The 72,089-nt window shown below is 42.9% G+C and overlaps 6 non-coding genes across 6 annotated transcripts; 4 read left to right on the top strand and 2 right to left on the bottom strand.

The window, feature by feature from the left end:
• The first annotated feature begins 23,610 nt into the window (after positions 1 to 23,610).
• TRNAQ-UUG (transfer RNA glutamine (anticodon UUG)) lies at positions 23,611 to 23,682 on the top strand. The gene has a single exon. It is a non-coding gene; the product is annotated as a tRNA-Gln (tRNA).
• Positions 23,683 to 25,310: 1,628 nt separating this feature from the next.
• Positions 25,311 to 25,382, bottom strand: TRNAQ-CUG (transfer RNA glutamine (anticodon CUG)). The gene has a single exon. It is a non-coding gene; the product is annotated as a tRNA-Gln (tRNA).
• Positions 25,383 to 40,867: 15,485 nt separating this feature from the next.
• TRNAQ-CUG (transfer RNA glutamine (anticodon CUG)) lies at positions 40,868 to 40,939 on the top strand. Its single transcript has one exon. It is a non-coding gene; the product is annotated as a tRNA-Gln (tRNA).
• Positions 40,940 to 43,262: 2,323 nt separating this feature from the next.
• TRNAQ-CUG (transfer RNA glutamine (anticodon CUG)) lies at positions 43,263 to 43,334 on the bottom strand. The gene has a single exon. It is a non-coding gene; the product is annotated as a tRNA-Gln (tRNA).
• A 9,836-nt stretch (positions 43,335 to 53,170) lies between these two features.
• TRNAQ-CUG (transfer RNA glutamine (anticodon CUG)) lies at positions 53,171 to 53,242 on the top strand. The gene has a single exon. It is a non-coding gene; the product is annotated as a tRNA-Gln (tRNA).
• A 10,577-nt stretch (positions 53,243 to 63,819) lies between these two features.
• Positions 63,820 to 63,891, top strand: TRNAQ-UUG (transfer RNA glutamine (anticodon UUG)). Its single transcript has one exon. It is a non-coding gene; the product is annotated as a tRNA-Gln (tRNA).
• The last annotated feature ends 8,198 nt before the right edge of the window (positions 63,892 to 72,089 follow it).

The raw sequence follows: 72,089 nt of genomic DNA, 5'->3' as shown, positions 1-72,089 counted from the left end.
GTAGCCAGTTGGCCCAACTATACACGATACATGTGGACCTGGTAAGTAGTGAATGTGAAACTTCTTTTTTTTTTCTAGTGGCTTTACGTCACACCGACACATGTAGGTCTTACGGTGACGATGGGATAGGAAAGGCCTAGGAGTTGGAAGGAAGCGGCCGTGGCTTTCATTAAGGTACAGTCCCAGCATTTGCCTGATGTGAAAATGGGAAACTACGGAAAACCATCTTCAGGGCTGCCGACAGTGGGATTCAAACCCACTATCTCTCAGATGCAAGCTCACAGCCGCGCGCCCCTAACCGCACGGCCAACTCGTCCGGTGAAAGTGAAACTAACATCACTCCTATGTTATATGCACTTCTTCCTGACAAGGAAAAAGGTCCCATATGTCCCATTTGCGATCACAGCAGAAGTTGTCCCATTTGCGATCACTCCCATTACAGTGGAAAACAAGAATGTGAAGAAAGACCAATTCGTGTCCCATTTGCGACCACTGTAAAATTATCAGCAGCCTATCAGGGTTTTCCAACGTCCATGCAGCACGGGGACTGCTAATTAGGGCGTCTCTCTTGAAGGTTTTTTGAGGTAATATTAGTCTATAGTTTTTAACATACTGTAATTATTCCAGCTGCAGACAACCATTTAAGATTTAATAATAAAAACCAATTACTTTGGTAGACAATAAATTCAAACAAATTAAGTTAAAAACCTTTCTACGCGCTTCATGACACATGCAGAGAAACTTAAAGTTTGTCAACTTAAAAAAATGAAAATGGGTCACAAATAGTAAATAATTTAACACATCTGGACCTAAAGTTTAAATTAATAAACATAAACAAGCAAACGGCCTAAAATATCAACTCATTTGGTAGAGCTAACGTTCTGTATGACAACTAGAGCAGAACTGGATTGGTAAGACCGGTGGAAGATGGGTGGAAAAGAAAACCCTGGAACGAGCTGGCACTCTTCCCAAATATTTTGTGGCCACAATCGAGACTATTAATAAGGTGTCCGCGATTGATACTGTCCTCAATCAACGCACAATCGGAGGAACAGCCCTCGCAATGAGTCCCCGTCCGCCGTGCTGTCGACATCGTTTATAATCTTAGCGCAGAGTGGATCTCGAAACAGCCACGTGAGGGGTCTTCTTCTCCAGCGCTACAGCTCCCCACTACAGACACTGCAGCGCGACCTTGAGGCTTCACCACTCGCCGGATGAGCTGTACCATTCATGCAACATACCAGCCTTCCTGCCATTCTTAAATCTCTGGTCGCCGAGGACGGCAGCTAATAGTGCTGATCGTTACGCTAGGGAGTCCTATACAGTATGGATGGTTATTAAATTCCTTCGCTTAATGTGATTTTATAAACCTCCAAATGGTCCACAGCTTGACAAAGTAATCATAGAACACTTATTGGTGCTGTGAAGCAAACATTGTGGAGCAGTGTCCTCTCACTGCCTACCAGAGAACCCCAAGAGACTTTTTTCTGCTTTCACCCTTGTGTGTTGACTATGTAAATAATTTGAACCTGTAAATACTTCAAACTGTAAATATTATGTATTTCTACTGTATTTATATGTAATGTGATGTGTTAGCCATACGCTAAACAAATGAATAACTTATTGGGAGTTATCTTTCGAAGATAAACATACGCTGTCACGAACTTTTCTGAAGACATCATTAAGAGACGCAAATGTTTTCAATATAATTTTGATGTATCTATAAAATTGTTTAGATAGCGTATTCCGTTTTAAGGGCTCTGGAAACGCAATTTTCTCTAAATACTCCTCTTATTATTTAAAACACTTTCTTCCCATATAAGGGATATTTCATAGAACCTATAATATAATAATGACGTGTGGCCTCCGAAGAAGCTTGGTACAGGTCTTTCGAGTTAAAGCCGTATATCTGACCTGTGCGTCTATGGGGAGGGGGCCTTACATATGATGAATTATAATGGTGAAGACGGCACAAATACTTAGTCCCCGAGCCATCGGAATTAAACAGATGGAGGTTAAAATCCCCGATCCACAGCGAATCGAACCCGGCAACTCCTGAAACAAAGACCAGTACGCTAACCAATTAGCCAACGAGCGGACACCTATAATACAGTAATATGGAATAAATAAGTTTGCTTTTATAAGTGTAGGTGGCTAACAGCATGTAGGATGTTATTTTCTCAAATACGCCTACTCGATGTCTAGGAAATCGTGATAAAGAATTATCCCTGCGAGTGTCAAGTATACTAACCTGAATTTCGGAGCATTTTGCTCCTCGCTATTTCGTTTACGTCGCACCGACACAGATATGTCTTACGGCGACGATGGGATAGGAAAGGCCTAGGAATTGGTAGGAAGCGGCCGTGGCCTTAATTAAGGTACAGCCCCGGCATTTGCCTGGTGTGAAAATGGGAAACCACGGAAAACCATCTTCAGGGCTGCCGACAGTGGGGCTCGAACCCACTATCTCCCGATTACTGGATACTGGCCGCACTTAAGCGACTGCAGCTATCCAGTTCGGTGAGCATTTTGCAATGCGGTATGAACATATTTTTAAAAATCCACAAAAAATAGTTCAGAAACCAAAAGTACATCATGCATTAGACCATTTTACTCAGAAAATCCCTGTATACATTCCTGTACAAAAATCAAGTAGACAGTGGCGTGCGGTGAACATATTCATTACGGTACCCCAGCTGCAAAAAGAGTTTAAAAAAATATAAACAATCGTAGCCCTACTACACTCTCTAAAGTCAACATTGCCATTTTTAAAGCTCCATTTGTCGTGAAAAGGTCTACCTGAGAAAGATCTTTCAAGAATACTCTCAACCACACGCTCGCACATACTTCCAAATTGATATTCACGGCAGTGACGACACTATCATAACTTAATCTATAGTAGATTTTAAACAATGTACTTACAGTTTCATTCGGTGACGCTTCGTGATAGTACAGTCATGGTTTTCACAAAAAATCACTTGGACTAACTATTTGTTTTTTCCTTAAAAATCTTAACCTAAACTAATCAGCAAAATTTAACTGGTATTTTACCGTCGTTGAAGTTTTATAGTTTCACTCGCATACTGAGTGTATGTGCATCAACGACAAACGAGGGAAAATATTTGTCACGACGTATAACGCACGTTATATTCATGAGGAATGTCACAGAATTCGTGAAACCTTCACCTATAATCCAAGAGGAACACTACAGAATTCACTATATACCACCATCACAGACAACCATTCGCGCTTAAATCTGCGTTCATGCTGGGCAATTTAAATACTTTTCTGCGGTTATCGGAACACATACTCTACAAGTGCCATCAATGAATTGCTCGAAAAAACTGTATACATGCCAAAACCCAAGACTAAAATATATTATTTTATATTACAATTGATTTTATATACTGGCTCTATTTTTATTAGCAAGACGATGTGCAAGTTGCTATATTGTTAAGATATTGATAATTTTCTTGCAGTCTCTAGCGTGTAGCGCTGAAGACTTCGAGTGTCAAGTATTAAAACTAACACCCCTCACCTAAGCATAGCTGGCCTGTCGCCGTAAGTTGCAGTCGGGCGAGGGGCCACAGCTCCGCCTCGAGGAAGCTTCAAGTGCATGCGTCACCCAAGCGACCTTCAATTAGCTCTCTATCCCGCCGACAAGGAAACCCAGCTCGCTGGAGAAGCTGAACTGCGGTAGTGCGAACGAATTTTCGAGATAGCTGTACTTGGCTTGGCTTAGATGTTTGCAAATTTTTAAACAATATATAAAGCGTTCTAAGGAAGAAATAATGCTAATACAAAGTTCTTTACCCCAGCAGCGCTGGGGTAGATGGGCTTCAGTGCACGCCACTGCAAGTAGATACCTTCCATATCCGGTGAAATTATAACTGGTGATTTTTTAAATCGCCGAATTGTTTTAACTTTTTAGAATTTCACGTTTTGCACATAAGACAAAGTCACACGTTTTTACATTTTATTGTATATAAAATATGAAAAATTTCATAATGATGTCTAAACTATTTATTTCAAACAGAAACATAAACACAGGGAGAGCCTAAAGTTACGCACCGCGTACAATTCTCTCGTCTCACACTACTCGGAGTTATCAGTCGATAATTACATTTCCCTGCTAGGCCTCATACGTCTCCAGAAATGCTGTCTCGGTGGATCCCATAGTTTCAAAGGTACCTCATCCTCTTTGCCTGGTGTAAAAGTAGGAAACCATGGTTTGGTACCTACAGAATTATTCCCGAGATTGAAAATGAAAACCTACAACCTGTTTTCCAGTCAGTGACCGGGTCAGGGATGTAATGAATGAATCATACATAGGCTGTTATTACGGTGGGGTCGCCACTCCCAAAGTGATATATTAATGAATGATAGATGCTACGAAATGAGAATTGAGAGTGTTGCTGGAATGAAAGATGACAGGGAAAACCGGAGTACCCGGAGAAAAACCCGTCCCGCATCCGCTTTGTCCAGCACAAATCTCACATGGAATGATCGGGATTTGAACCACGGTATCCAGCGGTGAGAGGCCGACGCGCTGCTATCTGAGCCACGGAGGCTCCTATTCCCGAGATTATCCCCTATAAATATAGGAACTCACTAACAGTCTCTCTCTATAATAAGTGGTGCAGATAAGACAATGTATTCCAACTGTTGGCTTTGTTTGATGGTTGTCATATGATTCTCGCCACTGTGTTGTTTTTAGATAATAGTAGGGAAAACTCTGCGTTCAACTGTGTTTCACTTGTTGCAAACCACTCCCTCCGCGGCCGAGGCGCTTGTAGTGAGAAAATGTAATACTGCAGATTTTACATTTTTCTCTGCAAAAGCATTATTTTATTATTTGTGTCAAAACCAGAAAACCAACAATGATCCTATGAGTCCTTGACAAATCTCAATAGAACTGTGACTTACCCTAATAACGTTCAGTGCAACGTAAATTTTATCTCAGAGCTCCTCCACCACCACTGCTCCATATTTCACCGCCATTCACTTCCAGGTAATGGATGTTACTTGATTCCTGGCAAGAGGCGCAGCCCATTTACTTGAGACCGTCAAGCATCAGTATCGGCTGCCAAATGGCCTCCAATTGGTTAGTATAGAATTACTCTGCAGCTTTTCTCGTGTCAGCTGGGACGAGAGGGCTAGGACGGACGGACGGGTTGATAAAAAGAGCACGCGGTCGATTGACATATCACATGTCACTTCCAGAAGCTTATCCTAGGAGCCGCGAAATCGACGATCTAGTGGCTGAAGAAGAAAGAGTGTCGGATGTCGCGTTCAAAATTCACTTAGGGACCTGGATCACGACTATCACTGTAATGGTGCGTCCACACCAAGATGTTTTCGTTAACTTTGTTAATAAACACGGTTAACCAACAATGTTCATGAACATTTTTGAATGTTAATAAACAAAATAGCGTATTCGTAAACCTTTCGTCCATGTTGATAAACAAAATATCTTTAACATTTTTGAATGAAACTTTCCATTACTTCGTGTTTTCATTAACATTTCGGTTCGCACATGCGCAAGGACGCAATTAGAGCACGCAAATTCGTAGCGCAGAATATGACGCGTTTTTATTTCTTCAAAATATTGACTATCAGATCGCAAGCGAAAGTTCTAATATACAGTATTTTTAATTCTGTATTATATTCTTTTAGCTGTATATTAAAGTAGTTTCATTTCCAGCTTCGCTTCTCGCTGAATAACCTAATCTTCCATAATCACTTGTATATCATCGAAATAATACTATCCTAACTAGGATAAGTGAAGATTTTCATTATTTCTTGCCTTTACCAACTTTCTGTGCTTGTTGTATAAAGCTTCAAACACCTCAGGCAAAACAACTGATATGCTTGTTTTGATACTGTAGACAAATGTATGAGCGAAATGTACGAGTCACCAGTTGATAGGAATCTTAAGTTATACCTAGTCTTTCATTAGAGAAGGTGACTTTCCGATAATCTGTATCATTTCTTGCAATTTCAGACCCATTCACTGTCAACAAGAACTGAAAGTCATGTGGGGGGAATTCTGAAGAAAATTCTGAAAGCCTGCTGCACCATGAATTAAAAGTTCAGGCATAAGTGTTCTCTTCAAACTTACTGTAAATCTAAACGCTTTCCAATATATTTCTTTGCCACACTGCGTCTTTCCTTCGTCCTGACCCTATGCATCTTAATCTAACAAACAGATATTTTGGTGTGAATATAATGTTGAAGAAGTTTTTTAACAAAAGGTTAGTAACCATGGTGAGAAATGTTCCCAGTAACTTCTTTTTGTTAACATTGTTTATGAACTTTGGCGTGGACTAGCCATAGGTCTAATGTGGGGAGAGAAAGTTAACTTTCATAACTGAGAATGTTCTTAAAATCAATTGATTCTTCAAAGAAAATTATATTATTTCTTCCTTATGGTATGGTTAGCTGTTGAACCTGTTCTTGATAATGGGCTCATGATCTCGTGGTGCAGGTCTTTTGATTTGACGCCCGTAGGCCACTTGCGCATCGTGATGAAGATGAAATGATGATGACTACACAAACACCCAGTCCCCGTGCCGGCGAAATTAACCAATGATGGTTAAAATTCCCGACCCTGTCGGGAATCGAACCCAGGACCCCTGTGATCAAAGGCCAGCACGCTAACCATTTAGCCATGGAGCCGTACGCCACGTCATAGATTCACTGGCTGTAGTACCCGTTGTTGACGGGACAGTCACTTAGCATGTGTATGATAACTGTTTTGTCCACCCCCTGACATTGTTTCCTAGATTAAAAGGCACATAATTGGGCATGCCTCCCCTTTAGTCATTTTATCAAAAAGTAATTGTAAACTTGTAAAAAGAACAACTTTGTTCAAGATTTTATCTTCTAATATTTTAATTCTCTGAAGTATTATACTTAGTGCTGAATGTATTTAAGAACAGCGTATTCTGATTTCTTGTATAATTACTGGAAATGCAATGAAATTTTTTTTTGCAATGTGCTTTACGTCGCACCGACACAGATAGATCTTACGGCACTGATGGGTAGAAAAGGGCTAGGAGAGGGAAGGAAGTGACCCTGCCCTTAAATAAGGTACAGAAACCAGGAAAAATCATCTTCAGTGCTGCGGACAATGGGGTTCTCTCCCAAATCCTAGCCAATAGCTATGTGACCCAAACCACGCGGTCACTTGCTTCGTGCGTTGAATTTCGCTTTTTTTGTAATAGTAAATACCGTCGTTGCCGGGATAAGTATTTAACATGTGCATGATCATATCTTTTGCCCGCCCCTCATGTTGTTCCCCATACTCTGAGGCGCGTAAGTGGGCCATACGTTTCCCTGTGAACGGCGTGTCGTGACGTACTCGCTTCCTTGCTCTCTGTGGCCCTTTGCAGTTTAATATTGTTTTGTTTTGCATTATTTCTGATCTTGATTTGATCTCTTCCTTCCGGTGTAAAATCAAGCCAAATATTGGGTTCCGATATTGTAGGCCTTCACATCTACTTTTCTTTTGACTGTGATATTAGGGCATTCAGTATAAAGTGAGTCCTTCTTCCTCGTTTCAATACGTTCCTTCACGACTTTGTAACATTTCGATAGTCATCGTTACAATCATTTTCCTTGCTATAGCTAGCCGTAGTACCCGTCATTGACGCCTCAATCATACGTAGTGCAAAGTTACCTAACTACCCAGCTACTTTCCGCCCATATTCAGGCATGCTGTTTTACTCGGGATGTAGCAGTAATCCCATTTATCGGAGATGAGTGGCAGCAGAAAAGAAAACATACATCACAACAATTGTCAATGCAATGAAATTGTTGATCAGTTTTATAAGTTTTCGATATTGTAGGCCTTCACATTTAGTCTTCTTCCGACTCTTTGAGTGGTAGTGGTGGTGGCAGTTATTGTTTTAAGAGGAAGTACAATTGGGCAACCAACCTCTGTTAACATTAATTAGAGGGGAAAAAATTGAAGTGTTCCGACACTTCGAAAATGAAGATATCGGCCAAGGAAAGGCAAGGGCCGCGCAGGGCGTGGAAATGAAGTACTCCCTAGGTCTCGAATGCTCTAAAAGCGTCGGGATCGGAAAAGAACAAGAGTTGACCAAGGGAGGTCGGATAGGATAGATGAAAGCAAATACAGTAGAGACAATACGCGACACTTACGGATTTAGCCTTGTTAAAATGGGAGACAATTCGACGGTGGCGCTCCTAGTGACTTGACCTGAAAAGTCGCGCTAAATTCAAATAACAATGGAAATGCATATACGGAAATGGATAAATAAATAACGTCTAGAAAGAAAGTATTATTGAGATATTAACTTCGAAGTTGCTAAAGCAATTCTGGATAAATGAATGAAGAATTATTTAAAAGGTTATTATTTAAAGACTGAAATTAGACATATAAACAAGATGTGAAATGGACTGCAGTAAAATGGGTTGATCTTTCATTTATGCATTTTTTTTAATTTTTTAATTTTTTTTTTTTTTGCTTTAGCATTCCTGTCTGAAATTTTACGGTTAGATTTGTCTTTTTCTCATGTAAAAGACAATCATCACATTAAGACACTTGTCAATAACAAAATCAGCACATTCCTTACACACATGATGCAATGAATTAACATTTAAAAGCTGGACAATTTTCTCCTTAACATAAAACCTACTAACAGAAAGAACATCTATAAAACCCCGGCTTTAATCTGAGAAGAGGGATAAAAGAAAGAAAAGTATGAAAATGTTGTCGATAGTGATGCTTTGAGGAATATTTACGTACAATTAGAGTAAAAACGTAACATACCTAGGCTGTATAGTCGAGGATTTTTAAAGTCGCTGGCCTGGAAATGATCTCAACAGATCTTATACTTCTTATATAAGCATAACTTCCCTTTCTTGTACACATTATCCAAATCACTTCTGTGACATTTCAAAACCCACAGATCACACCTACAACACATCGGTGTTGAAGGTTAACTGCTGCACTATACAACAGAATATGCGTATTATATTTTAAGCCAGTTAAAATATGGGTCGAGCAGGTCAGAAGATTATGAAGTACTATAAAAATATCTTTGTCACTGGAAGAATATATATGAAAACACAATATTACTTACATTTTCTTGTCACGAGCGAAGCAAAAGGAAGACCGCGCATTCTTCTCTACTTCATAGTTACTGCAGCCAAACACAGCACATGCCTTTCCCCTCATGTTGAGAGGAGATATCAAGGAATGACACACGCTACTATTTAATTATGTCATCTCACTGAAAACACATAAATAACACCAAGAACTTCACGCACAAATATACGTGCTCTTATGGCAGAATCAGTAGTTCTCAGGTCTACCCGCTAGAGAGAGCTCTTATAGCTGTCCCTCGATATCTCGCCGAGTGTCGCGTATTGCCTCTACTGTATTTGATGAAAGTGAGGAGCCTGGCACAAGTAAGTGGAAGCAATACTAAGATTCAGCTAAGGGCGCCATGGTCGCCAACCCAGGCTCCCAAGTTAACGGCTCGTTTTAGTTGCCTCTTACGACAGGCAGGAGATACCGTGGTTGTTATTCTACCACCCCCACGGGGTACCGACTCTGTGATATTAGGACAACTGATTTATAGGAAATCCTTCCTTTATCATGATTCTCTCTTGTCTTATTCTTCAAGAGATTGTTCCTTTACGAATGTCTTTAACAACAATTTTCCTTGTCGATATGGAGCGATGACCATGCGACTTTACATCTTAAGATAGTCATAAGAAAACCCTCGCCCTTTCGGCGTTGATATGGACTAAGCAAGGAAAGTCTAAATCCATGAATTCTGTTATCATAGTTGGTACGGTAAAACTGTATAAGACATAACTTAAATGATCGAAACCGAGCTCGATAGCTGCAGTCGCTTAACTGCAGCCAGTATCTAGTATTCAGGAGATAGCGGGTTCAAACTCCACTGTCGACATTCCTGAAGATGTTTTTTCGTGGTGTCACATTTTGACACCAGGCAAATGCTGGGGCTGTACCCTAATTAAGGCCACGTCCGCTTCCTTCCCACTCCTGGCCCTTTCCTGTCCCATCGTCACTATAAGACCTACCTGTGCCGGTGCGACGTAAAACAAGTTTTGAAAAAAATACAAAAATAAATTATCGGAAATTGTACTCTCTACAACTTTTGTTATGTCGTACTTTTCGATATAACATACAACATAGGTTAAATATTAGGCGCCTTCTCCTAACTACCATTTCATAAAGAGTGAATAAAATGATTTATCGGCTAGACCGTAGTGCCTTATTCCCTGACTTTATGTACCGATTTTTATCAAATTGTTCACCCATTTTTCTCGTTGTTTGGCTTTGATGTAGACTTAGCAACAAAAATCGACATTCATGAATATATCCGCGATCATAGCCAGTACGGTAAAAAAAATGATCGGAAATTTAATTCTATATGACTTTAGTACGCCTTTGCTGACGGGACCTAGTGTTTACAGTGCACTATGTCTTCTGGTATGGGCTAGAGCAATTTTGTTACTTTCATTGATCTGTCTCAGCTTTATCCTTGGCTTTGACAAAATGAAAGTGACTTGAGGTATGAGCGATGTTAGTAATGCCAATCCTTATGCAGCCAGTCCCTGCAATGAATGGTGTGAAAATGTTGCTCATAGGGTCGGTTGGTGCATGCATTTCAGTGGGCTTGGCAGACTGATACGCAACAGCAATTTCTAGCTCGTTGAGGAAAGCAACGGGAAACTGCCTCACTCCCCATTTCCCTAGTACGCCTCTTCAGTGATACCTACGCCATCTATGACAGCTGATGTAACGTTGTGTAATGTTCTTTACTTTGACACCTTGTGTCCTTTCTACATCACAACGCGTACTTGCTTTGATTCCTTATAATATGGTGAAAGCGGTGTTCAAATGGATATATGGCGGTGGAACAGCCACACTATATATTTTTTTCTTACTCGCTGATATGTTCATTTATTTTCTGTTAAAATCGAAGACCGTATGCAAGACTGAGTCCCCTGCATTGTTGCCAACTCGCACGTCATTGTGTCGCGGGATCTCATCAAGAAGGATAATGCGCCGTGAACAATGAAATGTTGGGAACCACTGTATTGAGCGGTGATTGTCCTTGCAAGCAAGGATTAATGAGAAATATTAGGGATGTATAATGAAGAGCTACCCAGATCAATCATTTTGAAAATTATATACAGTACCGGTATATACAAACCCCAACCTCCCAAGAGTCGGCTTCACTCGACATGGATAAAGTAAAACAGATCAATTATTTTAAAATTCAAACATCTAAAGGCGGGTCCAGAGTTATTGGGTATCCCCGTATCGTATCTCCGTTGCGTATCAGTGTGAATAGTATCCAGTGTCATCACACCGTTGTAAAATGATAACACGGCGATACTCAAGACTTGTTCGTTCACTTGGTGATATTTTGCCGTCGTATCCTCATTTGCAGACGTGCTATACTAAAAGTCAACTCACGAGCTGAGGAAAAGTACCCTTCCGCATGTGTGCTCGTCCCCTGTTCCCCCTTCCCGTCACGGTTCTCCTTCTCAGCCACAACCAGCTTATTATTAACGTCGTGCGTCTATCTGACAAGTACTTTCAGATAGTGTAGCATCAAAAGAAATCACTTCCTTTCACATAGTTGTAATATGATTAAGTACCATACCTATTTATTCCTTTATTGACCATGTAAAACCTACAGATTACTGATGAATACCGAGGTAAGAGAAGCGAAACTTAGGTATTTCAGAATTTTACTTACAACAACAACAATAACAAGAAGAGTACAACAAGCAATTTCCTGGAAAGAAAATATTACAGTCCGGCTATGTGATGTAATGGTTAGTGTGATTAGCTGCCATTCCCGGAGGCCCGGGTTCGATTCCCGGCTCTGCCACGAAATTTGAAAAGTGGTACGAGGGCTGGAACGGGGCCCACTCAGCCTCGGGACGTCAACTGAGTAGAGATGGGTTCGATTCCCACCTCAGCCATCTCGGAAGTGGTTTTGCGTGGTTTCCCACTTCTCCTCCAGGCAAATGCCCAGATGGTACCGAACTTAAGGCCACGGCCGCTTCCTTCCCTCTTCCTTGTCTTTCCCTTCCAGTCTTCCTATCCCCCTACAAGGCCCCTGTTCAGCATAGCAGGTGAGGCCGCCTGGGCGAGGCACTGGTCATCCTCCCCTGTTGTATCCCCCGACCCAGAGTCTGAAGCTCCAGGACACTGCCCTTGAGGCGGTAGAGGTGGGATCCCTCGCTGAGCCCGAGGGAAAAAACCAACCCTGGAGAGTAAACAGATTAAGTAGAAGAAGAAGAAGAAGAAGAAGAAGAAGAAGAAGAAGAAGAAAATATTACAAAAATACTGCTGCTAATTTAACATTCTAAATCCAGCATCATCATGTACAAATTCACATACAGCTTAAGTATTTCCAATGCTTAACTCTACGGCTTACAATGCTGTAGGTTTAGCTTACTACTAGCTTAACATTAAAACACCGCCATGTACAAAATCACACGAACGTTAAGTATTTCAAAATTTTACACTATGACTTACACCAGCAAAAACAACGAGAAAATATTACAAGAAATACTGCTGCTAGTTTAACATTCTAAATCCAGCATCATCACATACAAATTCACATCGGCTATAACTTAAGTATTTCCAGTGCTTAATACTACAGCTTACAATACTACAGGTTGAGCTTACTACCAACTTAACATTAAAACACCTTCATATACAAATTCACACCTACCGCAAGTCTTTCAAAATGTAACCCTATGATTTACGGTAGATTGAGCAGCCCAATCACTATCTATTATCTTAGCATTGTAAATGGTATTTAATTGAAACAAGATACGCATACATTGAAGCTAAAGACAAGGCTGTGGCCTAAATATATTCAGCATTTGGGCATAATGAATGAACATTGCAAATAATCTGTAATTTCAAAACTAGTGATGAGAAGAGAAGACATTTGCAACCATTAGAGCGATTTTCCATGTTAAATTTTGTGCAAAGACCTCATTTCTGACAGTTTTCTTGATATCCGGCTATTTTCTATCATTATTTCTACAGTTACAACAAGTCGTAATGCTGTAGAGCACCAGTCGAGGAACAAAACTTCGCAAGGGAGGGGTTTGAATACAGACCTCCGAGCTGACAGGATCGCGCTACGGTGACACTGGCTGAAACCAACGGTGTGTTTGTGTGTGATTCTGATTTATCGGCATGGCCCCTCAAGCCGTTCTTAAATCACATGCAGATTCAGCAACAGCGCCGCGCAAAGCCTTAGGCCGCTATTAGCCGTGGGCGACTAGTGGCGCAACTAGTTGCTCTGGCGAGTCACGGACCATTGGATCAAATGGAGCCTATTAGCCGCGGGCGACTAGTGGCGCAACTGAGCGACTAGTTGCCGGCCGTCATCTGAGCCGGCAACTGCTCTGGAGACTTTTAGTTGCTCAACTGCGTGACGGGGCATTGCAGTAAATGTAGCCTATTAGCCGTGGGCGACTAGTGGCGCAACTAGTCGCCGGATGTACCTCTCCGCGCATACGGAAACGTCACTCAAGTTCGTGTTCTCACACCAGCTTGACGTAATGCGGACGATGGAACGCTATTGAATCAGCGATCCACCTAACCATGATATTTTTCTTCATTACCTTGTTTGGTCTCGTGCTGTGGCAGAGTGAATATTTTACTTATTGTGGTAGTTTATTTATTGAACATGGAGACATCAAATAAACTACAACAGCAAATGAAGGAGATGGCAAAATAATTTGAAAGTCAAATAAATAATGAAGACCCTTTTTGACTTGGAATGAAAACCGGTCACTTGGGATCCCAGAACTGAAGCTTAGGCCTACACTGACAAAATAAAAACACTGCATTCTTGGAACAGCATTTTAAAGAAATTTAGGCGAGTATTATATATTTTTTTGCTAGTGGCTTTACGTCACACCGACACAGATAGGTCTTATGGGGACGAGGGGATAGGAAAGGGTTAAGAGTTGGAAGGAAGCGGCCGTGGCCTTTATTAAGGTACAGTCCCAGAATTTGCTTGGCGTGAAAATGGGTAACCACGGAAAACCATCTTCAGGGCTGCCGACTGTGGGATTCGAACCCACTATCTCCCGGATGCAAGCTCACAGCTGCGCGCTCCTAACGCACAGCCAACTCGCCCGGTGTGTGAGCATTATAAAACGTTTACTACTCTTATGTGGAAATACAGTACGTAATGCCCATATAAATTCTATAATCGTTTACATTTACAAGTACCATTGATTCATTATATGGCTCTATTAGTGAATTACAACTCAACTGGGAAACACTTGTTTAGTCCTATGTCGTTTCCCGTTATTTCTTATTTTATGTGGCCAAGCAGTTCGCAAAATGACGACTTTGACATGCGCAGGTAATTGAAAAATTTACTATCATCCTCATTTAGATCGTCAAACGATGTATAATATAATCCTCTAGTCAACCGAAAAACAAATATAGGATGTTTCCGCACTTTCCTAACCCTTCGGTTTTTTCCATTATAAAAAGCAAGAAGAAGATGTTCTTCGTAGGACGCCATTCTCTCAACTGACTATTCCCCGGTATGAACCGAGCAAGTATTCACAAGTTGCGCCACTGATCGCCCGGTACTTAAATCCACTGGCAACTAGTAGCGCAACTAGTTGCGCCACTAGTCGCCCACGGCTAACAGCGGCCTTAGCGAATTCGCCCGCGAAGCGATCTGATTGGCTAACTTCAGCAGCTGATGAAATGACAGCGGTGTGAGATATCGAATGATTTATTTCAAATAATATATCAGCATGACCAACCCTCTAACGCTGATATACCCAGTTCACGTTATTTCCGACCACCTTGTATATGCCTTACGGATGCCCCCTCATCACAGGATCTGATAATACTTCACCTACTCTAAGTTTCTGAATTCTATTTTCTAAAAATGTCGACATCCATTCAATCACTCTATTGTATAGTCTAAGAGCCCTCATTTCCGTCAATAGCCTCCCATGATCTACCTTATCAAAAACTAATGAGATGAATTGTATGAGGCTCGGTGTTGGTAACTAAGCTGACATTAGCAGTGCTGTGATTAGCTAACGTGCCTAACTGAGCTTAGACGTATCCTGAACATTCCTTTATTTTTAACTAGCAAATGTACCCATGCTTCGCTATGGTTTTCTACATCTCACACGGATTTCTGCGTAAATTACTTTACACGCGGTAATTGAGATTTTATTAAATTGCGTGTCACTTAACGTTATCGAAGAAACGCCGTGGGGAGGTTCCCGTACGTTCTTTCCCGTGTAAGGTGCGAGTTGTGGAGCTGTGATGATAACGGCAGGCCTGCCATTATAACAAAACTTCAGAAGTCGTTCATGAATTTCAGTCGGCAAGTCCGCCTTGCCTACTGCCGGTAAAAATCGATTTGGGGAGTTTTCGTTAAAATGGCAGGCCACCTTTCCTACTTCCAGACACATTCCAGTTGAGGAGGTATCATTATAATGGCAGGCACCTTCACGACTACCAGGCAAAATTGAGTTATGCTGTTATCATTATAATGACAGGCCCTTTTTCCTAATGCCAGTCAACTTACTGCCTGTCACACTCGAGTTTGTGAGTTTTGATTATAATAGCTGGCCATTTTGCCTAATACCAGTCACATTTTAAATAGGTAAACTTGTTCATAATTGGGGGGGGGGGCACCCTTGCCTACTGCCAAACAGAATCGGGTAGGAGATATTTGAACAAAATTGCATGCTCCATTGCCTTCTGCTAGTCAAACCGAGAAGGGAACTCTTCACTAAAATGGAAGGCCCTCCTTACTAATGCCAGTTACACGGGAGTTGGAGAAGGACCACATTCCTACTGCCAGTCAAAGCAGATGTGGGAAGAATTGATTAAAACAGAAGACGCTCTCCTGCTGACAGTCACTATCAGTTTGAAAAGTATTAATTAAAAATGACAGACACACCCTTTCTAGATCGCTACAAATCGACTTCGATGAATATAGATCGATATATGAAGATATATGCACACTTACAATATAGCAGACATTAATTTACAGATTTACTGCTCCTACACGGTACATTGCATCAACAAATGGTTTACGCCATCAGACGCCCCTTTTCTCCTTCTACATGTTTGGTTCAAACACATTTTCTCGTACCTCCCATATTTGTGGGTTAGATTGAGTTCGATAATTTGAATAGGGTGAAATTTGGGTATATTTTAGCACTTTACCTTGTTTTTGCATACTTATGTATAAGCTAGAATCATGAAATTTAGTTCACATATGGTCTTCTATCGTATCAATGTGTGTACCAAACTTGATGACCCTATCTTCCCCATAACTATGTCAAACAATGAAATATACATGTCAAAATCACCAAATTTACGAACAATCCAAAAATACAGCCAAATCTAACGTATAAGATAGAGAGATACGACAAAAAGTCATAGGACCAAAATTGTACATCATTCCAAATTGAACCGAGATTGTGTCATCCGTATTGTGATACGACTTACCGTTTAGCCAACAAATAGCTCAAAAGGAATGTCTGCACAATCATTAAAATGACCTCCATATTTCGATTTTTGGGGGGTAAAAGGTATCTTGGAATTTTTCTATCGGTTAAGGCTAAAAGCTATTTCACCAAATTACAATTTTCTAGCTCGTCTGGGAGAATGTGTCGCCATCTTCATTTGTGGAAAGGGGGATAAAAATGAGGAAATTCACGAATTTTTTAAGCCCACGAAACCTATAGGTTGTCGCTTTGGATAAATTATACGACTGCATTCTTATGCTGAGCCCAAAATTTGAAGGCCCCCCAGCTTGCCCTCTTCAGAGAATTCTGAGAATTTTCGATTTTTCTAGGGATTCTGGGGTCATTAGCTTCTTTGGTACCAAGTTTCAAATTTCTGAAATTTCTGGAAGTGCCTCATTAATTCACGTCTATTTTCATATTTATTCCTTTATAGATCGCTCCAGACCGACTTGCTTTTATATATATAGCCTACCTGTTGTACCCGTTGTTGACGGGAAAAATCACTTAGCATGTGCATGATTTCATTTCTGACCACCCTTGTTTCCTCAGATTCGGAGTATCATAGTTAGGCATGCACACCCCTGTCACCGACTTGTCTTTGCTCTCTGTGGCACTTTGCATTTTCACATTGTTCGCATTATCGCTGATCTTGATTTGATCTGTTCCTTCCGATATGGTATAAAAGACAGCCAAGTATCGGTTAATGTTCAAAACACACTGGCAGATATGCAAAGCCTTTAAAACGGTTTCCGGAACGGTCTCCATAGCAACTCTCTTCACAGTTTAGAGCAGAGGTACTCACGCAGAGCATTTCGTTCCGCGAGTGACCGGCACTGTAAGTGGGCGGGCTGGTAAGCGATGAGCGCTTGCTTTTCCGCCACAATGATGTTGTGGTTACGTCACAAGCCCTGAAGGTTGGGCAAAGTTTTCCCAGTCATTCTCGATTACTGCGGCGATACAAGAGTTTGAAATGGAGGCAGTAAATAATGAAAGAAAGAGGGAAGGAATCCACGTCATTTTCAATTTACGTTATAAGAAATAAGTTATTTATGTCCATTGCAGTTTGTACTCGTGTTTTGACCAGCCTGGAGAGAAGTTGGCGTCTGTATCGGCAGATTAACAATATGTGCCAAGGTCAAACCCTAAAAAGGCCCGCGAAGTTGCATGCATGAAATTAATTAATTACGCCCGTGAATTGGAATTACGGTTGAATTTTTGGAGTGAATTTCAGGAAGATTGGTCCAGCGGTTATGGAATTATAGGATTGCACCACGAGACTTCATGACCGGGGTAGCGTCATCTCGGAGCTTATAAGTAGACTCCTCCCCCATGAACATTCACACACTCTCTCTGAAAATTCGGGTGGAGGAATCCGCGCTGCTTGTCTCCAAGAAGAAGTTCGGTAATTATTTCCTCAGAATAATTTGTGATATATACTCATGTAGGTGATTCGAGTTAGAATATTTAGTTGATTTGAGATAAAATTCTTGAATTTCCGCAAATAAAAACCGTGAAGGCATAGATATTTTTCACTAAAATACGTAGCTGGCTTTCATTTTTTACTATTGTATGTTGTAAATCAATGAAGGGAGTTTGGGGCCTAGCCAGAGACAGGTTCGAGTCTGATATCTCTTGAACACCTGGCATAACCGGGGTGTGAGAAAAATAGCCCTCGCCAACAGTTCGTTGCAGTCCAGCAGACAGGAAATACGTTCGCGTGATAACGAGCGAGAACAGTGCGTCATTTGTGTTTTCTTTAATTAAGAGCGACTGTAAAATCTGTGTAATTGTAAGTAATTTATAAGAAGATAATGTATTCTCCAGACATGTGTGGCTGAATCTAAGACAAGCTGGCTAGCATGTAACTAGGACTCCAGGATGACTCCAATAACAGGTCTGTCAACTTCTTATTAATGTTGTAGTTAGATTGTAATTTGTTTGTCCCACTAAAATTTTCCAATGTGTGTGTCGAATGGGTATTTAATAATATTCAGGCAAAGTGTCTATTGTTCTTGTCGGCGTGCGAAACTCTTCAGTGCGGTAAAAATCGCGTTAAGAAACTGTAAAACGCGAAGTTTAAATATTGGGCTAAATAACAATGAAGCTGATAAAAGTTATGAATATTATAACGATAATATAGTCGTGGTGAACATGATAAATTCAAATACCATATAAGTTCAGATAAAAATAATTGAAATAATAATAATAATAATAATAATAATAATAATAATAATAATATTAATAATAATAATAAATACATCAGGATAACATTTTCTATGTTAAAACCTGTATTTAACAGTAATGTCGAGTGAGATTTGCGATTTTTCCGAAATCCAGTGAAGTCTGATAAAGTTAAGATTTATTTTTGGAAAGCTTAAATGTTGTAATATTTTGTCCTTGAGGTCGGAAAGATGTAACGAAGTAAGTTAAAAGATTCTTATAATGTTGTTCATCATGGGAATATGTGTGCTTGAAAAGTTTGGACAGGAAGAAATGGATTGTGTTGGAAATGAAATGTTATGAGAATAGTTAGGAAGACGTTGAAGGCATAGGAAGCCTGTATTTTATGAGTATGAACGCCGCCATGATGATAGGCTATATTTGTCGATGGAGAAGAATTTTTGAGACTGGCTGTGTGTTAAAAATGTGATATTTCTGAGGCAAGCTGTATACGATGTCCTGTTAGCAATCTGGAACAGCTGACTGATTTAATATGTGGTCATAATCTAAGTGAGCGCGTTGTAACGCCTATTATGATTTCAAGTCGAGAATCTCCCATGATTAACATTTTCTGTAGAAAAGTCCAAATGACGATTCTATGTAAAATCAGCGTAGTGCATTTTATGATAAGTGACCTTAGGAACAAACTGCATTCTGAAACACGGTCGAGGTGTTATTTAAGTATTGTAACAAAATTCCATTCCGTATATTTTTACGAGACAAAACAATCATTTAATTGGAAGCATTGTGGGATAGAATATTGGACGTTATTAGGTTTATAGTCTGGTTTGTGTAGACCGATGGAAAATTGCTTCACTGGATAGTTCATGGATAGAAATATTTGGAACGTTGATAATGGTAGGCCGTTTGGAAATCTCATGCTTGAATTACGCTGTGGTCGTGATGGTGGTGATTACTGTTTTGGCAATATTCACGTAAAGTTAGACAAGTTTTGAATTTATTTTCATTTTGCCGAACTTCACTGCGTGTGTTGAGATTGTGTTTAGTCAGAGATTAAAGTAGCCGCGCGCTGTTAATTTAAATTTCACGTTTTATTGCAAGGAATGGACATAGTTATATTGCCAGACTTGAGTTCATTCTGTGGCAAGTTTCATTTCAATGTGTTAGAGTTTTAACTAGGTTTAAAGTTAAATATCAGCGACTGTGTTTGAAGTTTCGATTTCGCTTGACATTGTAGAGGATGTGTAGACATCCCAGTTTCCGCTCAACGATAGATTTAGGATGTTGCGCTTATCATATGAATACATGGTGAGTAGACGTCCCAGTTTCTGCTCAACGACGGATTTAGGATGCTGCGTGTGTTATAGAATTTATTGTTAGGCTGTGTAGACACTACGTAGGCTCGACGACAGGATTAGGGTGTCGTCTGTATATAGTCATGTCTTAAGTTAGGTGTTTTGCGAATTGACTTGAACGATGTTAGTGTCTGCAGTAGTGAATGCAAATGCGAAGAGTGTTAGCAAATTATTGAGGCCATGTTCCGGCATAATCCTTACTAGCCAAAAGGTGTTTGCATAATAGCATGGAACCAATGGTGGCATAAATGTGAAGGATGCTCAGCGTGGATACTTAGCTGATGGAGATTGATTACTGCTGTTTTCCACATACGTTCAGGTTCAATGAACTTTAGTATATTTATTTCTCGACTGAATAATTTATCGTTCAGATGTCCGATATCCACTGCTAGTGCCGTGTGTTGACACTTAGCTGATTTATGTAGGACTTGCGCTACGGATGCGGTTACGATTCGTCAGATGTTAATGCATTTTATTTTCAATTTTCGTTCTTTCACTTTACATTAGGTGAGGCATTGGTCTATCAATTCCTTGTAGTTTGGTTTAGTGGGACAAACATATGTAGACAGATTTGTAATGGTAGTCATAGATGACAATGGAAAGATATACTTCGATTTTGTTTGTCGTGTGGATTTGTAAATTTATTAAACTTAACATAGCCGTTTTTAACCTGAAAGTTGGTTTTATAAGAATATTTTCAAGTGACTTATCACTTTTCTTTAACTTCAGTATTTAGCATTTCTTCTAAATGCATAATGAATAAGTGTTCGCCTGCATTTCACAGTTTTGTTCATTCAGAACTACGTACGTAAGATCCTCTCGGATCGAGTTGTTGTTGGTTCCTTCTGAAAAACTGTTTGGGGTGATGCATATTTCAGCTTCGGGATTATTCCATAACTTAGGGGTGTCACGAGTTGACAATGTATGGTGAAATTTTATTTTTAATTGCGACTATTGCTGTTAACTTGTAGTAAATACCATGCTTTCTAGTAATATTTCGCAACCTATCCAAAGCAACTGATAGTCAATTTGATTCGATTAAGAGTCCATTCGGCGGGTGTTCCAATATCCGATAGGGTATGAGACTGGTGGATAACCTTAGTTAAATGTAAATCTGGAATTCTACTTGTTGAAGGTCAGATTTTTCACGGATCGTGCGGATTGATTCTCAGTTATCGTTTGGATCAATGGTGCCCGATTTTCAGGTTTTATTTTCGTTTCTAGTTTTGCTGTTCACGAATTTCATGACATTTTTACTTTCCTCTGAAACATTCTTAAACAATAATAAAAAGACAACATTCACGCATTGCAATGTGACTGCGTTTAAATATTATAAATAATTAAATGATTTGATGGATGATTTTTATTAACATATTTTTGCATTGATAGTTGAATAAAATTTAGTAAGCACATTTTTGCTCCTCATTTAAAGTAGTTAGGCTCTCTTCTGAACCCCATCGTTTGGTCAAATTTAGTGACAGAAATGAATCTGCTACGACCCCAAGGTCTAAGAGTTCGATATTGCTCTATTGCAGCGGCTGTGGCAGACGACCAACGATGGAACGGTAAGTTCAAGGGTTCAGCGTGTTAGTTTTCTTTGAATGTATAAATATAAGAAAATAAACCCTAGTGTTTATATCGAGCGCAGATAAATCAATCCGGAATATCATGGAAAGGTCGGTTTTCTTGTGATTATAACATTTTATTTCTTAAATACTGTAACCTATTCAATATTTGGCTGACAATCGAATGCCACTGTTCCCTTCCCTGTAAAGTGCGTTCGCTCTCTCGCTTCACTGTGACGTAGGCTTGCTATGTAAGCTGTCCGAATTTACGTCACGGCAGCCCGGCCGCACTGGGCTAGCCTCAACAGGTGCCCAGCTCGGCACCTCTGTTCTATACCGCTAGTTACCGATTCGTGGATTTAAACTTCATATGACTACCACTGATTTTTCTCTTATTTTTCACTGTATCGGAAGCAGGTATAGAACAAAAATTCACCACGAGCTATTTTCGTGTAGAGAACTATTTCCGTGTAAAACCGAAGAAATAAAGGAATTACGTATTGTTACATCCTGCGGAATTTCGAAGTTCAAAGAGTGAAACAAACATCGACCCAGTGGCTTTTGTTCTCCTACAGAACAAAAGAAGAGAGACGTATGTCCGACTCTTCCGCCACGTATTTGGGACTATTCCAGAATGGAATTCAAGAAATGAGACTGATGACCTTGAGTCAGCAGTAATTTTTACACCTGAAGATGTATTTCCATCATTTGAAGTGTATGCTTGTCACTTCTACATGAGGAAGTGTCTCTGTAGAAAAGTGAACGTTTATGGGATTTACCCGTTAATACAGGGAAAATGAAGACATGAGCCTTCACATTCGAATGTGTGCCACTTTGGCTTTCCTTCGTCTTGTGCAGTAGATGTATCTGAAGCTGGCTTGAAAAATACATTTCCAAGTACCTGACACCGCAAAGCTTTCTGAGTTATTTTTTAATTTTATTTTGTGGAGAGATGGCTGGAAAACAATTATGTCGCAGTCCATCTTTGGAGCTACGACAGAGGGACCATAGAACCACGAACACTGTTGAAGCATGGTGCAACAAAACCAGTAACATGCTTAGGACCCTAAAATTAAGGACGCCGTCGAATGTATGAATAAAGAATGCGCTCATGAGGGCAGATTTGAATATGGAAGGGAAACGAAGGAAAGCAGCCTACATGAAATAAATAAATAAATAAATAAATAAATAAATAAATAAATAAATAAATAAATAAATAAATAAATAAATAAATAAATAAATGACTGAAACAAACAGTTAAAAGCAGTTCGAAAACTATTGATGATGCTTATACGTTCATTTTAAACTCTTCTAAGTGACAAAAATGTATTTTTTAGCCGGGTTGAGTAGCTCAGGCTGGTGAGGCGCCTGCCTTCTTACCCCAACATAGCAGGTTCGATCCTGGCTCCATCCGGTGGTATTTCAAGGCGCTCAAATACGTCAGCCTCGTGTCGGTATATTTACTTGCACGTAAAATAACTGCTGCGGGACTAAATTCCGGCACCTCGCCGTCTCCGAAAACCGTAAAAGTAGTTAGTGGGACGTAAAGCAAATAACATTATTAAAATGTATTTTTGCCATTTAGCCAGTCCAAAGCCTGGATAAAGTGTCTTAGGAGTCAGATTCACACATTTTAAAATTTCATACACACATAGGAATGCGTTTGATCGGCACGTACGGTCCGTAAAATGCGCTATTTTCAGGACATCACACTTCCAAGAATGCGTCTGATTGACACGTGTACGGTAGGTACACTTATTGCGTGTGAGATTAGCAAGAGAAGAAAGCTGCTCTTGAACTTGGACCTCCCCACCCAGTTTATCTCTTATATGGAACCAGTTTCTCTGTGACCTTGTTTCCCATTCATAGCGTCACAGTAAGAAAGCTACTGTACGACTCACTGAATAGTGCTGAAGTGCTCTTTCTGTGTGATCTTGTCTTGTGGTCCCATGGTGTAATGGTTAGCACTCTGGACTTTGAATCCAGCGATCCGAGTTCAAATCTCGGTGGGACCTGGTTGCGCATTTTAACTCCTGAGTTGAAGCATGAGGTGTATGTTATTACTGTATTGATCACATTCTTAAGGTCCGATTACGCCACGAAGAATCACTTATGTGCTTTATTAGTTTTTTTATTTAACAAGAATTCATGGTTGTTTCCAATAGAAAAATCTACCGTGTGCTACAATACCCCTTTCAAGGTTTCAAAGCATTCCAATATAGTATGCATTATATACGGATTCTTTTCACTCTCGAAGCGGCAAGCGTTGATGTTTCGACGGACGGTAGTACTGTTGTTTTGGGGCAATCATGCCAACCTGCCTACCATTTTGATAGGACATTTGGGATGGTTACAAAAGGCAATATTTGCCTAGAGTATCAGAGTTCCTATAGGAATTTTAACCTAAAATTATAGGTTATATTTACTAGAGAAACAGCTCTCGAGATATTTTGTCTAGTAAATACACAAAGCGGTCCGCCTCTATGGTGTAGTGGTTACTGAGATTAGCTGCCACCCCCCGGAGGCCCGGATTCGATTCCCGGCTCTGCCACGAAATTTGAAAAGTGGTACGAGGGCTGGAACGGTACCCACTCAGCCTCGGGAGGTCAACTGAGTAGAGGTGGATTCAATTCCCACCTCAGCTATCCTGGAAGTGGTTTTCCGTGGTTTCCCACTTCTCCTCCAGGCAAATGCCGGGATGGTACCGAACTTAAGGCAACGGCCGTTTCCTTCCCTCTTCCTTGTCTATCTCTTCCAATATTCCCATCCCCCCGCAAGGCCCCTGTTCAGCATAGCAGGTGAGGCCGCCTGGGCGAGGTACTAGTCATCCTCCCCAGTTGTATCCCCCGACCCAATGTCTCACGCTCCAGGACACTGCCCTTGAGGCGGTGGAGGTGGGATCCCTCGCTGAGTCCGAGGGAAAAACCAACCCTGGAGGGTAAGCAGATTAAGAAAGAGAGAAAGAAATACTCAAAGCGTCCGCCTTTGTAGTGTAGTGGTTAGTGTGATTAGCTGCCACCCCTGGAAGCCCGGGTTTGATTCCCGGCCCTGCCACGAAAGTTGAAAAGTGGTACAAGGGCTGGAACGGGGTCCACTCAGCCTCGGGAGGTCAACTGAGTAGAGGTGGGTACGATTCCCACCTCAGCCATCATGGAAGTGGTTTTCCGTGGTTTCCCACTTCTTCTCCAGGCAGATGCCGGGATGGTACCTAACTTAAGGCCACGGCCACTTCCTTCCCTCTTCCTTGTCTATCCCTTACAATCTTTCCATCCCCCGCAAGGCCCCTGTTCAGCACAGCAGGTGAGGCCGGCTGGGTGAGGTACCGGTCATCTTCCGCAGTTGTATCCCCTGACCCAGAGTCTGAAGCTCCAGGACACTGCCCTTGAGGCGGTAGAGGTGAGGTCCCTCGCTGACTCCGACAGAGAAACCGAAACCGACCCTGGAGGGTAAACTGATAAAGAAGAAGAAATACACAAAGCTCTGAGAACTCTGCAATAAACAACTGGTTAAAGAAAGGAAGTACGGAGTACTACCGCGGTATTTATTTCACGAAATTGAAGTACATTCGGAGTATTATTCTTGATGACTGTTAGAATACCGTCACACATTCAAATATATGACAATGTATCAAGTTTAAAATTTCAGGTCCCACCGAGATTTGAACTCGGATCGCTGGATTCAGAGTCCAGAGTGCTAACCATTACACCATGGGACCTTGCGTGAGGTTGTGTTCAAGCATTCACTTCACGTACGTACTCACTGCGGTTCTTTGGCACTGAGAAAATAGTCTGGGAAGTTCATTCCATTTTATTTGATATTCTTTGTGAAAATTATAAACATCTACTATGGTGAACAGGCGTCTTGTGAGGGGGAGTGTGGATGGGACGATTAGAAGGGATAGACAAGGAAGAGGAAGCAGCCGTGACCGTAAGTTAGGTACCGTACCATCCCGGCATTTACCTGGAGGAAAAGTGGGAAACTACCGCAAACCTCTTCAAGGATGGATGTGGACGGAATCGACCCCCACCCCCCACCATTACCCAGTTGACCTCCCGAGGATGAGTGGACCTCGATCCCGCCAGAAATCCAACCCGGCTCTCCGGAGGTGGCAGCTAATCATACTAATCCCAACACCACCGACGTGGACTAAAATATTAATGTTTCTTTTTAATTTACTTGTATCGTTTTAGGCATTAAGACTTTCTAATTTTCTTGTCATATTATGTATGAGGTAGCAGTGGAGAGACGGTATTTAGACTTAGCAAGCATTTATTCCGTACCCTGAACGAGTACGGCGGACGTCTTAGAGTTTAACGCCCTCTCTCAGGCCATACAGATTTGTAGAGGTGGTTGAGTTGCCGAGAAGGTGCGCGGGTATGGCAGTGGTCTATACAAGAATCTGTCTCGGCATTTGCCTTCTTGTAGTAAAATGGGAAGCCACGGAAAACCATTCTCAGGACAGCCGACGTTGGCGACCAGGCCCTCCGCTTCCCGAAGAGCAGCAAGAGTAGACAAAACTAGCCGCTGTCAAACCGAAACCTAGAGTACTCGGTAAATAAATTATCGTCAAAGCTGATATACATGTAAGTTATACGTTAACCTGAAACCACTTCAATATCCGTTCTATGTAGATCAGGATTTTCTGATCCATTAACTTAGCTGATATCGTACAAAAGTCTTTAGCTCAGCCACAACTTCTTTTATTTCATTTATTTAATCCATTTACCTTCCAGGGTTGATTATTCCTCCCAACTCAGTGAAGGATCCCACCTCTACCACCTCAACGGGAGTGTCCTGGAGCGTGAGATATTTGGTCGGGGGTACAACTCGGTAAGAGGGCCAGTACATCCCCCAGGCGGCTTCACCTGTTATGCTGAACAGGGGCTTGTGGGGGATGGGAAGATTGGACGGGATGGGCAAGGAAGAGGGAAGGAATCGGCTGTGGCTTAAATTGTATACCATCCCGGCATTCGCCTGGATAAGAAGTGGTAAACCACGGGAAAACCACTTCGAAGATGGCTGAGGAGGGAATCAAACCCCCTTCTACTCATTTCACTTTCCGAGGCTGAGAGGACCCCGTCCCAGTAGTCTTCGTATCGTGGCAGAGCCGGGAAACGAGTCCGGGCCTCCGGGGGTGGCAGCTAATCATATTAACCACTACACCCCCTGGCGGCTATTCATATGGCGAAGCGGAAACTAGTCTTCAACAAACCTATCTATATTGGCATGAGCGTACTAGACATTTCCAAAACGCTTATGTATTCCCATCACTACGACGTTCTACTTCCCTATTATGGGACTGAAACACGTTCTGTCGATGAAGGTAGGTTTTGCTACGAGTTTTTCTACTACCATGCTATCTGTTACAAGACGTACATTTATCCGTTTGCGAATGTTTTCCATGGTTTTTCCGAACATTGCATTATTAAAAAGTTTATAGAGGTCCTTCTCGAAGTCGTTCTTAGCTTGTTTTCTGAGATCGTTATTAAATTCTACGTAACATTTCAACCAGCGAGACTGTAGAAATTTCAGCGCTCGATGTACCTTCTTTTGTTGCAGTCCATGGTTCAAAGCTTGTTGGAGGGTCATGTAATATACCACGTAATGTTCTCGTTTTCCAAGATGAGTTATTAATTTTTTCGTTACAGACGACTCAGCCGGTTTCATACTTTCTGGAAGGAACGGTGAGTCATTATCAAAGAAAATGGAATGAACTTCCCGGACTATTTTCTCAGTGCCAAAGAACCGCAGTGAGTAACTACGTGAAGGCAATGCTTGAACTCAGTTTAACACAAGGTCCCATGGTGTAATAATGGTTAGCACTCTTGGACTCTGAATCCAGCGCTCCGAGTTCAAATGTCGGTTGGACATGGAATTTTAAACTTCATACTTTGTCATATATTTGAATGTGTGACGGTATTCTTACAGTCATCAAGAATTGATACTCCGACAGTAATTCAATTTCGTGAAATAAATACTGTGGTAGTTTAAAGCGTGTCCGCCTCTGTGGTGTAGTGGATAGCGTGATTAGCTGCCCCCCCCCCCCGAGATCCGAGTTCGATTCCCGGCTCTGCCACGAAATTTGAAAAGTGGTACGAGGGCTGGAACGGGGTCCACTCAGCCTCGGGAGGTCAACTGAGTAGAGGTGGGTTTGATTCCCACCTCAGTCATCCTGGAAGTGGTTTTCCATGGTTTCCCACTTCTCCTCCAGGCAAATGCCGGGGTGGTACCTAACGTAAGGCCACGCCGCTTCCTTCCCTCTTCCTTGCCTTTCCCATCCAATCTTCTCACCCCTCCACAAGGCCTCTGTTCAGCATAGCAGATGAGGCCGCCTGGGCGAGGTACTGGTCATTCTCCCCAGTTTTATCCCCCGACCCAAAGTCTGAAACTCCAGAACACTGCCCTTGAGACGGTAGAGGTGGGATCCCTCGCTGAGTCTGAGGGAAAAGCCGACCCTAGACGGTAAACATATTAAGAAGAAGAAGAAGAAGAAGAAGAGGAAGTTTAAAGCGTTGTTTCCGTACTTCCTTTTTACTAACCAGTTGTTCATTGCAGAGTTCTCAGAGCTTTGTATTCTTCTTCTTCTTCTTCATCATCTGTTTACCCTCCAGGGTCGGTTTTTCTCTCGGACTCAGCGAGGGATCCCACCTCTACCGCCTCAAGGGCAATGTCCTAGAGCTTCAGACTCTGGGTCGGGGAATACAACTGCGGAGGATGACCAGTGCCTCGCCCAGGCGGCCTCATCTGCTGTGCTGAATAGGGGCCTTGCGGGAGATGGGAAGATTGTAAGGGATAGACAAGGAAGGGGGAGGGAAGGTGATGACGGCAACACGTTAATAACTGCGTCGGTACAGCAGTATTCAAATTGTGCATCCTCACGTCTCACGCATTGTCTATAACGATCCTCTTGATAGCCGGGTTGAGTCGCTCAGACGGTTGAGGCGCTGGCCTTCTGACCCCAACTTGACAGGTTCGATCCTGGTTTAGTCCAGGTGCTCAAATACGTCGGCCTCGTATCGGTAGTTTTCAGGCACGTAAAAGAACTCCAGTGGGACTAAATTCCGGCACTTCGGTTTCTCCGAAAACCGTAAAAGTAGTTCGTGGTACGTAATGACATTAACATTATTAGGTCCTCTGTGGTGTAGTGGTTAGTGTGATTAGCTGCCATCCCCGAAGGTCCGGGTTCGATTCCCGGCTCTGCCACAAAATTTGAAAAGTGGTGCGAGGGCTGAAACGGGGTCCACTCAGCCTCGGGAGGTCAACTGAGTAGAGGTGGGCTCGATTCCTACCTCAGCCATCCTGGGGGCGGTTTTCCGTGGTTTCCCACTTCTCCTCCAGGCAAATGCCGGGATGATACCTAACTTAAGGCCACTGCCGCATCCTTCCATCTTCCTTGTCTATCCTTCCAATCTTCCCATCCCCCACAAGGTTAGCCCGTCTGGGCGAGGTACTGGTCATCCTCCCCAGTTGTATCCCCGACCCAGAGTCTGAAGCTCCCGGACACTGCCCGTGAGGCGGTAGTGGTGGGATTCCTCGCTGAGTCCGAGGAAAAACCGACCCTGGAGGGTAAGACGATTAAGAAAGAAAGAAAGAAAGAAAGAAAGAAAGAAAGAAAGAAAGAAAGAAAGAAAGAAATGTCTCTGGTATCGTAGCCGGTGCGGTAAAAATGTGTAAACCGAGCTCGATAGCTGCAGCCGCTTAAGTGCGCCCAGTATCCAGTATTCGGGAGATAGTGGGTTCGAGCCCCACTGTCGGCAGTCCTGAAGATGGTTTACCGTGGTTTCCCATTTTCACACCAGACAAATGCTGGGGCTGTACCTTAATCAAGGCCACGGCCGGTTCGTTCCCACTCCTATGCCCTTCCTGTCCCATCGTCGCCACAACACCTATCTGTGTCGAAGCGACGTAAAGCAAATAGCAAAAAAATAAATAAATAAATAAATAAATAAATAAATAAATAAATAAATAAATAAATAATAAAAAATGTGTAAGACGTAAATTATCGGGTGTTTAATTCTATATGACATTAGTTATGTAGTATTTATCGATAGGGCAATTAATAACATATTTGAGAATTATATTTTACGCCTTCCCCTAAACTGCCATTTCACTCAGCGCGAATAAAATTATTGATAGCCTAGATTGTAGTGCCTCATTCCCCTACTTCAGATACCGATTTTCATTAAATAATATTTAGTCACTGTATCTTATTGCGTGTACATACGTACATACATACATAGGCTACATGCATGCATGTATACATACAAACAAACAGAAAAACAGACCAGCAGACATTACGGAAAGTTATATAGATTATGCGGTGTGCACTATGAAATTTCACTTCCTGCTGAAGGGATAGATTTATATCCCAACTCAAAGGCACCACCAGGGTTAACAGGCTTGAAACACGCTTGTTGTGCGATAGCTTTCCACCGCGTATCACAGAGGTCATGCTCACGCACCGCAACATGTGTTACTTTGAAGTGGTCAGCCACATGACCATCAGGTGTTCATCCCTATAGGCTATTCTCGTTGATTCACGACTGATGTTTCAGTTTACTTCATGGTATGTATGCACACTATCACAATTTTGATAGAGTAAACAAGAAATCAGTAGCGTGTAGTGGATTTGTCACAATGGTAGTTACATTAGTCATCAGCTTTTAAAAAGTACTAGTTTTAAATTAACGTAGTACATTTCTGTGCAGGCTAAATGGCTCAAACGGTAAAGCACTGGCTTTCTGAGCTCAACTTGATGGATTCAATCTGGGCTCCATCCAGTGGTATTTCTAGGTGCTCAAATAATGTGGAATAAGAACACTTGCGGGACAAAACGCCGACATCTCGGCGTCCCTACAAAGTATGAGTAAAGTATGAGTGACTTAAAATAATAATAATAATAATAATAAATATATTATACAGGGTGAAGCGAAATTCGCACACTCGGGCGTCGCAGCGCGAGTCCTCACATGCCAGCAATAAAAAAATGTAGATAGAGTTTTGGATTAGCAGGTTCGATCCTGGGTTGAGTTGCACTTATTTATTTGCTAATTTCCATCGGACATTACAAACTGTAATACAGTAAGACACCGTTTCTTAGTTCACATGTATCCTTCTTCTTCTTATCCTTCTTCTTAATCTGCTTACCCTCCAGGGTCGGTTTTCCCCTCGGACTCAGCGAGGGATCCCACTTCTACCGCCTCAAGGGAGCTTCAGACTTTGGGTCAGGGGATACAACTGGGGAGAATGACCAGTAACTCGCCCAGGTGGCCTCACCTGCTGTGCTGAACAGGGGCCTTGTGGAGGGATGGGAAGATTGGATGGGACAGGCAAGGAAGAGGGAAGGAAGCGGCCGTGGCCTTAAGTTAGGTACCATCCCGGCATTTGCCTGGAGGAGAAGTGGAAAACCACGCAAAACCACTTCCAGGATGGCTGAGGTGGGAATCGAACCCACCTCTACTCAGTGCTGAGTGGACACCGTTCCAGCCCTCGTACCACTTTTCAAATTTCGTGGCAGAGCCGGGAATCGAACCCGGACCTCTGGGGGTGGCAGCTAATCACGCTAACCACTACACCACAGAGGCGGACTCACATGTATCCTACATTTTAGTAACGCTTAACACGTTGTAATGCATCTAGTAGATGAAGTGGTGCGAATAAATTCACGCCCACGACGTGGAAGGGCGTCTTTCAAAGCTGAGCAATGAAAACGAATGTTCGAGCATTTCTAGGATCGTAGTATGTAAGTGCAAATGCTTTCTAGAGTACCTGCTGCATTCGCTGCCCGTTACCATACCACCTGGACTACATTTACGAAATAAAAGAATATACGCCTCAAACCAGGATCGACCCCCTCGACCTCCTGCATGCAAACCCAAAACTCTATCCACTGCACCAACTGTACAGCAAGACTAATACGTGCTGACAGAGGTAGTTACCCTACATGTGGTTACAGTGTTGCCAGATTTCCACTCTTCAACGTCCTTTTTCTCCCGGATATACTTGCAGGACGAACTTTTCTGAGAGACATTTCTTTATTGCTGGTATGTGAGGAGTCGCGCTGCGACGCCCGAATGCGCGAATTTCGCTTCAACCTGTATAATGCATACATAACAATATAATAAATATATATTACTTTTTCGTTTCGGCCAGCTATGGACATTGCTAATTCAACCATTTTCTGTCTTGATAGCTTTAACACTCTCCCAGTACATCCGCACCCTTCTTCAGTGAGCTCCCTTCCGTTCTTCGGTCCACGTCTTGCCTGTCTTCATTTTAGGTTTCCTTCGAAAATTCTGTAGACCTTCAAGTTTCTTCTTATCGAGCTCGATAGCTGCAGTCGCTTAAGTGCGGTCAGTATCCAGTATTCGGGAGATAGTAGGTTCGAACCCCACTGTCGGCAGCCCTGAAAATGGTTTTCCGTGGTTTCCCATTTTCACACCAGGCAAATGCTGGGGCTGTACCTTAATTAAGGCCACGGCCGCTTCCTTCCCACTCCCAGCCCTTCCCTGTCCCATCGTCGCCGTAAGACCTATCTGTGTCGGCGCGACGTAAAAAGCAACTAGCAAGAAATTTCCTACCAAGTTTCTTCTTTAAAGGGTCACGTTGCAAGATGCCACACTCCAGTTCTTGTAAATTCTTTTCCACCTCGGTGAATCAGACTCCTTTATTATTACTATTATTCATATTTTCTCCGTAAAACCAGTTGTGTTGCAAAGATTATCGAAGTGGCGTCAGCTATAACCGAACTCAAAAGTAAATTATGCAATTTGTGATATTCTGTATTTCATTCATGAGAGTTCCGAATGAATCACCAAATATACATTTTTTAATGAAATTCTAGTTTGTAGGCTGCAGACCAGGCCAGGCCACCAGCGCTACTCTGGCGCGAGCGCTCCGACTAAGTTCCTAATATGCGCGCCGAGCGCAGATATAGCTAGCGTTGAGGGGCGAAAAGGAGGGAAACGTTAGCAGTCAGGCCGTACAGCACAGCCACTTTCAAGCATTGCAGGAAAAATTCCGGAAGAGGTTTCAAGACTATGAAGGGCTCAAGGCTGATTTCTATTGACTTATCACACCTTTGTTGCTTTTGGCTGAGAATGTTTACCTTTTCTTCCACCTTGGGCTGATAGATCTGCAGTGCAACACCCGGCTCAACGACTTTTTCTGCATCCCCAAAATATACACGATTTTTATAAAATACTTTAACAGCAATGTCCTCGACTGCACAGGCTAGCTGCTAAAGTTCCTTCATTTTTCGGTTTTGTTACCGTGGTTGGTGGATCAGCAGAGGTGAAAGAAGGTGCCGGGGTGAATGGGTCCAACTACTATGTCAAGAAAGAATTTAAAGTGAACTGGAAGGTTCTATTTTCAAAAAACAACAAGTTAACAAGTTCTCACTTAGTGAGATAACAATAAAATAGCAATTTAAAAAGGCTTAGAAAAAATCCAAGATTTCAAAACTTTAACACTCTTGGGCTACAAGCCCCTAGTTTTACAATTTTAATTTTCAAGTTCCAACTTTACAGAGGGGCATAAATTTACAAAAGGGCAGAAATCCCCTAATACCTGGAGCACTTGCTCTCTAATTTACAATATCAAGCCTCCTAGAGGCACCACAGAGGCACACCATTGTATAGTCACTTTACGAAAAAGAATGATTACATAGTATTGTATGTTCCTCTCACTTAATATTTTATTAGACCTAACTTTAATTATTATCAGAATACAATTCACCTCCCATGTGCATATAAACCCTGTTGATACCCACAAGAAAGATTGCATCTATAGGTTCAATTGCTATTGACAAAAATGTGTCCGCGGAGAACTTTTACAATGCCGAACAGGTTAGCTCAGTTCGTTGCGGCACGTCTGCTAGCTCAGTACTCGGGTGACAGGTGGGTTCGAATACCTCGTCGACCATCCTCCGAATGGTTTTATGCGGCTTCCCATTTCAAATCCAGCCGGGATGGTACTTTTCTCAAGGCCATGGCCGCTTCCTTCTCATTCCTAGACAGCTAAACTTACAGACAACAATCTCACGCAGCGGTACATGTAGCTCACTCGGAAGGGGTGTACCGGGAAAAAGAGTTACAGAATTGGCGAGTCGAACATTCCTCGGATACTCCCGCCACTGAGAGCCATGCTCTAAAGCAGGGCCTCTCAGGGTGCATGCGCGTGGTGCATGCACTGTGCACGGTGCAAAAGACGACTTGGCTTGGTTGACCAGAGTGCAGATCCCCCACTCCTCGATTTGGAGCAATGGCGCTTACTCTCTCTTTCCTCACGCCTCTCTCGCCTGTCTCCCTCTGCCCCACTTGCGCCGTAGCGCTCGAAATCCGGGCTGAGTTGAGCCGAGCTTAGCCGAGTAGCCCAGAGACGAAGCGTTGATCCGAGCCATACCGAGCGGCACCGATGCACAGTGCACGGAGCTCTTGCGCCTCGCTCTGCACGCGTGAGATTTTGGGCGTTTGAGAGGCCCTGCTCTAAAGGAATCTTATACAATACTATGCGCGCATTACTTTTTTGAGCGACTGTGCAGTCCTAACGTAATGACGTAATAACGTGCTATCACACGCAGCAGAGCCTTAATTTTGACTAGAAAAGTGAATACATGTACCTGTAGGCAAAGTGTTGTTATTACAAAATAGGCCACCGGGCGAGTTGGCCGTGTGGATAAAGGCGCGCGGTTGTGAGCTTGCATCCGGGAGATGGAGGGTTCGAGTCCCACTGTCGGCAGCCCTGAAGATGGTTTTCCGTCGTTTCCCATTTTCACACCAGGCAAATTCTGGGACTGCGGCCGCTTCCTTCCAACTCCTAGGCCATTCCTCTTCCATCGTCACCGTAAGACCTAGCAGAGTCGGTGCGACGTAAAGCCACTAGCGAAAAAAAAGGCCTGCATAATATAATTTCTGTCATCATGTTACTGGTGACAGGTCGAGGCCCTGTTTGTGATTAAAACGGGTGTGAACGCCGACTTTGCTTCATCAGTCCGATTTCACAATCAGCACACCTTTCGCTCAGCCCGACCTGCCACCACTAACAATATAGGGCCTACATCCGCCTATCTGACATACATTCACCGAATATCACAGTACTTAGGGATAGCGGGAGCGCTTGCCAGGCTAGTGACGGGATATTCGATTAAATTTACTGAATCAATCAAGTTTCTTTTATTCCGGTCACATTACTGAATTGATACAGTGATCCGATACACGACACATTAGAATCACCGTTCCTATTACATCTGTGTGTACTGTTAGGTAGCAGCAACAATATTCAATGTTCTCCCATCCGGTCCTCATTGTATGAACTGATTTCCTATGCATGTCATCCCTCATTTCTACGCCGCCCACCTCGTATTTATTCATATACACTTAAGAAAATGGAAATTGCAACACCAAGAAGCCATTGGTCGTTTGTGTTGATTTTCAAGATATGGAACGATGCCATGTAGGTATGTAAACGATCAAAGTTTCAGACCCATCGGATTGTTGCTACAGGTCTCCCCACGTGATTGATCGAGGAGGAATCAACTCCAGTATACGGACTCTGGTGTAGCGTAGTTAACTTGCAGTCTGTGCAGGGAAGTGTTCCCGCTCAAACATGCCTCGACGACAGAGAAGAGCACGCTATCAACAACTGTCGCCGTTTGAGAGGGCTCGGATAATTGGGCTGTGTGAGGCTGGATTATCGCTAAGGACTGTCGCTGGACGTGTTGGCCGACAGGCATCTACGGTACAACGTGTATGGCAGCAGTGGTCAAATGAAGGTACCCACACTCGTAGACCTGGCACAGACCCAGCGCGACAGACAACTGTGAGAGGGGTTCGCCGCATCAATCGGATGGCCCGGATGGAACCCCATGCAACAACAGCGCAAATTCGAGCAGCTGTGGCACCCCACGTTACACAACAAACAGTTGGTAATCGCCTGCGTGCAACTGGCTTACGAGCCCGTGTCCCTGCAGAAGGTGTTTCATTGACCCCACAACAGCGACGTGTAAGGCTGGCCTGATGTAGAGAAAGATCAACGTGGGTCGACGAATGGCATAGGGTCGTCTTTAGTGATGAATCGCGCTTCTGTCTTGCCCTCAGTGATCGCCGGAATCGTGTGCGCCGACGTACCGGGGAGAGTGGCCGCCCAGATCTTATTGTCGAGAAGACACGGGGCCAACACCAAGCATTGCGGTCTGGGGAGCTATTGGCTTTAATGTGAAATCACTAGAATGGCCCGCCAGATCCCCGGACCTCAGTCGTATTGAGCATGTGTGGGACATCATGGGTCGACAACTGGCCAACCGTCCTCAGCCACCCACAACTCTGGAACAACTGACCCGTGCAGTGCAGCAAGCATGGGCCACAATTACTCAGGAAGCGATCCAGGGCCTTATTGACTCCAAGCCTCGACGAATTTATCAATGAATTGCAGTTCGTGGTGGGCACATCCTGCACTGATTGTTGTTCAACCTTGCGGTCAGAGAGACCTGAAAGTGTAATCATCGAATCACAAACGAACCTTCGTCCTGCATGTTCAATTCCAGCAATGTAGCACCACTCCTTCTGGGTGTTGCAATTTCCATTTTCTTCAGTGTAATACGGCACTGTAGGAAGGTAAATAGACTTCTTTTCTCTGTCTACTTCGTCTGGTTGGTCGGAGTGCAGTTCAAAACTTACTGTGGGGTCTAATATATATTCTTACTTCCCTTTAATGGCGATGAAATTAAATGTCGTATGGCTTTTAGTGCCGGGATATCCCAGGATGGGTTCGGCTCGCCAGGTGCAGGTCTTTCTATTTGACTCCCGTAGGCGACCTGTGCGTCGTGATGAGGATGAAATGATGATGAAGACAACACATACACCCAGCCCCCGTGCCGTAGGAATTAACCAATTAAGGTTAAAATCCCCGACCCGCCCGGGAATCGAACCCGGGACCCTCTGAACCGAAGACCAGTACGCTGACCGTTGAGCGAACGAGTCGGACTTTAATGGCGATCATTTCTATCGTTCTCATGCTGCCATCGTATGACCGGGCGAGTTGGCCGTGCGGTTAGAGGCGCGCAGCTATGAGCTTGCATCTGGGAGACAGGGGGTTCGAGCCCCACTGTCGGCAGCCCTGAAGATGATTTTCGGTGGTTTCCCATTTTCACACCAGGCAAATGGTGGGGCTATGTCCTAATTAAGGCCGAGGCCATTTCCTCCCCACTCCTAGTCCATTTGTCTCCCATCGTCGCCATATGACCTATCTGTGTCGGTGCGACATTAAGCCAGTTGTAAAACAAAGGCTGCCTGCGCGTCAGTTTCGACATTCCCTTTTACTGTACCAGATGGCGGAGTGAGTAACCTTGATCTCTCATAGACGATCTATGGCTGAGTTTTAATTGATTTTGATGGGTAAACACCAAATGTGTCGCCAGATATCTTTTGCATGCCGACATCGTACGACATGGAGAACCTACCGAATGGACTTCCTTCCGCCCTTCAGAAACCCGGCTATCTCTGCCGGGTTAGAGCCCTTAAATTTTGGATCCGGAGGTCGATACTCTACCACTGTTTCAGAGAGAGAACTGTTTTTGCACCAATTAGATCAGCACACAAAATAATGCAAAAGATATTTCTGATTCTGTGTATTTAAGGGAATCGGTGCGACCTTTGATAACATAGGATCATTCACTGCACATTCGCATCCGAGCAGAATAATACCAGTTATTGTAATGGATGGCACGCTGCTTGCACACATGTACGCCCTTATATTGGAGTCCACATGGGACAGTTTACAGTTAGCACAGAAATTGAATTACCTAATGGGAAAGCGTATGCAAGCAAATTAGCTACCAAAACCATATGCGATTTACAGTATTCTTAGAACAGATTATAGAGGCTCTGTTAGGATAGTAATTTTCTTTTGGTGGACACCGAAACATCGAAGATGCATGGTGCTATTTATAAAGAAAGTTCTGAATTGTTCTGTGTTCCATTTGGCGCCGAACCCTGTAAAATTAATAAGACCATTGGAACTAACTGAAGAATTCTTCTTTAATCCATTCAAATACGCCTAGTTACAGTTTATTTATTTAATCCGTTTAGTCTCCAGAGTTGGTTTTCCACCCGGACTCAGTGAGGGCAGTGTCCTAGAGTGTGAGGCATTTGGTCGGCGATACAGCTAGAGAGGAGTACCAGTACCTCGCCCAGCCATAGGTACCTCTCGCCATGCTGAACAGGGACCTCCCCGGACCTCCGGGGGTGGCAGCTAATCACGCTAACCACTACACCACAGAGGCAGACTGTTGTTCAATTCATTTTATAAAAATTAGGTGAAAACAAGTTATGTTGCTCACGGTAAATTTGTTTTATAAAATCCGTGGAAGCATCAGGATGGCCATCTATGAACTCGCTTCTGAACTAAGATGTGTGTGAGCTGCGATCTATCGATAAACTTTTAAACCAAGAATCAGCTGTTCAACTTACAGTGTGATTAAGAGTATGGCTCCAACAAACAAAGCAAAAAGTTGATGTATTCGCTGCAACTATATGTTGTACAGTGGTAAAAAGGAAGAAAAGAAATGCCAGGAAATGCTGGATTCGGGATTGGATCAAAGGAAGAGAAGAAGGTACAGGATTTCTGTACTCGGTAAAAATTAGTTGAGATTAAAAGACCAGCAATCATATAGGAATTCGGCGATTGTGCTTTCTGCCTCTCTTCTTGCATTTCTGTTGCGGGGAGACACGAACAACTCCAAGAGGCTTTTAACATTCAAGAGCTCTGGTTGGGGACACGACGACTGCTCTCCTCTGCTTCAACGCAACGCATATTTTTTCTTCGGCCGGGTGACTGCTCAACTTTACTTATCACCCTGCCGAGACAACAAAGCATATAGGCTGGCACCACGTAGGAGGTCGGCCTTCCCACAATGCTCTACACCTGCCTTGCCCGCAACGTTCCTCTCGTCTTCTCAGACCAAGATGTCCTCGCTGCTCTTCGTCCGGCGGGTGCCTATGGTGCCTGCCGGGTAGTCGACGACGAAGCTCAACCACTATCCGATGTACTTCTCTATTTATCCACTCCAGCCGACGTCTCTACCATCATCAAGAATGGCGCACGCATCGACAACCATCTCTATACAGTTGAACCTACTCCAGAGGATCTTTTGGCTGAGCTACCGGACACCGACGACCCTCCGCCTGGAACCATCGATCCGCCCGCTACGACCACACCACCTCCCTACTGCTCACCCCCGCCCCCTTTGTCCTTCCCTCCTGTTACCTCTGCCACTACTCTAACCACTGCTACCTCCACCATTACCACCTCAGTTCACACCTCCTCTTCCCTTCCTATCACTACTACTGTTACCACTCATCCTTCCCCTCTCATGACATTTCCTTTCCCCTTACCTCCCTCCACTGACCCCACACACCCCCAGCGCTCATCACTTCCATCATCTGAAGAGGGATATTCCCATCAAGATACTCCTGGCAACTTGGTACAGCCACCATTGGTCCCACCGCCTTCCACCGGCACTACCACCTTTAGCTGTGTCGTCTGCGGTGTGGAGCCCAGTCTTCCATCAGCATCTATCATCCAAACACTCCGCCAGACAGGGATACCAGTGCGCCGAGCCTTTCGGATCTATAACTCCGCTGGACCCACCTATCTCGTCCGCCTTCATCTGCCGACTGCTGAAGACGTTGAACGCCTCATCGCCACCGGGATCCACCTCAACGGCCGTCATCACCGCATAGAACCATCTCGCTCACCTCCACAACCTTCATCTCATCCCTCCACACCTCGAAGTAGTCCCCGGCCGGCCCCACCTCCCCAACCACCTCCTCCATCATTTCATCCTTATTTCTTCCCGCCCCCACCTCCTTACTTTCCCCCACCTCCCTCTTTTGATATCCTTCGCCTTCTTCTAACTTCGCTTGTTAGCTTCTCCTCCTTTTATAACACCCTTGCCCTTCATTTATTTTCCTCTCACCTTGTATAACCCCTCTCCTCTTTGTTCACAGCTCATTTTGACATAATCACAACTGTATTCTCACTTCAATAAAGAATAAATACTTAGGAATAGACGCAATTCCCCTCCCATCTCCTAACTCTCCACATCCTTTACCCACCTCCTTCTTCCATCACATCTCCCCAACCCGCCCGCATCTCTTGGCCAGAGAGAGGGCGACACCCTCTAGGTGGCCCGCCCCACCCCTTCAGGGTGGGGAATGAAAGCATTTAAGCAGCAGCAGCTGTTGCGGGTAAGTGGCGTTTTAACTTCGTACAAACAAGGATATTTCTGGTATTCGTCAGTAAGACACTAACAGCTTCCTTAGTCGACCCGGAGCCTGTCATTTTAGAAAGAAGTGTTTGTTTAAATCGAGCTTCACAATCTTCTCACGACGTAGCGCCAGTATCATCGTGATGTCAGCTTCGCTGATTGGTTCGTTTCGTAAAATTAATTTTACGGAATAGAACATGTCCTATTTTATGAAAAGTTTTATCAAAGGTTTTATAAAACTTGAATTTGACCGTGACCAACAGAAATGTTATAAAATTAAATTATTGTACAATAAATTTGACAGAGTCCGCCTCTGTGGTGTAGTGGTTAGTGTGATTCCCTGCCACCCCCTGAGGCCCGGGTTCAATTCCCGGCTCTGCCACGAAATTTGAAAAGTGGTACGAGTGCTGGAACGGAGTTCACGCAGCCTCGGGAGGTCAACTGAGTAGAGGTGGGTTCGATTCCCATCTCAGCCATCCTGGAAGTGGTTTTCCGTGGTTTCCCACTTCTCCTCCAGGAAAATGCCGGGATGGTACCTCCTTAAGGCCACGGCCTCTTCTTTCCCTCTTCCTTGTCTATCCTTTCCAATCTTCCCATCCCCCCGCAAGGCCCCTGTTCAGCATAGCAGGTGAAGCCACTTGGGCGAGGTACTGGTCATACTCCCCAGTTGTAACCCTAATGGGAAAGCTGAAGCTCCAGGACACTGCCCTTCAGGCGGTAGAGGTGGGATCGCTCGCTGATTCCGAGGGAAAAACCGACCCTGGGGTGGGAGGTGGAGGGTAAACAGATTAAGAAGACGTTAACTGCTATGGTTGTACTCCTGTAATGAACTGATAGTAACTTCTTCTCGTTGGCACCTTCGCAGTGAGGTTCTAATTATACCCAGATCTTGAGCCAATGACTGTGTGCTATCTCCGCTGATGCGCAGGCAGTAGGGTTCCATGGTGTAATGGTTAGCACTCTGGACTCTGAATCCAGCGATCCGAGTTCAAATCTCGGTGGGACCTTCAATTTTAACTTGAAATAAACAGCTACTGGCTTTACGTCGCACCGACACAGACAGTTCTTATGGCGATGGGATAGGAAAGGCCTAGGAGTTGGAAGAAAGCGATCATCATCATCTGTTTACCCTCCAGGTTCGGCTTTTCCCTCGGACTTAGCGAGGGATCCCACCTCTACCGCCTCAAGGGCAGTGTCCTGGAGCTTCAGACTCTTGGTCGAGGGATACAACTGGGGAGTATGACCAGTACCTCGCCCAGGCGGCGTCACCTGCTATGCTGAACAAGGGCCTTGTGGAAGGGATAGGCAAGGAAGAGGGAAGGAAGCGGCCGTGGCCTTAAGTTAGGTACCATCCCGGCATTCGCCTGGAGGAGAAGTGGGAAACCACGGAAAACCACTTCGAGGATAGCTGAGGTGGGAATCGAACCCACCTCTACTCACTTGACCTCCCGAGGCTGAGTGGACCCCGTTCCAGCCCTCGTACCACTTTTCAAATTTCGTGGCAGAGCCGGGAATCGAACCCGGACCTTTGGGGGTGGCAGCTAATCACGCTAACCACTACACCACAGAGGCGGACAGAAAGCGATCGTGGCCTTAATTAAGGTACATCCGCTGCATTTGCCTGGTGTGAAAATGGGAAACCACGGGAAACCATTTTCAGGGATGCCGACAGTGGGATTCGAATCCACTATCTCACGGATGGAAGCTCACAGCCGCGCTCCCCTAACCGTACGACCAGCTCGTTATATTGGTGGATTATAGTAAAGGGTTGACCGTCGGCAGTGTTCATAAAATGAAGGTGGCGGATATACCGGTATATGATCCACATGTAGAATGTAACGTCATCTGTTGACGACGACTTCCGGTTGGCAGCTTTTATTTGGAAGTATAAATTAAGCTTCAGACATTGTTTTACAGCTTGTGCTAACTAAATGGGATCATGAGATGTGAGTCATTCCATGGTGTAATGGTTTAGCACTCTGGACTGTGAATCGAGTTCAAATCTCCGTGGGACCTTGCGTTTTAATTAAAAATCTCTACAGGTTATCTTCTTCATTACACCAAAGGCGAGGACATTATGGAATTATCCTACATTTAAGGCAAAAGTATTTTGTGAGACGAAGTTTAGGGCCTATACTGATTATCACAACCTATTAATTGATCTTTCTTTCTTTCTTTCTTTCTTTCTTTCTCAATCCGTTTACCGTCCAGGTTTGATTTTCCCTCGGACTCAGCGAGGGATCCCACATCTACCAGCTCAAGGCAATGTCCTAGAGCGTGAGACTTTGCATCGGGAATACAACTGTTGAGGAGGGCCATTACCTCGCCCAGGGAGCCTCTCTTGCTATGCTGTATAGGGGCCTTGTGGGGTGATGGGGCTAGACAAGGAAGAGGGAAGGAAGCGGCCATGGCTTTAAGTTAAGTACCATCCCGGCATTTGCCTGGGAAAGCACGGAAGTTCCTTTGCCCTCCCGAGGCTGAGTGGACCCCGTTCCAGCCCTCGTACAACTTTTTAAGTTTTGTGTCAGAGTCGGGAATCGAACCCGGGCCTGCGGGGGTGGCAGCTAATCATACTAACCACTACACCACAGAGGCGGACAGAAAAAATGCCATGTCAATAAAAACAATAAAATGTCCGTAGGAAGGGCTTACCCGCCTGTGCGGTGTAGTGGTTAGTGTGATTAGCTGCCACCTCCGGAGGCCCGGCGTTCGATTCCTGGCTCTGCCACGAAATTTGAAAAGTGGTACGAGTGCTGGAACGGGGTCCACTCAGCCTCGGGAGGTCAATTGAGTAGAGGTGGGTTCGATTCCCTCCTCAGCCATCCTGGAAGTAGTTTTCCCTGGTTTCCCACTTCTCCTCCAGGCAAATGCCGGGATGGTACCTAACATAAGGCCTTAAGGCCACAAGGGCTGGAACGGTGTCCACTCAGCCTCGGGAGGTCAAGTGAGTAGACGGGGGTTCGATTCCCTCCTCAGCCATCCTGGAAGTGGTTTTCCGTGGTTTCCCACTTCTCCTCCAGGCAATCTTCTCATCCCTCCACAAGGCCCCTGTTCATCATAGCAGGTGAGGCCGCATGGGCGAGGTACTGGTCATTCTCCCCAGTTTTATCCCCCGACCCAAAGTCTGAAGCTCCATGACACTGCCCTTGAGGTGGTAGAGGTGGGATCCCTCGTTGAGTACGAGGGAAAAACAACTCTGGAGGGTAAACAGATACAGAAGAAGAAGCAGAAGGGAGTACAACGCATATTCCCAATAATAGGAACCATTCTATGTTCATATATAGAACATTTTACACCAAAACAGGAAATAAAGATAAATACTAAAACCGTAGGTCCCACCGAGATTTGAACTCGGATCGCTGGATTCAGAGTCCAGAGTGCTAACCATTACACCATGGAACCTTGCAAGGAATTATGCTACTGAGCGTCAGTTATACAGAGCGTTGGGAATAATGCCAACCAGAAACAGTTGTCACAAATAGGATTGCGCAAGGAGGGGACGTCTCGATGCGGATAAGCACTACATGCTGTTTACCCGGCATGTTGTACAAGAAGAACACGATTTCAGCATTACTCGTATATGGAAAAGCGCAACCGGTTTTTCTCAAAGCTAAATTAAGGCGAGTGTATCCAATAACACGTCAAAAGGGCGGACCGACTGTGCATGCGGCCACGGCCGCTTCCTTTCAGCTCCTAGCCCATTCTTCTCCCATCCTCGCATAAGACCTATCTGTGTCGGTACGACGTAAAACAAATTTTTAAAAAAATCAGTGAATGCATGCTGGCATTTGAAATCGAGTTTATATACTTTAGGAGAAAGTACTACGACAGGCGAATGTTTTTTGTAATTTTTGACTTCAGCCACATTGGTCAGTGTTGCTTTTTATTTCTTACACCATTGGTCTGTCCCATGTTGGCTCACCGAGGGAAGTGGGTGATAGGCGGTTTAAATTTCTGTGGTGTGGCTGTGCTGCTGACGCCGCTGAATGTTATGTAAACGAGCACTTTATATTATTGAGATATTTTCTATGGCACGTAACAATATGAATAAGTAACCAGAGATGAACAGGACAACAATCTATATCTATATATCTTCTTAATCTGTGAGGGATGGGAAGATTGGAAGGGATAGACAAGGAAGAGGGAAGGAAGCGGCCGTGGCCGTAAGTTCGGCACCATCCCGGCATTTGCCTGAGAAGAAGTGGGAAACCACGGAAAACCACTTCCAGGATGGCTGACCTCTACTCAGTTGACCTCTCGACGCTGAGTGGACCCCGTTCCAGCCCTCGCACCACTTTTCAAATTTCGTGGCAGAGCCAGGAATCGAACCCGGGCCTACGGGGCTGGCAGCTAATCACACTTATCACTACACCACAGAGACGGACATATATATATAAAGTATATAATAAGAGTTTTGTCTGTACATTAATCAAAATTTGAAAAGAATTGTATTTCTGCATCCGTCATGCCCACAGTAATAAGGAAATGCACTTTTTACTTTTCCTTAATTTCTGTCTGTCTGTACGTATTTATGTACACGCATCACGAGAAACGAATGGAGAGAATTTAATGAAAATCGGTACGTGAAGTCGGAGGATAAGCCACTACAATCTAGGCTATACATCATTTTATTCACGCTGAGTGAAATGGTAGTTTAGGGAAAGGCCTAAAACTTAATTCTCAGATATTTATATTAGCGGTCGTATCCTTAAATACTACATAGGCCTAACTAAAGTTATATAGAATTAAATTTCCGATCATTTATGTCATACATTGTTACCGTACCGGCTATGATAACACATATGGAATTGTAGTTTAGGGGAAGGAGACTAAAATTTACTTTTTAAGTACTTATGTTATTGGGCCTATCGAAAAGTAGTACATAACAAAACTTATAGAGAATAGAATTTCCGATAATTTATGCTTTATTCAGTTTTACCGTACCGACTATGATAAGAGTGGTATTTCAGAGTCGGAAGAAAACTAAATGTGAAGGCCTACAACATCGAAAGCGCATACCATTGATCAACAATAACATTACATTGACCATTGTTTGTTGTGATGTTCTTTGTCTCTTACGCTGCCGCTCAACTCCGATAGATTGGATTACTGCTGCGTACCGAGTATAACAGCCTGACTGAATGTTGGTGGGAAATAGCTGGGGAGTTAGAAAACTTTCTTCTTTAGCATGCTATTCCTCTGGTTCATACATTTTCTGATACTGCTGGTACGTAACATACTGTAATAATAATAATAATAAAAATAATAATAATAATAATAATAATAATAATAATAATACTTTATTAACGGTAATACCCTTTTACATAACAGTAGAGAAGAATAAACAAAACAAAACAAAACAAAACAAAACAAAACACACTAAAAATATGTACAGATATAAACACAGGTTACATTACAAGTAATCACAGGAAAGTAATAGTCAATTCTGGAGATTATGTAAGTGATTTCTCAATTTTGACAATGAGCAGTTAAATATATCAATATCCACTTTGTTTAGAGATCTTGACATTCGTTCAATCGGCCCACTGAATGCGTAGTTAGTTCTATGCCAATTTGTAGACAATGTATTCTTGAACCTTGTGCGTCTGTCTGGTACATGTACGTTAATTTTTGCAAGGAGCTGTGGACAATTCATCAAGGAATGAAGCAATTTAAAAATGAAGAGTGAATCCAATAATTCACGGCGTTGTGACAGGCTATGCATTTTTAAGGACTGTTGTAAGGATGTATAATCAACATTATCATATGAGAATCCTGCTCTAAATGAATGTAAACGAAGACATTTATGTTGTACTGAATCTAATCTATGGACAGAGGTCTGATGAGAAGGGTTCCAAACAGGTTGTCAGTATTCTAGTATAGGGCGTACCATAGACACATACAGCAATCGATAGGTAGCTAAGTTTGAAAATTCTCTAGAATATCTAGTAATGCAACCCAATCTTTGAAATACTTTCTTACAAATATTTTCAATATGTTCATTAAACGATAGGTTATAGCTGAATAAAACCAAGGTCATTAACTTGTGAAACAGGAGTTAGAATGTTGTTATTACTAAATTTGTACTGAAATTATATTTTCTTCTTGTTTTTAAAAAACGATATTATTTTACATTTCTCATGATTAAGTTTCAACCCATTTTGAAAACAGTACTTTTCCAGATGATGTAAATCTTTTTGAAGTTTTAAACAATCAAGTGGACAATTAATTTGCATAAACATTTTTGCATCGTCAGCAAACAAGAGCAATCCAGAATTCTTAAGTATATTTTTAATGCCATTTATGTAGAGAGTAAAAAGTAAGGGCGCAAGGTGAGACCCTTGAGGAACTCCACTGGTAACAATAATAGGTGCAGAAAAATGATTCCTTATTTTAAAAATCTGCAGGCGATTTTTAAGATACGATTCAAACCATGAGAGGAGAGGCCCATTAATTCCGTAGCCTGTTAGTTTTTGCAGCAAGATATCGTGGTCGACAGTGTCAAAAGCTTTTGAGAAGTCTGTATAAATGCAGTCCACTTGGGAGTGGTTCTCTATTGCATCCAAGAGGAACTGATAGAATAAAAGAAGATTGCTACAGGTTGACCGTCCTGAAAAGAATCCATGTTGCTCATCAATGATGATGTTTCTAAAGAGAGGTGTGATTTTGTCTATTATTGAGTCAAAAATTTTGGAAATATGAGAAGAAATTATAACTGGTCTATATTGTTTTAGTTTTATCACCATTTTTGAAAACTGGACTAACAAATTATTTCTTCCATTCCACTGGAAAAACGCCTTGGTTGAATGATAAGTTGAACAGATAAAAGAGTGCTTCACATAAAATAAATGAGCAGTACTTGAGCAGGTACGTTGAAACACCATCAGGTCCGACAGTTTTCTATAATTCCAGAGATATCAGTTTGTTGTAAATTTCTGTCTTACTAATGTTTATAACTGATAGATTGACAGAGAAAGGATAATCATATGACATACTACTACTATTCTGATAAGAAGAATAAACGGATGAAAAGTGGTTAGCAAAAAGACTGACAATATTTTCTCCAGTATCTGCTGTAACTTCATTAAGATTCATTGTTGGAGGAATATTATTACATGACCTTTTATAACTTAGATATTGCCAGAATTTCCGTGGATTGTAAGTAATACTTCGTTCACAGTTGGAGACATACATTGTATAGCAAGATTTAGATTCAGACTTACATTAATTTCTTAATTTCGAGAAATGCTGATAATCACTATTGAGACCTGATATTTTGTATCGCTTGTGTGCTTTCTTCTTTTCAATAGTCAGGGACTTCAATTTATGATTAAACCACTTTGGGAATATGGGAATCTTAAAATTCCGTATAGGGATGTAAAGTTCCATGCCATAATGTAGTACTGAATAGAAGATTTCTACTGTTTTATCAATGGATACATTTTGAAACATCTCCTTCCAGCTGAAGTGTGACAGATAATAATTTAGTCCATTATAGTCACCATTTAAAAAGTCAAAGTAAAAACTATCAGCAGGCAAGGAATTGTGTAGCTCATTTATAGGTAAAGAAATCTCTAATGCTGGGTGGTGTCTATCGAAGGGGACAATGCTTTCATTACTAGATTTTACTTCAATGGAACTGGAGTTACTGAAAACCAAATCAAGAAAGTGATTCAGAAAATTTGGGATAGCATTTAACTAATTTAAACAGAGATAAGAAAAAGTGTCTATAACTAAACTGGTCTGCATAGTGTTGTTACCTACTGACATAAGGCCAGAAGATGTTTCTTCATTTACTATCCACTTAAGATGTGGTAGATTGTAGTCACCAACAATGAGAAATACATGGTTGTCAAGATTTGACATAATTTTTTCAACAGCACTGCAATGTTCGAAATATTTTTGGACAGGAGACTTGGGTGGAATGTATACAGCACCAATGATTAATTTTGTGGTGTTAAAAGTCAGGGACACAAACAACTGTTCAATTGTGTTAATGCATGGTATCAGAGTAGGTTTAAACTTCTTATTAATACAGATCATTACCCCCCCCCCCCCATGGGATGCCTTCGTACTCGTTAAAGAAGACCTATCACATCTGAAAATTAAATACGTTTCGAGTCCGAGTTTCAGATCACTAATTTCTTCATTTAAGTTTGTTTCGGTTAATACCATGAAGTCATAGTCAGCTAAACATGAAGAAATTTTAAGCTCAGTTAGTTTGCTTCGAAGTCCATTTACATTTTGATAGTATCCTCTAACGTGTTCAACTAACCTTGGTGCTTTCTTAGTAGTGTATATGATCTCTGTGAAATGATTTCCTATCTACATTTTGTATTGTTTTCCTGATATAAGTTATACTTTCTAAATCATTTTCTGTATCACTTAAGTTTTTGCCATTAGGATTAGCATCCCCCCTCATTTTCTTAATTAGTTTCCCGAGAGCATTCTACTAGATATTCTATTGAGAAGTTTACCAAACTTAGAGGTTCCTTTTCTGTTAAGGTGTAGCCCATCTTTTCTAAAATCACTACCTGTAAGCCAACTATTACCATCGACAAAAAGGACATCTCCATTTCGGCATAACCAGTCAAGAGTGGAGTTTACAGCGTCTATATAGCGATAATCAACATCATGCCGATATAAAACGCCACTGAGACAAAGCTTTGCCGCTGGAAACCTCCTTTTTATCGTAGTAATAAGCCTATCAGTTTCGGCCATTATGTCACTAGGTGTTGAGAAATTATGAAGGTCATTTGTGCCAATATGAACTATCAGGGCTTCAGGATCTTCTTTAATACTGTCACTGTTTACATGTTCAGTAAGTTGACCCACTCGTATGCCTGGATAGCAGTACGCAATTCCCTCTTCCACTTCGGGTCCAACATTTCTTATCATCGAGACCCCCACTATTACTGTACGGGCTTGTTTACGTACCGGTCGCCGACGGGATTTTTTTGTCTTTTCGACACTGCAGCTGAGTCATGTTCTATGATTGCCTCATGATCATTGCATTCTAATGCTTGAAAACTGTTTTGTGTTACTATATTACTATTTACAGAATCTTTAAATGCAACATGTTTCCGGTTAGGCCGAACATTCTTCGACTTAACCTCTTTAAAATCATTTTCGTATTGTCTCGGCATTTCAACATTATTTTGTTTAAAGTTCTTCAATTCCAGCAGAGCATTTTCTAGATCCGTTGATAACATTTTAATTATTTCATCATTGGATGAGAGTTCAAGTTCCAGATCTCTTATTCTGAACCTCAAATGCGAGGAGTCCAAAGTGAGGTTATCGGAAACGAGATCGTCTACCGGATCCGACACTTCGCTACCAAACGTATTCTTCAATACCCACTCATAAGAAGCATTAAGACTATTAAGACTATCATTACTTCCGTGAATAGATCCATTGCACTTTATACACATATTATTACCAAACATATCACCACTCGGAGAAATAACTAAATCACTGTTTACCGCCATGTTGCTGACTCATCATAGTATTCTAGCTATTCGATCCCTACTCTAACGCGCTGTTTTGAATGAGCAGTGTGCACACTTAATAGCACTCAAGGCCTTAAATAAGTCGATGGGCTGTAAACCCTCACCGGTACCGGGAACCCCCGGCAACAATGAGAATTGTGGCTTCTGTAGTAGTAGTAGTAGTAGTAATAGTATGACCTGGTCTAGAATTATAATTTAGGCTTATTCTAAATGATAGCATCACATTTCACTACATAACTCAAAATTCAACCCTGAAAAGAGCCGTTTCTTAAGAAGAGCTTCTTCCTCTTCACTTTTATTAAATTGTACATTCATTTTATTACAAATTAGCAGTGAAACATTTGCCTCCAAATCAGTTAGATTTTTCCGCCGCCAGTGTAGTTATTTAACATTTTGCGACTCATAGGGCACTCCTAGGAAACAGATTAGTAAACTGGCATAGCTTTTGCCCTGGCAATCTCCACCATTCCACCCCCTCCCCCCAATCCCCCCAACGAAAAAAAAGACGATAAATGTTCACGGATCACGGTTGTCTGCGGCCTGGTCAATTCAGCTCTTTCACTTTGGACTGTTAGATCGACAGCGTAGTACTGTTCGTTAAAAGTGAGAAAATGTGTGTTTTTTCATTTGATCGAGTATTTAATATGAAAGCATTGATTTTAATCGCGCCATTCCTACTGACGTCATTGTCATGACCCATGTTCATTTCAGTTGGGATAACCACTAAGACAGTCTTTCTTAGGTTCTAAAAAGGCAGGTGGAGAGTGAGTGTCTGCCATTATAATGAAATTCCCCAACATGATTGTGACTGATGGTAGGCAAGTGGGCCTATCATTACAATGGAAATTCCGCAACCCAATCTTCATTTGAGAAAAGACGTTAGGTGATTTCCCCGTCCCGTATTCAGGGAAACGTTAAGAGCTATGCAATTTAATACAGTCTTGCTCACAACGTGTACACTACCTAATTTAGAATTCTGTATACAATGTATAATACCGTAGCGAAACACGGGTACATCAGCTAGTACTGCATAAACTACGCGGAGAGAGCTCTGTCCTGGAGGTGTGTTATTTTGCCGGGGATATATCTTTGTAGCAGGACAAGTATATCGCCCAAGCGGTCTCATCTGCTATTCTTAACAATGGCCTTTTAGGGAATGGGAAGATTGGAAGGAATAGGCAAGGAAGAGGGAAGGTAGCGGCCCTGGTCTTAAGTTAGGTAGCTTTCCGGTACATGACTGTAAAAGAAATGGGAAGCCACGGAAAATCACTTCGAGGATGCTGAGATGGAAATCAAATCCCCCTCTACTCAGTTGACCTATCGAGGCTGAGTGGACTCCGTTCCAAACTTCGTATCACTTTTCAAATTTTGTGACACAGCCGGGAATCGAACCCGGGATTACGGGGGTTGGCAGCTAAACACACTAATCATTACACCACAGGCTTGGAAATAATAATAATAATAATAATAATAATAATAATAATAATAATAATAATAATAATAATAATAATAATAATAATAATAATTGTACCGGTTGGTACACCTATAGGCTACGCCGCACATTTGAATTTTCCGCCTGAAAGTACTCCTCTGTCCGCCTCTGTGGTGTAGTGGTTAGTGTGATTAGCTGCCACCCCCGGAGGCCCGGGTTCGATTCCCGGCTCTGCCACGAAATTTGAAAAGTGGTACGAGGGCTGGAACGGGGTCCACTCAGCCTCGGGAGGTCAACTGAGTAGAGGTGGGTTCGATTCCCACCTCAGCCATCCTGGAAGTGGTTTTCCGTGGTTTCCCACTTCTCCTCCAGGCGAATGCCGGGATGGTACCTAACTTAAGGCCACGGCCGCTTCCTTCCCTCTTCCTTGCCTATCCCTTCCAATCTTCCCATCCCTCCACAAGGCCCCTGTTCAGCATAGCAGGTGAGGCCGCCTGGGCGAGGTACTGGTCATACTCCCCAGTTGTATCCCTCGACCAAGAGTCTGAAACTCCAGGACACTGCTCGCTAAGTCCGAGGGAAAAACCGAACCTGGAGGGTAAACAGATGATGATGATGATGATGATGATGATGATGATGATGATGATGATGATGAAAGTACTCCTCTACACCTAAAACTCTGAACTTTAAAACTGAATTAATTCAACCGTTTATCAGAAGATGTCACTGTGTTAATTTCGAATTGGTTTTTTTACTAATTATCAAGAAGTTTGGGCATTCTCTCACAGATGTCACTACCAAAAACTATGATCATGCACCCTGGTGCGAAGTGACGGAACACTTCTTGAAGGTATTTTATACTCATAAGTTTTCCTATAACTAAATTTCGTTCTTTCATTTGTAGGTTGGCAATATTAATCTTTCTTTCCGCCAGGTTTGAACTTAGCCAATCCCGAATTTCTTTAATTAATTTTGGACTAATCGTGTCCTTCTTCTTCACATTTGATGTGTAAACTTTAGCCGGCCAATAAACGCATGTGGGTGAGTCTTAATTATTCATGAAAGGTCTCGTATCTTCCACGAGGGTATAAAAACTGCTGATTTTCTTGTCTCTCGGCCACTCGTACAACATCTAGCTTAGTGTATGGAAGTATAGCAGGAGGCGGGAAGCGCCTCTTTCATCCGCCAGCAGCTCTTCTACAAGGTAATGGCCTTTTAACATCTTTAATTCTTGCTAGCTCAGCAGTTTAGCCCTCGGGGGAGGTCCGTAACCTTTTCTATGTAACCTACCTTTCGAAAAATGTAGCTTAGTGCCGGCTTATGTAAAAGTTTCTTATTATGTAACTGTAAATCGGGGATAGAGAGTGCCTTACCCTCTCGAGCTCCCCTTCATTTTGACTTGAGGTCATAACCGATTTTCTTCTCTTAGTGTATTGAAATTTTCTTATACGAGTCACCTCCCTAGCGTGGGATTAGCCCCTGTTTCATCAGCCTTGTGCCCCTTAGGTTTCAACACGTGTTCATGTAGGAGGGCAAGTACACGCCTCCATTCATCTTGGTATTTTGGGCCATTTAATTAATCTGTTCTTTTCCACGAAGGCCCAGTAGATTGGGTACAAGATACCCCTGTTTCTTTGTAGGTGTGCCTTGAAGGCAGTTGATAGTAATGTTGGTTGTTGCCTTTGATATGCTCGGAAAATTGAGAGCGGGTTAGCTCTCTTACGTGTGGTAAATGTGCCTCAGAGAGGCTTGAGATTTAAAGGTGGGAGCAAGGGCTCCATGTTATAAGGGGATTTATTCCCTTTGGTAATATGTGGTTGTGAGCTGAGAGCTCAGGAATTGTAAAAATTAGGGCTTGTGGCCCAGATTGTTAAAGTCTATCTAAATCTCGGCTTTCTTGGTCTTGTACCTGATTTGACTTGTTGTTATTTGTTAAAATCTGAAATTTTTATGTAAAAATTGTTAAGTTTTGAAAATATAACCTTTATTGAAATTTTAATTCATCTTTCGGCCTTGTAGTTAGACCCATTCCAGCCCGCACCTTCTTTCACCTCTGCTGATCCACCAAAACACGGTAATAATAATAATAATAATAATAATAATAATAATAATAATAATAATATGCCATTATGTTCATATTATGAAGGTGGTAGATCTACCAATACATGATCAAGATGCGAAATATGACGTCAGATGATGACGATCGCTAGTTGTTGGCAGCTTTCACACCGGTCTAAAATAAACTTCAGACGTTGCTCCATGCTTTTGTGCCAGATGTTGAACGAATTGACAATATGGGTTCCATGGTGTAATGGTTAGCACTCTGGACTCTGAATCCAGCGATCCGAGTTCAAATCTCGGTGGGACCTAATGTTTTAACTTTAAGGAAACAAAATATGAATAAGTAACACCCGATGAATAAGACAATAATACAATACTTTTTATCGCACCCCGAGTAGAAAAGTATCGTATGTCAAAAAAATTGAATAAGTTACATACATCATCTGACGTGGTCTTTCATGCTCTTTCGTCCTAGAATACTGTCGTAATTTATTTTGTCAATGTTACGATTTTATTGGCGTTATTTCATTTTTCTATTTTATACTTTTTCACTAATATCAAGCAGAACACTGTAGTATCCTAGTATCCAAGTTACGACAGCGATTTTCTTATTAGTATAAGGTAGAACACTGTGGGGTCCGCCTCTGTGGTGGAGTGGTTAGTGTGATTAGCTGCCACCCCCGGAGGCCCGGGTTCGATTCCCGGCTCGGCCACGAAATTTGAAAAAGTGGTACGAGGGCTGGAACGGGGGTGCACTCAGCCTCGGGAGGTCAACTGAGTAGAGGTGGGTTCAATTCCCACCTCAGCCATCCTGGAAGTGGTTTTCCGTGGTTTCCCACTTCTCCTCCAGGCAAATGCCAGGGTGGTACCTAACTTAAGGTCACGGCCGCTTCCTTCCCTCTTCCTTGTCTATCCATTCCAAACTTCCCATCCCCCACCAAGGCTCCTGTTCAGCATAGCAGCTGAGGCCGCCTGGGCGAGGTACTGGTCATCCTCCCCAGTTGTATCCCCCGACCCAATGTCTCCCGCTCCAGGACACTGCCCTTGAGGCGGTAGAGGTGGGATCCCTCGCAGAGTCCGAGGGAAAATCCAACCCTGGAGGGTAAGCAGATTAAGAAAGAAGAAGAAAGAAAGATGCACAGGTAAGTGACAATATTACAAAAATGTAAGATATTTGTATTATTAGCGTAATTTTCGTGTAAAATTAAGCTTCCTGTAACATAAAAGGTTGCATGAAACCAGTTATAAGGACACTTATCAGCTGACTAGTTTGAAGGCAATATTAAAAGTTTGTTTTCAGATGTATAGTGTAAGTCATCCAGTTACCAACAACGGAACTGAAGAGAACTTCGCTGCTTATCATGCCTCGTTGCCAGATAGTTCACCTCTGAATTTAATAAGTGAAGAACCAGTACTCACATCTTTAACAAACGTCGTGTCTCTACCAGGACATTATGTATTTTAAAATGAAGTTGGAAGAGAAATTGACAACAGGGAAGAAATCAATGTGGACGTCCAGAACGTTAAGTGTTGAAACAAGTTTCATGTTCACGGTCTATACTCTCTCTATACTTCTGCTTCCTTGTTCAAATTTCACGAAATTTTAATCTAATTCTTCCTTTTAGGAGTAATAAATACTACTACTACTAATACTAAACGTTTTTTCCTCCCCTGAAGGGGGAGGCGGGCCTCTTAGACGGTGACGCCGTCTCTCAGGCCGGGAGATTTGTTACGGTGAAGGAGTTGTGCAGAGAAGGTGAGGGGTTGGGCGGCCGTGGCCTATACTACAACCGTCCCGGCATTCGCCTTAGTGCAGGAGAATGGAAAACCACGGAAAACCATTCTCAGGACAGCCGACGGTGGGGACCAGGCGTGAAATCCAGCCCTGTGCCCCTGTCCCGTCTCCCGAATGCAGAGGCGTAGAGCCTCGGTAGAGCCGAGGCCACCTTTCCTCTGCTCGGTTGGCAGGTCAGAGTACAGAGCTGTTGGAACACGGACAAGCCGTGGCTTCTTAAGGGACGAAACCCAAGGGCCGAAACCCACTCTGCCTCTACCGACCTTTAATAAATTCCCTTGTGAACGACCCTACATGACTGCAATGTCAACGCTGGAGTCCCACTGATAACAGACGAGAGATGCAGACGGGTGAGTCACGACCAGCCTCTATTTAGGTAAACATCTCCGAGAATGAATAGTAAATGTTAGAGCTAAGCTTACGCAGTTTGAAGTAGCCGTTGTGTATTGCCGCTCTTTTCTGTGAACTGCGTTAGATAACCTTGCAAGTACTGTATGCCATCATACCATTCATAGTTATCACAATATAATAAATCAGCAAATTATTTCACCTGCATAATACTGTACAGGTACGACTACCACCGTGTTATGCCAAATCATTAAACAAAAGCCCACAATTTCACGAAGACCTGTATTTACGCGCTTATTAGGCTACAGTATTTGCGGAAAACCCCTTTTGAATTGTATGAAATTATCCTTGGATAATGCGGAGGCTCCGACATTAGCGGTTCTACTCTATTGTTATTTTTAGTATTACATTATTAGTATTTATTGCTATGCCCGATCCTTTTTTAAAATGTATTCAATGATAATATACAGGATGTAACTAGATATGTGGGAAAGCTCCTGCGATTCGATAGAGGAACTGACAACAAGCAGAACATGTCCGGTTAATATATGGTTTATTTGCTTTCGTTTCCGTGTTACAGGCATTATTTGTGGTGCACATGACACAGGTTACTTCACTATGCAGGTTGGTCATTTGTGTTGATAAAGTGTAATTTGTTACTTACAGTTCTCTACAGAAGTTGCTCAAAGTGGCTACCACGAACTGTAACACGCCGCATCATTGACTGTCTCATTCGATCCCATATTCCAGGCGTCTGTCGTATCTGCTGACCAGAGTCCTGCAACCAGACCCACCGCGCAGCACTTCAAATCCACGTGCTCCGACAGCCCAGCCCATGCAGTGCCGTTCTCTTCGGACGCGGTAGCGTACTGGCCCACAGCACTGGGCTCATACAGCCCACCGCAGTCCACCGCACTGGGCGGGCTCAGTAGAATAACCTTGAGTACTTCTCCACAATAACATGTGCGTCGTGCACAACGGAATGTTCCCGTACGCTAATAACATATTTTAAAGTAGCCTAATCGCATTTGGAAATTAAACAGTAGAGATTTCTCCTGCAATGTAATAATAATAATAATAATAATAATAATAATAATAATAATAATAATAATTGTAAACAGAAACTTTATTATAAACTAATATTCCTTTGCAATTGACACCAAGTTAACTGAAAATGGATCTAAATAACACGAAGCATATTCATAGGACTTCATTCGCGTATACCTCAAAATAAAATACAAACAGAAATGACGTGCAATATGCCAACAACAAAAACAAACCTGAATATAGCTTTTAATTAGTGTGTGTAGTCATTGTTAATGGTGGTGGAATGGAATTACTGTGAATGAAAAGAAGAGCATCAGCAATTGTCTGGTTGTAGAAGAGAATGAGCCCGCTGAACTGAAATTTCTCTCTGAAGCTGAAAATGATTCTTGCATACATATTACTTTCTTAGTGATCTGGTGAAATTTTGAATAGTCTTGTCCATTTTTTCTCCAATAGGACGCTATATCCATCTTCTTCCATTCCACAGCTTTGTTTTAAATATCTTTCCAGCTCATCTGTTGGAATAGGAGCATTATGAACGTCAGTCCACGAAGAAAACATTACTTTGGCAGGTTGTGGCATAGTCGTGGAGTCTGATGACACGAAAACATTAGAATGCTCGTCATTCAAGCACACCTCGTTCATTGTAAGTTTTTATCTAATCATAAAGAGACAAAATCAGTCCGACTCCTTTAATTTATACTAATATAATAAAGAGAGAGCGCGAAATGGGGTTAGTTTGTGTATATCTGGAGGGTAATCTCAGAAACTACTGGACCAATTCTAAAAATCCTTTTACTAATGTAAATATACATTATCCCTGAGAGACATGGGCTGTATTTTATTTTCAAAACAATTCGAGGTGGGGGCGACGGGGGAGATATAAAAATAATAGGCTAATATAGGTGAAATATCGAATTTGTCGTGCAAGGACGAGACTAAGCTCATTTTAAGCCCCTTGACCCAAAGAACACATCTCGGTAAGCACTACGGGCCCGAAAACCATGTTTTAAGGTCCTGAAACCGACCGTTATGGAGAACTTGGCACCACACTACCCCTGCTCTCGGAATCGGATAAGGAAATGAACTGCCGAAACCATGGCTACGCCAGCTCCACGATTCTAGAGCAGCGAGATTATGCGTGTACGTTTGGGCATAGCTGCCAACCAAAATTTGTACACATAATCCCTGAGCATATGTACAATATATCACGAAAACTTAACATGTTTCAGACGTGAAGTGGTATTCATAATCTCTTTTAAAAATAAAGAGACATGTATATTTTGTTTTCGGAAAAGACACTTAAGTGGGAGAGGGGGAGGGGGGAGGACTGAAATGTGGGCTGGCGTGAATTTTCTTAATATGAGCGTATCTACAGTATATCTCAAACACTTAACACGTTACAGATGTGAAAATTGATATTTTTTAAAAATCAAAGACAGGTATTATTTTGTTCTTTGAAAAACCACTTATGGTGGGGGTGTAAAAGGGACTGAAAAGGGGTTTGAATTAATTTTATTAGGGTACTGATGTCTCAAAACTGAAGTTGTTACAGACGTAAAAATTGGTATTTAGAGTCTCCTTTAAGAAGAAAGAAATACGTATTTTTCGGTTTTGGAAAATCTACTTAAGGGGGCGATGAAATGTCTGAAATACTAGTTGAATTATTTGTGTGAGGATACTTATATCTAAAAAACCTAAAGATGTTGCAGACGTGAAAAGGGGTATTTGAAATCACTTTTAAAAATAAAAAACACACATTTTGGGGGTAAAATTAACTTCGGAGGGGGGGGGGTTGTAATAGGTGTTGAATTATTTTTTGGTCTTTGGCAGCTCCTTTATCAATAAACACGTATTTTTTTTGTTTTCGGAAAAAAACACTTAAGGGACTGAAAATAATTGAAAAAGTAGGTGAATTTTTAAAATGAGTACCGGTATATCTACAGTGTATATCAAAAACTTTACATGTTACAGACATGGAACTTGGTACTTGGAATGTCCTTTAAAGATAAATTAAAATGTCACTTTTTTGTTTTCGGGAAATCCACGTAGTTGGGGGTGGAGGAAGGGCTGATAAAGGGGTTGAATTCTTTTTTACTTGAGAGAAGACGTTCTCACGTGTACAGTTCTATGTCGCATGGTCATCTAAGCCCCAAAAGGCAATACCACACACTTGGTTTACAAAGAGTTTCTGGGGTAAATGAAACTCAGTTTTTCAGTGAGGTTTTATACTTCAGGGATTTTCAGATACTGTCTTAGTAAGTACCGAGGAACGATTACTTTTATCAAATTACGAAATCCACGCGAGAAGTTTTCACTTCACGATTTTTTGCCACGGTTTCCTTTCTTTTGGAACTGCAGTCCACATTCGTCTCCGAAAACAGGATGGACGGAGAAGTCAAACTGAAAACCACAGCAAATTTGATTGGCTCCACTCGACCGTAATGCAACGCACTCCGCTGACACGCAGTACACCGTACACATTGAAGCAGTCAGCTCATGGAACTACCACAGCGCTGTCCTTGGCTCACCGAGTAGGAATGACGGAACGCTGGCCCAGACCGGCCCGTGCGATGACGTCACGGGCTTTTTATGTTCGAGCCTTTCAAAGCCCATTGCAGCCTACTGCCGAAGCAGCTCATGGGCTGGGCCTCTCTGCAGGACTCTGCTGCTGACACCCATGCTCTGTTCACTGAAGCAGCATTTAAGAATAGGTGTGGCATACACAGTGGTCTTCAAGTGACCCCATAACTAGAAGTCTAATGAATTGAGATCGAGAGAACGAGCAGGCCACGGTGTCGGTCCCTGACGCCCTATCCATCTGTTTGGGAATCGCTGATGTAAACTTGCTCTAGCAGCAAGAGCAAAATGCGGTGGTGCTCCATCACGCATGAAACACATGCGCTGAATTAAATCCAGTGGAACGACTTCCAACAAACCATGTAAACCATTTGTTAAAAAGTTGCAGTATGACGGTACTGTCAATGTTCCCGGTAAGATGAAAGGAGCAATTAATGTGTTAATTTTGAGCCCCTTCTGTAGAGAACTGTAAGTAGTAAATTACATTTTATCAACACAAATGACCAACCTGCATAGTGAAGTGGTGTGTGTTATGTACACCACAAACAATGCCTGTAGCACGGAAACGAAAGCAAATAAACCATATGTTTACAGGACATGTTCTGCTTGTTATCAGGCCCTCTATCGAATCCCCGGAGCTTTCCCACATATTTAGTTAGAGCCTGTATTTTATTCGTAAGACTAAGTATGTCGAAATAATGGAACGAGGGAAGAGGATTTACTTATATTATTACTGTTATAAGAGACTCATTTCATTAATCATTGCCCCAGGAGAGTGCGACAGGCTTCGACAGCCGGCACAATTCCCATCCTCGCCGCTAGAAGGGGGCTTCATTTATTTCATTCCTGACCCGGTCGAATGACTGGAAACAGACTGTGGATTTAATTATAAGTAATTTTATTTACAGGTTGAAGCAAGTACCTCAGCATCTGTTCATCATAAGGACAGAGCATTAATACCGAACGCCCCGCCATTCAATTCAGAGAGGGTTGAACCATCATTAGCCACGCTATGGACGGCACCATGAGAAAATAAGGAAATTGAAGTTCGCAGGTCAAGGTCAAGACACAGAAGGAAGGAGGAGTGAAATGAAATAAAAATAAAAATGCAAGAAACACGGGACTGTCTTATGTTTCCAAGAGAAGAAAAGTAGTCACTGAGAGATCGGTCAAAGTTCCATGTGCTGCCAAGAGTAGACTAAATTATTATGGTAGATTCACAAAAGAGGATCTGAATTATTGTTTAGGAATTACAGATGTATAGGTGACCTCACGAGAAAACCTGACTATATAATGTCACATGTGACATGTAACATGCATACAAGAAAGAGGGAAGTAAACGTTCGTCAAATTTGGCATATTACTATACTCTACCACAAGGTGAGAAAAAGAAAGTTTGCGAGATATTTTTCCTTTATACCTTAGACATCAGTCATGGAAGAGAAAAATGATTTGGGAACTGCTGAGGGAGAGAAAAAGGGCCATCATAAGAGTTTAAGACGACGACAAAGACGGAATTAGAAAGCACATTGCATCTATCGTTGTGGTAGAATCTCATTACTTGACAAAGCAAAGACAAAGGCAGTATCTCGATGGACAGTTGATTATAGCTGAAATGTACAGAATGTACAAGACCCAGTGTTTGGAACGAAATTCTCCCTTTGGAGAAAGACACTTTTCTTTCTTCTTCTTTCTTTCTTTCTTTCTTTCTTACCGAGCTCGATAGCTGCAGTCGCTTAAGTGCGGCCAGTGTCCAGTATTCGGGAGATAGTAGGTTCGAACCCCACTGTCGGCAGCCCTGAAAATGGTTTTCCGTGGTTTCCCATTTTCACACCAGGCAAATGCTGGGGCTGTACCTTAATTAAGGCCACGGCCGCTTCCTTCCCACTCCTAGCCCTTCCCTGTCCCATCGTCACCATAAGACCTATCTGTGTCGGTGCGACGTACAGCAACTAGCAAAAAAAAAAAAAAAAAAATTTCTTTCTTAATCTGTTTACACTCCAGGGTCGACTTTTTTCCCTCGGACTCCGCGAGGGATCCCACCTCTACAGCGCGAGACAATTGATCGGGGGAAACAACGGGGGAAGAGGGACAGTACCTCACCCAGGCGGCCTCACCTGCTTTGCTGAACAGGAGCTTTTAGGAGGGATGGAAAGATTAGAAGGGACAGGCAAGGAAGAGGAAAGGAGGTGTGATTACCTAACTTCAGGCCACGGCCGCTTCCTTCCCCCTTCCTTACCTGTCTCTTGCAATCCTCCCCCCACCACCACAATAGCAGGTGAGGCAGCTTGGGCGAGGTACTGGTCCTCCTCCCCAGTTTTATCCCCTACCTATTGTCTCACGCTCCAGGATACTGCCCTTGAGACGGTAGAGGTGGGATCTCTCGCTGAGTCCGAGGGAAAAACCAACCCTGAAGGGTAAACAGATTAAGAAAGAAAGAAAAGCAGAAGGTAAGAAGAATCCTTAAAATTGGGCCGATATATTTGCCCCGTCAGTGGGAGCCAGTAGTAAGAAAATTTGAAAACCTTATAGTGCGAATGAAATGGGGGTTAATGACTTCTTTGATCTCAAAAAGCTTTCAGCAGAAATGGCAAAAGTTTTACAGTGAATACAGAAGGACATAAGGTAATGTGGGTCGAAACAACTTTGTGTTTCGACTGTGATCACTTCTCAGTACCATAATTACTAATAATAATTTAAAAAAGAAAACTTGCCAGAAGCAAGTGACAGTGATTTGGAGTAGGATGGCAGTTAAATGTTGTTTTGCGATATTATTTTTAATATTATAAAGCCTGTTGTTTTGTCTGAGTTTTTGTATTTTTTAAAGTGGTTAGTTGAGAATACACCTTTGTCTCCTTCTATGATAAGCCTGTTTGAATTTTGTAAACACTTGAATTTGTATAATTTATCATTTATATAGTCTTTGTGCCAGTGCCGTGGTGTAGGGGTAGCGTGCTTGCGTCTTACCCGGAGGCCCCGGGTTCGATTCTCGGCCAGGTCTGGGATTTTTACCTGGACCTGAGGGCTGGTTCGAGGTCCACTCAGCCTACGTGATTAGAATTGAGGAGCTATCTGACGGTGAGATAGCGGCCCCGGTCTAGAAAGCTAAGAATGACGACCGAGAGGATTCGTCGTGCTGACCAAACGACACCTCGTAATCTGCAGGCCTTCGGGCTGAGCAGTGGTCGCTTGGTAGGCCATGGCCCTTCAAGGGCTCTAGTGCCATGGAAATAATAATAGTCTTTGTAGATTTATGTGATTACACTGAATGTTTTTTCCACTAAAATGTCGCAAAACATTTTAAGTAAAGAGCAAATGATTCACTGGGACCCAGAAGAATACTGTCGTAAGTACTACAGTGTTGTATTACCAATGATTTTACGGCGATTGTTGCTGTCAGTAGAATACTGCCATATGTTCAAATAATATTATTTATATATTATTTCAATAGGTTCAAAATATTAATTCAAGTAAAAGTACTACACTAAACATCAATAAACACTTTCACTTTCACAAGAGAAAATAAATAGATGTAAGACTGCATTCTGTGATTTCTTCAGCTGAAATGAAATGGCGTACGGCTTTTAGTGCCGGGAGTGTCCGAGGACATGTTCGGCTCGCCAGGTGCAGGTCTTTCGATTTGACACCCGTAGGTGACCTGCGCGTCGTGATGATGAAATGATGATGAAGACGACACATACACCCAGCCCCAGTGCCAGTGAAATTAACCAATGATGGTTAAAATTCCCGACCCTACCGGGAATCAAACCTGAGACCCCTGTGACCAAAGGCCAGCACGCTAACCATTTAGCTATGGAGCCGGACTTCTTCAGCTAATTTTACAACTTTAAAACGCTCTCCTGAAAAGTTGCCATTTTTAAGTTGTGTCACTTTTCTACTGGGGGTGCGTTATGTTAGTGTAAAATTATTTTTCGAAACTTAGATTTTAATAACGTCCGCCTCTGCGGTGTAGTGGTTAGTGTGATTAGCTGCCACCCCCAAAGGCCCGAGTTCTATTCCTGGCTCTGCCACGAAATTTGAAAAGTGGTACGAGGACTGAGACGTTGTCCACTCAGGCTCGGAAGGTCAACTGAGTAGAGGGGGATTCTATTCCCTCATCAGCCATCCTCGAATCGGTTTTCGGTGGTTTCTTACTCACCGGGCGAGTTGGCCGTGCGCGTAGAGGCGCGCGGCTGTGAGCTTGCATCCGGGAGATAGTAGGTTCGAATCCCACTATCGGCAGCCCTGAAGATGATTTTCCGTGGTTTCCCAATTTTACACCAGGCAAATGCTGGGGCTGTACCTTCCAACTCCTAGGCCTTTCCTATCCCATCGTCGCCATAAGACCTATCTGTGTCGGTGCGACGTAAAGCCCCTAGCAAAAAAAAAAGTTTCTCACACCTCTTCCAGGAAAATGCCGGGATGGTACTTAATGCCACGGTCGTTTCCTTCCCTCTTACTCGTCCATCCCTTCCAATCTTCCTTCCCCCTACAAAGCCCATGTTCAGCAAAGCAGGTGAGGCCGCCTGGACGAGGTAATGGTCTTCCACTCCAGTTGTATCCCCCGACCCAAACTCTCAGGTTCCAGGACACTGCGCTTGAGGCGGTAGAGGTGGGATTGTTCGCTGAGTCCGAGGAAAAAGCCAACCCTGGAGGGTAAACAGACTAAGAAAGAAAGGAAAAAGCAAGGAGCTTTGAGCTTGCAATCGGAAGATAGTGGGTTCGAACTCCACTGTAGGAAGCCATGGAAAAGGTTTTCAGTAGTCCCCATTTCCACATCAGGCAAATGCTGGGGCTGTACCTTAATTAATACCACGATATCTTCTTCCCACTGCTTGCACATTCCTTTCCATCTTCACCATAAGAGCTATTAAAAAAATACCTGTGTCGGTGTGATATAAAACATTGTAATAATAATAGTGGCTGCTTAGAGCCTTATGTTGGCATTATGTTTATATAATGAATGTGTTTGGTTTACCTGTACATAATCAACGTGCAGAAGGTGACGTCAATTGGCGACGATCGCTAGTTGTTGGCAGCATTCTCATCGACGCAAGTTAAACTTCGGATATTGCTCCATACTTTGTGCCAGGTGTTGAACGGCTCCGCTATGTAGGTTCCATGGTGTAATGGTTAGCACTTTGGACTTTGAATCCAGCGATCCGAGTTCAAATCTCGGTGGAACCTAATGTTTTACCTTGGAGGAAACAATAACATATGAATAAAGATTTCAGATGTGTATAACACAATAATGTCCGCCTCTGTGGTGTAGTGGTTAGCGTGATTAGCTGCCACCCCCGGAGGCCCGGGTTCGATTCCCGGCTCTGCCACGAAATTTGAAAAGTGGTACGAGGGCTGGAACGGGGTCCACTCAGCCTCGGGAGGTCAACTGAGTAGAGGTGGGTTCGATTCCCACCTCAGCCATCCTGGAAGTGGTTTTCCGTGGTTTCCCACTTCTCCTCCAGGCGAATGCCGGGATGGTACCTAACTTAAGGCCACGGCCGCTTCCTTCCCTCTTCCTTGCCTATCCCTTCCAATCTTCCCATCCCTCCACAAGGCCCCTGTTCAGCATAGCAGGTGAGGCCGCCTGGGCGAGGTACTGGTCATACTCCCCAGTTGTATCCCCCGACCAAGAGTCTGAAGCTCCAGGACACTGCCCTTGAGGCGGTAGAGGTGGGATCCCTCGCTAAGTCCGAGGGAAAAACCGAACCTGGAGGGTAAACAGATGATGATGATGATGATAACACAATAATACCAATTACGCGAAGAGCGGCGCCCTTAATCTCTTCTTATCTTAGTGGCAAACGAAAACTGAGGAGTGGCACGAGAGTTGGAACGGGGTCCACTCAGCTTCGGGAGGCCAGTTGAGTAGAGGTGGGTTCGATTCCCACTTCAGCCATCCTCGAAATGGTTTTCCATGGTTTCGCACTTCTCCTCCAGGCAAATGCCAGGATGGTACCCGTTGCGATCGACGAATCAACATATCGGACAAACATAAAAGAAAGTTCATTTACATAGGCGCACAAATTTGAAGCAAGTCAGATGGAGGACCAGACTGCCCTAAACGAGCACGCACAACACATCACTCAGAAGGTGATTTAACTTATTTATTACACATGAATAAATGAATAAACACCACGTATTTACACATATGTACAATAACTTTAGAGATACACCAGTATGCGTCTACTGCTGCCGGTCGCCATGTTCAGTCTGACAATAATAAAAAACGCGGCCAACTGTGAAAACCAGTGGCGTATTCTGAGGGCTACTTAGGCTATCGGTGAAGCCCAAACCTCAGTTGAGAATGATGGAAGTCTAAAGCGCATTATAATGTAAGCATCTGACTCATTGTTCCATTTACAAAAGTTGAAAGCAGTGAGAAAAAACGTCGCACGTATTTCTGAGAGCTAGGCATCGCGGCCCAGACTCTTGTCCCTCTCCCCTCTACTCGCCCCAAGCGGCTTGCTGCTGTATATATCGGGCGAATGGGCCATGCGGTTAGGGGCGCGCGGCTGTGAGCTTGCATCCGGGAGATAGTGGGTTCGAATCCCACTGTCGCAGCACCGAAGATGGTTTTCCGTGGTTCCCCCATTTTCACGCCAGGCAAATGCTGGGACTGTATCTTAATTACGGCCACGGCTGCTTCCTTCCAGCTCCTAGACCTTTCCTATCCCATAGTCGCCATAAGACCCACCTGTGTCGGTGCGACGTAGTCACTAGCAAAATGCTGCTGTATATCGGATAGGAGCGGGGACCGGCGGAGATAGGTGTGCTAGCCTTCGGTCCGTCAGATCGCCACTAACAACCATGCGTTACTCATCGTATATACTTCCTCACCTCATACTTCTGACTTAAGGCGGCTACACACGTTACTGTATAACTGTACGATTTAACTGCACCAACCGAACTACGGAGATTTATCTCACGTGTGGATGGTAAATCGTTGCAGTTATTTCTGCTTGCACAGTTCATCGGAGCAAGTTCATTTTTCTAACCAATAAAACTGTGTCGATTGCGTTTACACAGTTTTATCGCAACGCGTGGACCGTGGCGGCTGCCGATTGCTCAGTTCAAGTGAGTCACTCGTTAAGATATCACAACATGTCTCAGGAAGACCAAAGCGGATATCGTCAGCATTTAGAAGCTTTCATTGAATGCTATAGAAATTAATCTTGTCTCTGGCAGACGAAGTCTAAAGATTATCACAATCGGAACAGAAAAGACGCAGCCTACAGTAAGTTGATTGAAAAATATAAATTAATTGACTGCAAAGCCAACATAGACGTAGTTGTAAAAAAGATTAATAATCTTAAGAGTTCTTACAAAAAAGAGTTAAACAAAGTTAAACAATCTAAAATAACGGGGTCAGGCACTGACGAGTTATACACTCAACGTTTGTGGTATTTTCATCAATTGGACTTCTTATATGAACAACACATACTACATGTAACGCTAAGAATACTTTTCTCGTAAAATCAACGTTAAGGCGGCTACACACGTTACTGTATAACTGTGCGAAACCGATAACTGGAATATATTATCTGCAGCTGTCTTGGAGTCTTTTCCCCGAAATATAAGATGCTTAAAGGAAATTCTGCAATATACTGTACATTTCCATGTGACAGTTGTACTTCCAATGTTACGCCCTGCCAGGAATTGAACCTGGTACCCCTCTGACCAAAGGCCAGCACGCTAACCATTTAGCCATGGAACCTGACCGAACAAGACTAACGTGCTGTTATTCTGTGGTACGAAGCGTAAATCATTTAATAAATTTACGTGTGAATATTGCTTTCTCTGTAGTAGCCAATCTTTACACCACACGCTGCGTGTCTTCTTTTGCTTTTCCATTACACACACACATAGGCCCAAGACCGCTAGTACGTCATCATCGTCCGTCGATGACATGTTGCTTTGATAAATGTCTGATGAGGTGATGAGTACTGTCGATCGACGCAGTTATCTGTACCGGGTGGAGGCTATAGGGCTTTCAGTTTTACTGCGCAGTTCATCGTTGCAGTTAAATCGCACAGTTATACCGTAACGTGTGTAGCCGCCTTTAAGCACATAGATAACAGAGTGCTGGTATTTCACTCCCGTTCCTTCTACATCCTTTTAGGAAGACAGTGCAGGGCTGCTGTTATAGGAGTAATATAGTTTTCTTTTTATAGGTAGATCCGCTAAAATGGAATGAAATCTTTCAGGTTTAGTGTCCTCGTTTGTTGGCTGGAATTGAACCCGTGATCATGGGTCGGACACTACCACTGATCTCCCGAGGAAGCTAATAAACCAGTGAACGATGGGTACGACGCTGTAAAATTCAGCATTTGTACTTAATAATAATAATAATAATAATAATAATAATAATAATAATAGTGCATGACATCTGTATAGGCTTAGTAGTGTCCTAATGAGGATAAAAACCGAGCTGGATAGCTGCAATCGCTTAAGTACGGCCAGTATCCAGTATTCCGGAGATAGTGGGTTCGAACCCCACTGTCGGCAGCCCTGAAGATGGTTTTCTGTGGTTTCCCATTTTCACACCAGGCAAATGCTGGGGCTGTATCTTAATTAAGGCCACGGATGCTTCCTTCCCATTCCTAGCCCTTTCCTCTTCCATCGTCGCCATAAGACCTATCTGTGTCGGTGCGACGTAAAGATAAGTGCAAAAAAAAAAAAAAAAAAGAAGTGAGGATAAAATGAATGTCAAGACGTCATAAACATTCAATCCCCAAGTCACGGGAATTAACAATATGAGGGAGTTGATTCTGAACAATAATCCGGGGCCGTTGGACCAAAGGCAAGCATTCTATCCATTTAGCCACAAAACCGGACTTTAATTTGCTAAACCTTAGGCTACCATCTCCACTGATCAGGGGATGAGTGAGCATTGGCAGTAGCAGAGGCCAGGGCAGTAGCTTGTGAAGAGTCTTCACAACACAACAGGCTACTGCATTGCCTATTGGCTGCAGCTCAAAACGCTGAAGGCTTGACGTTCACTAAACCAACCAACCAACCAACCAACCAACCAACCAACCAACCAACCAACCAACCAACCAACCAACCAACCAACCAACGAAAAGGGGTAACCTAAGTCTACTGGTAACCCATGTCTTGATCCCAGCATACGCCACTGGTAAATAATGTCGTATGGCTCTTAGTGCCGGGATATCCCAGGACGGGTTCGGCTCGCCAGGTGCAGGTCTTTCTATGTGACTCCCGTAGACGACCTGCGCGTCGTGATGAGGATGAAATGATGATGAAGACAACACATACACCCAGCCCCCGTGCCATTGGAATTAACCAATTAAGGTTAAAATCCCCGACCCGGCCGTGAATCGAACCCGGGGACCCTCTGAACCGAAGGCCAGTACGCTGACCGTTCAGCCAACGAGTCGGACACGCCACTGGTGAAAACGACAAAATGAAATGTGGGCAGGCAGTTGCCAACACAAAAGCCGCAACATACTCCCACCCTCTTTGAGGGATCTCAACACTCAAAATCAATGTCTAGTGTCTTATACAAAATCACAGACAAAGGAATGAAAAGAACGACACATACAACATATCGTCGTTGCCGGGACAAAACCTCCTATGTGTATATATTTTTGGAGACATACTGACCCGCAGCGCATACATTATGAAGAGCGAGAATGCTTTGACGATATTCACACAATATTGCACCTTAGATGACAGAACCTTACCGGCCAAAGTTCCAAGCTAAAATATTTCACATAGGTTTTGTCCCGGCAGCGACGATATACAAAATATGCAAATTATACAAAATCTTTCGGCAATGAGCACAATTTCACTATTGCATGGCAAAAAAGACCAGTTTTGTTTCGCCGGCCCCGTGGTGTAGGGGTAGCGTGTCTGCCTCTTACCCGGAGGTCCCGGTCTCGATTCCCGGCCAGGTCAGGGATTTGTACCTGGACGTGAGGGCTGGTTTGAGGTCCACTCAGCCTACGTGATTAGAATTGAGGAGCTATCTGACGATGAAATAGCGGTCCCAGTCTGGAAAGCCAAGAATAACGGCCAAGAGGATTCGTCGAGCTGACCACACGACACCTCGTTATCTGCAGGCCTTCGGGCTGAGCAGCGTCACTTGGTAGGCCAAGGCCCTCCAAGGGCTGTAGTGCCATGGGGTTTGGTTTTGGTTTTGTTTTCACAGTGACCACACGAGTAATATTTTCACAACCAAGATGGAGCTCCTGGATTATACCAGTTTTCCAGACCAGAGGAGGATGGTTATCCTCCCTTAGAAGCACCAAGTCTCCTACTGTTGGAATCCATTTTCCTACGGAAAACCATTTGCGTCTTTGTTGAAGTGACTGCATGTATTCCTTTGACCACCTCTGACCTCTGCCAAAGAACGTGGTACAGCTGTTACACCAAATTCCATTTAGTTAGGCAGGAGTGGATATGTCTGGAGAGGGGGCTATAAAATGTCCAGGTATCAAATAGCATTAATCATTTGGGTCATCATTCACTGAACAGAAATGTCTCGAGTTCAACACAGACTCAATTTGATACAAAAGCGTACTCAATTCTTCCAAATTATGAATAGAAATCCCTACGGTCCGCTTCAAAAGTGATTTTGCGGACTGGAGGGTGGAATAAATCTCCATTTCACATTCAAATTAGATGAATATTCTTCTATTTCAATACAGCTATCCTTAATCAATCTTAATAACTCATTGCTGGCTCCAATAAAATTTGTGCCATTATCACTCAAGGTGAGATTTGGAAATCCTCAAGGGGCCGTAAATTTTATAAATGGAGCGAGGAAGTCTTGAGTAGTTAGACGCTTCACAGGCTCAATACTTAGTGACAAGAAAAACAAAGAGAGCCATGTATGCCTTAAACTTTATCTTACTCCTCGGGTTACCACCTTTTATGATGATTTGGCCACCATCATCAAGACCAGCCTTAACAAAGGGTAACTACAGTTCAACTCTATACGAAGGTAACTGACCCACGGTGTGAGTGGTGAGTGGAGGTTTGCTTCTGAAGCACTTGTATCACGACTGTTCTCCCGCGCGGAATCCAGAATCTGTTACGCAAAGAAAACAATACAGTCTGGGGGCCGGAATGCAGTAACATCACATGCTCATGTTTAACAATCAATGTAGTAACAAAGTATTTCGTAGGAAAAATGACGGTGTTTTTCATCATATTCCAACGGAGAATTCATGAATCGACCACCGACTCTCAACAACCTATAATCACCCAGGATCAGGTTCACAGCTTTTAATGTGCTCGAAGAGGCAACTACATTATTAGACATCAAATTCCTTCCCATATTCACTAGCTTGCATCAGACTTGTTATTTTCATTTCACTAATCCTCAATTCTTCAGGGGTAAGTAGACCAATGAAACGAGTATCCTTAGTGGAGCGGGCATTGGTAATAAATCTCACAACATAGCTATAAACTCGCTTGAGTTTGAGAAAGGAAGAAAATTTCTCTACCTCGGGTGGGTGTACCTTAACTGGCAAGACTCTCAAAGAGGGTTTCTATTCTGCATTCACAGCAGATAGTATACCACTGGCAACAAAAAATCAGGATACACTACGGACAATTCGTGCAACTAGGAGGGACCATGCCACCATACATCAAGAGAAAACATTTGTGAGGGTAAAGCACCTCAAGACAAGTGGTCAGCTAGATTGCCTGGGTAGGTACATGTCTCCAACCTGAGACTGAAATGAGGGATTAAATTTCAGCAACTCTATAGGGAACAAATGTTTTCCAACAATCGGCGGGTTTCTGTAACCAAGACAGAACTATCGTGCTGTCAGTCCAGCAGCATGTGGAGAAAATGAATGTGTAATTTCAGAGATTCAGTGACCTTACTCATAAGGCGAGAAAGCAATAGAGCAGCACAAAGCTCTAAGCGGGTAGTAGATTGCTGTTTCAATGGAGCAACTCTCGATTTGGAAGTCAACAGGATCACTGATACCTCATCATTATCAGATACTCTCCTAACATACACATAAGCACCATAGGCAGCTTCTGAAGCGTCAGAAAAGCCATGGATTTCAAAAACCTTATTCTAAGCAAAGGGCATTATATCTCTGCATTCTGAGTTCATTGGGCAAGGGAAGCTCACTGTAGATAGCATTCCAAATTTCAATAATTTCAGACGTAGATTCCAACGGATCATCCCAATCGATTTTCAATTGCCAAAGAGACAGCAGGATAAGTTTGCACTTAACCACGGCACATCCTAACAATCCAAGTGGTTCAAATATTGAAGCAATGATAGCGATAATGCTTCTGTTAGACTTTCTTAGGTGCATTCTTCAAACTTATTTGAAACGGAAACTCATCACATTTAGGATGCCAAACAATACCTAATCTTTTAATATCTTCATCCGTAATGAGGTTACAAGGTGACAACAGTTCTCTATCCTGTACAGGGACATTGGCAAGAGCTCCTAGATAATTTGACATCCACTTTCTAAGATGAAGAATTGCATTATCAAGCACAGAAGACATTTCTGATTGAAACTCTTTAGCTTCTTCAATTGAACTAGTACCTGTCAGTAGTTCGTCAACATAAAAACAAGAGCGAATGATCTCTGATGCAGTGAGGTGAGATTCTTCGTGCTCATCAGCAAGTTGAACTAGACATTTCGTAGCAAGAAAGGGGGCAGAACTTGTACCGTATGTAACGGTAGTAAGACGGTAGTCCTTGATCTCTTCATCAGTAGATTCACGCCAAACAATTTTCTGAATATTTCTGTGGTAAGGTGAATTACCACACATCTGTACATCTTAGGTAAGTCAGCTGCAAGAGCAACAAAATAAGTGCTGAACCTTAAAACAATAGAGAGCAAGTCAATATGAATAGTAGGACCAACAAGTAACATAGAATTGAATGCTATCCCATTTGATGATTCACAACTTCCGTCAAAAACAATTCTCAGCTTGGTTGTAGTGCTTGAATCCTTAAGCACACAATGATGGACATGTAAAAACTTAATGAAATAGAAGTCTCGGGAGGTGCAATTTCCATGTGACTCATTTCATTGTACTCACGCATGAAATCTACATACCCCTTTTTCAAGCCTGGAAGTCTAGCAAATTTATTTTCAATCTGTTTGAGCCTTCTAACGGCATTATGCTTCGACTCAGCTACAGGTGACACTCCAGCACGAATAGGAAGTTTGACAACAAACCTACCAGAATCATCCCTTTGTACATTGTTCACAAAGTGTTCTTCATAAGCCCTTTCTTCACGAGTAAGAACTGGTTGATGAAGTTCTTCAAGCTCCCAGAACCTTTGGAGTTTAGTGTCAACGGAATCAAGTTTTACAAGATTGGCACGACGAGCCTTGGCATTATTCTAAATGCACGACTCAGGGAAGATGCCTGAC

The sequence above is a fragment of the Anabrus simplex genome, chromosome 3 (genome assembly GCF_040414725.1).
Source record: "Anabrus simplex isolate iqAnaSimp1 chromosome 3, ASM4041472v1, whole genome shotgun sequence".
NCBI classification, from domain to species: domain Eukaryota; kingdom Metazoa; phylum Arthropoda; class Insecta; order Orthoptera; family Tettigoniidae; genus Anabrus; species Anabrus simplex.
The sequence above is the reverse complement of the archived record's forward strand: the minus strand, read 5'-3'. Positions and strand labels throughout refer to the sequence as shown.